Source organism: Nicotiana sylvestris, chromosome 8 (assembly GCF_000393655.2).
Source record: "Nicotiana sylvestris chromosome 8, ASM39365v2, whole genome shotgun sequence".
Classification (NCBI taxonomy): Eukaryota; Viridiplantae; Streptophyta; class Magnoliopsida; order Solanales; family Solanaceae; genus Nicotiana; species Nicotiana sylvestris.
In genome coordinates, this window is record NC_091064.1 from 118637653 (window position 1) to 118709741 (window position 72089).

A 72089-nucleotide genomic window follows, 5' to 3' on the forward strand; every position below is an offset into this window, starting at 1 on the left:
TGTACCAAGTGAGTCAGGTTCTCTATCTGGTCTTAACAATAAGTTTGTTAGATCATCAAAACATAAGAAGCATAAGGCAAAGACATTGAAAACCCATCAATTTTCCCCTTTTTGATGATGACAAACTTAGACATTGATAGTATTTGTTTAGAGCAGAAATAACCATATGAGGTACCAAAAACTTCACAAGTTCCCCCGGACTTTTTGCTTTTAATTCCCCCTTAATCAAATCCCCTGTCCCCTGACCACATCTACTCACTAATATCACAATGCATGCACATATTTATCTTCCCCCTTTTGGCATCATTAAAAATACACAAGCAGGCAAACAGCATAAAGAAGTCTAACACAACCAACTCATGCCACATATGTGCACACAACATGATAGAAAAGAGAATTCAAAAGAAAACATCATTGTACAAGCAAAAGAGGAGTTGTTTTATTGATATTAACAATGGACTGAGCAAAACAAGAGCAGTAATGGTGAAATCCAGCATGCCATCAGCAAAAAAAGGCAAACAAAAATAGAAACAGCAGCCACAAAACATCATAACAGAAGACACTAGTCACTAGAAGAGAAAGACTAGGAAAGAGAAGCAGCAAGGGTTTTGAGAACCAGGTCCAGTCGGGCATTTGCAGACAACTATTTTTCAAGCTGTTTTGTGCGAAGCTTATCATTTTCCTTTGTCAGGCAGGAAACTTCTTCATTAACGAAAATGGGTCCTTTAACTGTTTGACTGAGCTGAGTTTCTAGTATGGCATTCTGAGCCCTCAACCTTCTGATCTCTTCAGAAGCTGCATTTTGAGCATTGATCAGCTGAGAAATGGTCGAGATGTTTCCACCAACCCTTTCTACACACTCACATTATTCCATAGTGATTTTAGATAAGGTTTGCTTGCATGTGCCGACTTTGGGATTACCCAAGGGGACCTTGTAAAATTTAAATACTTGAGTGAGGAGAAAGCCATATGGTAGCCCATGATTCCCACATTTAAAGTTTGCCACCTTTTGCGTATGATCTATCATGATTGTAGGCAGATTGATTGGGACAAACTCATTAAGAGCCTCCATTAAGACCAGACCAGATTTTGTAGCAATAGAGCTCCTCTCAGAACGAGGTAAGAACACCTTATTGACCAGTTCAAAGAGAAGCTGATACTTAGGAAGTAATACCTTCTTATGCACATGTTCCCCCTGCTGAATAGCTTGCTCTTTCATGATAGCTCTCCTAAAGTTGACACCACAGATACCTTTGACTGAGGACATTCCTTCACATGGAATTTAGAGAACCTTCCCTAATGCTGAAGCGTCAAGTACAATGCCTACTCTATTTACTAGCATACAGATGTGATCCCCCTTAACAGTGAAGAGAGATGCATAGAAATTTTGTACTGCATCTTCGTACACCAAGGGCATACTCCCCTGAAACAAGTGCTCTCATTACTGAAATTCCATTATCTCTAGAATTTGCCTCATACCATCCATCTCTGAAATTGCTAGATCAAATGCACGACTCCACAAGACTTTCTAAGTTCTTAATCTCTCCTACCAAAGACCACTATCACTAGGCATGGTCTTCAAAGAACCAGGTTCCCCTATAGGTTTTCGTTTTTGTTTTCTAGATCCTTCAACAGACTTCCCTTTCCAACTTACTAGCCCCACAGTATCATCTTTAGACATAGCTTGCTCAACTAGACTCTTTTTAGACTTATTGTTGCCCTTCCCGGATGCTCCACTTTGTTTCTCAATAGCTTCATCGGAAGCTTCATCCACAGACTTCTGGCTTTTATAGATTGTTTTACTAAGGAACTAGGTTCTATTAGAGCATCTTTGTCAACCTCACCTACTGGAATGCTCTTCTCAGTAACAACTTTCCCTTTATTCATCAACCTCTTCCTCCTTGTCTTGACACTCCTCCTACTTTTCTGCAATGTAGAGTCGAACCCCTCTTTCTGCTGCAACCTAATAGGGTATGACTTGGGAGAGGATTCTAAGGATTTAGGATAATCAAGAGGTTCATGAGTGGATTTATCTGGAAGAGAATCAGTTCCTCCAACAGGTTTTTCTGGGACATTTTCATGGATTAGAGACTCGAAGAGTACCATGGTTCTTTCATTGCCTAGGAATAGAGTTTCTTCTCCCTGATACTCATACATGAGATAGGTTCTTTCATTCAACAGACTTTCAGCGCGATGACCATGATATTGTGCAATGCTTCCTTTTCTGGTGACTCTGTGAGAGCCACCAAATCCAAGAGAGAGGGTTTAAGATACTGATCAAGATCATCCTCAAAGACCTATGACACTAGAGAGGTGACCCTTTCTGAGTGTTCTTTTGTGAGATCAGAGGAATGAGGAGACATGGGGCTTTTAATACATGGAAAGGATACAGAGTTTGACAGAAAAGGAAAAACAATAGGAAATGAGAAGGAAACAGGTGTGGGTGCAGTAGTATTGGAAGGAGTGGAAGAGTGAATTTCTGGAGATGACTTTAAGGATGATAAGGAAGTGGGAGTGGTATTGATGGTGGGAGAAGGAAGCGATCGTTCGATTGCCATTATAGGAGGATTTGATAGGGAAGTTGAGTGAAAAAGAGATGAAGAGAGGATCACAAAGATACAAAAGAGATAAAGGTTCATGACTTGCTATGAGAGAGAAAAAGAATTTTATGGAAAGAAGGGCTAATAATGAGAAAAGAGAGAAACGGGTTCTGAACAGTCCTGAGAATGGCGGTAGGTTTGTGGGAAAACATTATCGTGCAGAAGGGATGAAGGGATTTGAAAGGCAATACATGACATGAAGATTTTGAAAAGTTGGATGATGTGGCAGTTGAATTGATTTTGTTAACCCTTTTTGAGAAAGCATGCAAAATAACACATTACTACTAACTTGTGGTACAGGAACCTAATGGCCGAATAGTTTTTGAAAAGGATTTTAGCAGATCTTCTTTCGCAATTCATAATTGCACCTTTAGCTTCTATGATCTTCATGTGTGTTTACCTGCAATGGTATCGATGTGAGTTAGGCCTGGCTAGAAAAACACTTTAGCTCATTTTACCTGAAGGTAATTTTCATAGCCAACTGATGGAGAATCGGGTTCTCAATTTGGCTTCAATACACCCAGCTTCACCTTGTTTCTTTCAGAGAGTTCCCTACTCAAGGCTTTGGTGAAGATATCTAGAATTTGGTCTTCTGTGCTGCAGAACTTCATACATATCAACCCTTTCTCCATATTTTCCTTCAGAGAATGATGCCTCACATTAATGTGTTTGGTATTTTTGTGTTGAACTGGATTCTTGGCCAAGTTGAGTGTACCGATGTTTTCATATAGAAGAGGCACCCAATTAGTGAATACCCTAAAATCCTCCGGTTGCTGCTTAATCCATAAGAGTTGTGCACAACAGGATACTGCAGCTACATGTTCTACTTCAGCTATTTCACGGACCACTGAGTTTGCTTCCTTGTGCACCAAGACATGAGACATGATCATAGAAAGTGGCCATTCCAAAAGTGTTTTTCCTGTCCACAAGATAACTTACATAGTTAGCATTAGCATGCCCAATGAAATTTAAAGTTGTCACCTGAAGGGTAATACAGGACCGGGTCTTGTGTTTCCTTAAGGTATCTCAAAATTATTTTGGCAGCCTTCAAGTGAGATTCCCTGGGATTTGATTTTGGGTACTATCTGTGAATCCGGAATCAAGAGGGGTGATTATGTTATCGGGTGGATGGGAGCTTTTGTGTTTCCAAATGGGGATTGAAGTTTGACGAGTGGAGGAACTGGGTAAATTAAGTAGATTTCCCTGCACTACTTGTTCTGCTACTTGTGGAGAACCTTGCACTGCATCTCCAACTGTTTCTTCAGCTTCAGTGGTAGTAATTGAAGTATCAGGTTCCTCTTAAGAAGTGGAAGAGGATGTTGCATTGTCTTCACCTATCTCCTTCATCTGACTCATCATATCAGCTTTCTCATTTGAAACATCAGATATTTCCCAGGGATAGAAAGTAGTTCATTATCTTGATCGTTACTGTTTCCTTACTTGTTAGAAGAAGGAGTCTAGTTGAATAGCTCATGACCACTTTCTTCCACACATCGTGCTCTTTTGTTGCAGACTTTGTAGACTTTTGCTTTAAGGGGAATATCTCATAGGGATTTCTTCACCATTTTTTTTTGTATTAGACTTCCCAAGCTGGTCCTTTCTGTTGTTGAGATCATAGCATTTGCATCCAAAGATTCTTAGAAGAGTTATCTTTGATTGTCTTTCGTTGAGCATCTCTTGGGGATTTTAGGAGGGCTTGATCATATACCTGTTCGCCAAGTAGTAAGCAATGTCTGTTGTTTCTTCCCAGAATTCCTTGGCAATTCCTCTATTGATGAGCATTGTCCATTTCTTCCAGAGTTCTGTTCTTCATTTCAACAACACCATTTTGTTGTGGAGTCCTTGGTGCTGAGAAATTGTGAGTGATCCTATTTCAATTACCAGACTCATCAAATCTTGGCATTGACATATTCTATCCTGTGGTCAGATCTGATACGTGCTTCCTTCAGTTCCGTCTCCACTTGGATCTTTCAAGTGTCGCACATACTTCAAAAATCTCTTCCTTTCCTCTAACAAGCAGTGTCCAGGTGGATCTTGAATTTTGTAGCCCATGAACCAGGTTCTTCTGAGTCAGTTCATTTAGAAGTGAGAACCTTGAGTGTTCCAATCCTTTATGCTAAGATTTAGCATCATTGTCAATAGCCTTTAAGCAGCTCATATTACCAGTATGTAGGGATTTAAGGTTAGCGAAGTATATGTTCTTGTTCTTTTGGCGACTACGACCACTTCACGGGTTACCAGATTGGTAATGGTGTGTATTTTTTATAAGAACTCCACTTTGCTTCCTTTAACACAAATTTGAGACACACTCAAGAGACTGTACTTCAAGTAGCTCTCATGGCACACGTTCTCAATTGAGTGTGACACAGACTTTCCATCTTTTCAACACTAAGAATGTACCCCCTTTCCTTTTCCTTTTTTTTATACATATGCAAGATACATTCTCTTTTCTGCAGGGCTTTCAGTGAGAGATAGTCCATGGTGTTTTCAGCATCCACTATTCATGAACCATTGCAGTCTACTTCTTCTCACAGTTCCCTACACATATAAATCATGTGTTAGATTTAGGAACCCAAACTAGTTTGGGTCCCTTGTTATGAGAAAAGGGATGGATGAGGGCTTTTTTAGTCCATGTAGGCAATATTCGTTTCTTGCGAGCAGTACCTGATCCCTCTTTAGTAGTAAATTTTCAATAAACACTTTATTTTTCTAAATAGATTGAACCTTGGCCTGGCAGGTTTCTTTGAAGTGCCCATTATTCCCACAGTAGGTACACAACCAGTTATCAGGAACAGTGACGTACTTGTTGTGAGGGTTGTAGGGAGTTTTTTTCCTTTTGGCACCCGATTCCTTACCTGTTTCCACTATTGTTGAAGTACATGGTAGTGACAGCATCTGAGGACCAGGTCCACTTCAGAGATTTCTCAAGATCAATTTTTACTTTCTTCAACTCAGCTTGAAGTTGCCTATTTTTCTCAAGTTCACCACATAGACTAGTTTTCACATCATTTAATTCCTTCTCAAGCTTGATGTGTGTCTCACTAGCTACTTCCTTCCCTTTCCCAAGACTCACAGTCCTATGTTCTCAATTGAGTCCCTCAATGGTTTCCTCTAGGTCAGTGATTATTACCAAAAAAGTCATCCCTCTCTTGCTCAGTAGCTTAAATTTTCTCTTCTAGAGTGTGTTTCTCATTGCTAAGACCTTCTATGGTTTCCTTCAAATCAACTACCACTACCATAAGGTCATCTATCTCATTTTCTACACTATTTATTTTTTCATTCAAAATTTCCTTTTCCTTTTCAAGATTAGCTATGGTCTCATTTAGGTCCACTACATAGACCACCAAATCATCTCTAGTTTGTTCAGCTTTTGCTACTTCTATGGTCAGGATCTCCTTATCATTATCAAGGCTATATTATGCATCAATTAGAACATTTGCTAATGACCTTAACTTCTTAGAAGAGTAGGATTTCAGATTTCTCTGAACATCCCTGAAATTTACCTCATCATTTTCATCCTCTTCATTATCGTCAGACTGAGCCATTAGCACGAACAGTGAGTCATATTTCGTTGCTTCAGTTTCTATTGCCATTATGGAGTTGTTTTCTACATCTGGTTCCCTTTCTGATTCACTAGAGGAGTCTCCCCAAGCAGCAAGAGCTTGCTTCACAATATTGTCAACTGCACTTTTTCGATTGAATCGTTTGTTTGGAACCGGGTTACTTTTTGCTGATTTGTCAAGGTTTGTTTTGTATTGCTCCTGTTTTAGAAGTGGACAGTCTTTGATGAAATGCCCTGGCTTTCCGCATCTGTGACAATGATCATTGTTCCTTGCCTTACTTGAACTACCCATCTTTGGTATACCACAATTCCTTCAAACCATCTTTTGAAACCTTTTAGTAAGATAGGCCATATCACAATCTTCTTCACTTGAGTCACTGTTTTCAGCCCTGAGTACCAGGTTATTTTCCTTCTTTGGCTCTCTCCTTTCACTATCTTTCTTTCTTTTCATCTCGTATGTCTTCAGATTACCAATCAGCTCATTCATGGTTAGATTTTGTAGTTCTTTAGCTTCAGTAATGGCATTTACCTTACTTTCCTAAGAGCCAGGTAGAACACTAAGAATTTTCCTTACAAGCTTGTTTCTGGGAATAACATCTCCAAGTGAATGAAGCTCATTTATGATGGATGTGAATCTAGTGTACATATCCTGTATAGACTCATCATCCTTCATCCTGAAGAGCTCATACTCAGTGGTGAGCATGTCGATCTTGGACTATTTAACCTGAGTAGTTCCTTCATGTGCGGTTTGCAATGCTTCCCATATTTCTTTGGCAGAATCACAAGCTGAGACTCTGTTGTACTCATCAGGTCCTATACCACATACCAAGATTTTCTTGGCGCGATAGTTCTTTTCTACAGCTTTTTTGTCAATATCATTGTACTCCTTTCTGTCTTTAGGCATCGTTAGTCCAGTTTCTCCAAGCTTCTTCATAGGAATATGTGGACCATCACAGATGATGTCCCATAGTTCTGAATCTTCGGCCATTATAAAATTATGCATACGAGTCTTCCACCAGCCGTAGTACTGACCATTGAATCTAGGAGGTCTGTAGGTTGATTGTCCTTCCTAAAAGTTGGGTGGAGCAGCCATTGAGATCCTTTCTAGGTGTTAACATTTTAGAAAGAACCTGCTCTGATACCAATTGATAACTTATATGAGTCTACCAAACTATAGAGCACCTAATCCTCTATGAGTTTCTACTAAGAACACTTATGAAGCAGTAAGTAAAAGAGACACGGGATATTTACGTGGAAAAATCTCACTTAAGGGGGCAAAAACCATGACCTACACTTGTAGGCTTTCAACTTCACTAACTTGTAATCTCACTATTACAAGCCATTTTGTAATGACTCTATTACAAAGACTTCAACTTAACTAACTTGTGATACTCTTACCACAACTTCAACTTAACTAACTTTGTAATGTCACTCTCTAGTTACAAAGACTTTAACTTATGACTAACTCTAGTCACAACACAAACTTAGAGGGTTTGTGATTTTTGGGTTTCCTAAAACACAGCTTCTAAGAAAGCAAGATAGGAGTTACAATGAAGACAAATAACAAGATTATAACTCAACTACGGATATACATAGACTCATTGCGAAACTGATCCTTTAGTGGAGTTGCCTTCTTGTTCTTGACACACTTGTGACTTCAATGCTGGATGAACACTTTTCTGCTTGAGAGAATATCACTAAATGATCAAGTGAATATCTTGTGCCTTGTGCCAGGTTGTTATAATACAAAAGATATCACAATGGTGATGTCAATTCCCGATACACACTTCTTCCCAATGAGAAGTGACTACCGCACTATCTACTACACTATCGCGTGTACAGTATGAAGACAGTCACTTTCTGCATTTGCGTTCCAGCTGTTGTTGACTTGTACTTCTGTCAGAGAACACCAAGGGATCAGGTCCTTGTTGTGTTCCTCATTATAGTAGTTCATTTGCTGGAGATCATACTGAACTTTGTTCATTTGAGTTGTGTACCAAGTGAGTCAGGTTCTCTATCTGGTTCTTAACAATAAGTTTGTTAGATCATCAAAACATAATAAGTATAAGGCAAAGACATTGAAAACCCATCATCCATGAAATTTGTTGGAGCATTAGTCAAACCAAATGGCATCACCAAGAACTCATAGTAACCATAATGAGTCCTAAAAGCTTTATTAGGACATTCGATGCCCTAATCTTCACCTGGTTATATCCTGATCTCAAATCAATCTTGGAAAATTCCTTGGCACACTGAATCTGATGAAATAAATCATCAATCCTAGGCAATGGATACTTGTTCTTGTTGTTAACCTTGTTCAATTGCCGATAATCAATTCACATTCTCGTAGAACCATCCTTCTTCTTCACAAATAACATCGACACACCCTAAGGTAAAACACTCAGTCTAAATGAATTATTTATCAAGCAAATCTTGCAATTGCTGCTTCAATTCCTTCAACTCAGCGAGAGTCATACGGTATGGCATAATAGAAATAGGCTAGATGCCCAGAACCAAATCAATGCAAAAGTCAATGTCTCTATCGGACGACATGCCTAGTAAATCTGCAGGAAACACCTTTGAAAACTCTCTCACAATGGGTACTGAATCCATAGAAGGAACCTCCGCACTAGAATCTCGAATGTAAAAAAATATGCTAAACATCCCTTCTCAATCATACGTCGAGCCTTCAAAAATGAAATCATTCTACTAATAGAATGGCCAAGGATCCCTCTTCACTCTAATCTCAGCAACCCTTGCATAGCTAAGGTCACAATCTTGACGTGATAATACAAGATAGCATAATATAGGGATAACCAATATATACCACGAGTAACCTCAAAATCCACCATACTTAATAACAAAAGATAAATTATAGTATCAAATCTATTGATAGTAACAACACAAGACTAGTATACCCAATCAACTACTATAGAATCCCCAATCGATTTAGAAATAGAAACAAGAATATGAAGAGAATCATGAGGCATACTCAAGTGTGATGCAAACTATGAAGACATATAAGAATATGTAGAACCTGGATCAAACAGCACCGAAGCATCTCTATGACAGACTGAGATAATATCTGTAATGACTGCATTAAACGATTATGCCTCAGGGCTACACAGGAATGCATAATAATAGGGATGAACCCCACCAGTCTGTCCTCCACCTCTATGAAGACCTCTACCTGGATGACCTCTATCTCTAGTTGGCTGGCCTCCACCCCTAGCTATATGACCCCCACCTCTAGCTGGTTGAGCGGGAGATGTAGCATTTGGTGCCGAAATCATGGCACGAGTAACTTGTTGTGGCATATTGCTCTACAACCTAGGGGAACACCTCTTTATTTGACTCGTTTCACCATACTCATAATAACTTGCCTGAAGATGTGGCTGCTGAGTTAGAAGTTGTCCTTGATGACTAGAATGACCACCATAGAAAGTCATTACCGGAGGTGCACTGATGAGAGCTAGAGGTGCACTGAATGCTGATTGCTTAGAACAAGGTCCATAAGCACCATATATACCTAATGTACCATGTGAAACCTGGAGTGCTAACAGTACTAGTCGAATAGCATGACTTCTACAAAAAAAAACCCTGCCTCCATACGATGAACCACTAAGCTCGCCAAAATGAAGAATGCCTCTTCTTATATGTTGCCCCTCTCCCCTTGCCACGAATCTGTTCAATCCTCGTAGAAATCTCAACCACCTGAGTGAAAGGAGTCTCAGTCTTGGCCACTCTAGTTATCTGAAGTTTATGTCACGATCCTAAACCCAGACCCGGTCGTGATGGCGCCTCTCGTGAAGATAAGGCCAGCCGATACAACACCCAATTAAATTAACAGATAATAATTCATAATTAAGTCATTAAACATGATAAATTCCATAATAGAGTGAAATATAACAACTGCAGAAAACCAAACACAACCCGACATCGGGGTGTCACCAGTCATGAACATCTAACATAAGTCTAGGAATACGAAAAAGGGATTACATGGTCTATTACAAAATCCAGTACAAGGGAAAGAAATAATGATAAGAGGGAGAAACACTAGGCTGCGAACGTCGAGCAGCTACTTAGAGGACTCTGAAAATGTGCTGGAAGCTATCAACCCTCGCTAGCACGACCTCAAGCGCCTAAATCTGCACACAGGGTGTCGGGAGTAAAGTGAGTACTCCAACTCAGTGAGTAATAACAATAAATGAAGACTGAGTGATAAGAAAGCATATAAAAACACAACAACATGCTATAAAGAAGTAAAGTAAAACCAATAAAGTGCAATAAACAGTGAAATCACATAAAAACACCTTAGTTCAGTTTAAGCTTCTTTAAAATACCTTTTTAACAGTTAAACAAGTAAATGACAGGTAGCTAGAAAAGATAACCACATAAAAACCGCCCCTCGGGCAACAACATAGAACAACACCAGCCCCTCGAGCTATATCTCATATCACAATGGGTACCCGCGCTCACTGGGGGTGTACAGACTCTGGGAGGGGCCCCTTACGGCCTAAGCGCAATATCAAGCCATCTTGTGGCATAACCAATAGGCTCTCGGCCTCATATCAAGCCACCTTGTGGCGTACAATCTCAGGCCCTTGGCCTCATATCATAAATCAGTATATCACTATTGCGGCGTGCAGCCCGACCCGAAAGTATCCTCATAACACAGGCCCTCGGCCTTACTCAGTCAGAACTCAGCCCAAAATATCATATAAAATATCATTTAATGTGTTAAAATAGAGTAAACATTGTTGAGTTATGAAAACAGTAGAATATAGCATGACTGAGTATAAGTATAAAGTCAAAACAGTGAGGAATAGTAGTAAAGATCTCCTAAGGGTCCAAAACAGTTAGCACGAGGCCCAAATATGGCATTCAGCCCAAACATGATGATAGCAAATAACTTTCAACCAAATATGCAATAAAACAGTCATTCGGGATGGACCAAGTCACAATCCCCAACGGAGCACGACCCCACACTCGTCATCTAGCGTGTTTGTCACCTTAACATAGCACAACGATGTAAAGTCTGGGTTTCATACACTCAGGACAGACATTTACAATCATTACTTACCTCTATCCGGTGCAAACTCTAGCCCGCGATGCCTTTGCCTCTCGAATTGGCCGTTGAATGCTCCAAATTTAACCAAAATCAGTATATTATCATCAATATACGCTAAAGGAACAAAGCCCAAGCGAAAATAATCAAATTAGCTCAAGAATCCCGAAATTGCTCAAACCCGGCCCCCGAGCCCACTTCTTAGAATCCTACCAAAGTCTCAAAATCCGACAACACATTCAATTACGAGACTATCCATACTAGTTTCACTCAATTCCGACTCCGAATCGGCTTTCAAACCCCAAATATTCATTTTATGAAGTTCCACAATTTTTCCCAAATTTTCATCCTAAATCTCTACTCAAATGATGAATCCAACGTTATAATCATGTATTTTAGTCAAAATTGAGTTAGAATCACTTACCCCGATGGTTTTCTTGAAAATCCCTTGAAAAATTGCCAAAACCCGAGCTCTCTAGGTCAAAATATGAAATAAAACCCCAAATCTCGTATTTATAGTGCACCTCTCGGATTCCCATCACCGCTGACCGCGGAAAAACCAACGCTAACCGCACTTTTGGTGGCTGCACAGACATGCCTTAGTACTTTGGCCATAACTTTCTCTACATACGTTCAAATTATAATTTCTTTAACTTTCTGGAAACTAGACACGAAGGGCTACAACTTTTATTTTTGCATCATCTCAAAATTCTTTGTCTATCAAAAGATATAGGCTTCTGAAGTTGGACCAACGACCTGCGGATTCTTCATGACCGCGGACCATTTTCCGCAACTGTTGTAAAACCACCGCCCCCAGTGGTAAAACTTCCACCCCAGCTATAAATTTAAGCACCAGAACCAATGCCTGAGTTCCGGTAATGCCCGGACTCGCTCAAAACTCACCCGAAACACACCCGAGACCCTCGGACCTCAACCCAAACATACCGACACCTCCTATAACATCATTAACACTTAGTCGAGCCTTCGAATCACTCAAAACAACATCAAAACACTAAATCAACTTCAGATTCAAGCTTAAGAACTTAGGAACTTTCAAATTTCACAAACAACGTCGAAACCTATCAAATCAAGTCCGATTGACCCCAAATTTTGCATACAAGTCATAATCGACATAATGGAGCTATTCCAATTTTCAGAATCGGGTTTTGATCCCGATATCAAAACGTCAACCCCTCGGTCAAACTTCCAAACTTAAATTTCCGTTTTTAGCCATTTCAAGCCTAAATTTACCACGGACCTCCAAAATACATTCCGAACACGCTCCTAAGTCCAAAATCACCCAACAGAGCTAATCAAATCATAAAAATTCAAATCCGATATCAAATACTAAGAAGTCAAAACTTGGTCAAACCTTTCAAATTTAAATCTTCAAGCTGAGAACCATTCTTCCATATCTATTCCGATTAACCTGAAAACCAAAACCGATGATTTACATGAGTCATAATATATCATAAAGGGCTAGTTATGCCTGAGAACTGGCGAGCAAAGTGCAAATGCTAAAAACGACCGGTCAGGTCGTTACATCCGTCCTCACTTAAACATACGTTCGTCCTCAAACGTGCCTAGAGTTATTCCGAAACCATCAAATTACTGAGGAACCTTATACATACCCGGGGTGATCCCACGTCACCCTATCTCATATAGGTCCGACAACACAATGTAACTGAAATTTCGCAATCCAACCTAGTCCATAAACCTTAGAACCACATTTCCATTTCTGAAATCATCCACAAGATCAGAATCTCACATCTATACTATGAATAAGCCCGAACAAGCTGTAACAAACTCTACCTGTAGCCTCATATGCAATTACATTATATACCGCATAACTCAAATACTTGTAGCAATAACTTCCAATCACGATAGCTGCACACAACAACCAAATACCGATAATAAACCTCTTATCAATTAAAGTCTCATTCACACACTTTCATATAATGCCAATGATGAAAGAAACACGCAGAATTATAATCATTTCTCAGATCGACCATTCATGAAGCTCCCTCTCCTTTGGCAAAAACCATAGTAAATTTCTAAGTCGAACTTCAATATTATCCTTCCAACATGCTGAATCGAATCCGATAGTATCCATTATAGGTCCAATGACCTCATCTCATCAAACACGACTACTCTGGTGACATGACACATCAATACAATCTAAAGACACAACCTGTGCAATCCGCGCACTAATAAGCCACAATCCAAATGTACTCAAATCATGAAAAAAAATGACTCAAATGAGAGAGCTGTACCGCAAGCTCACCTGTACCACCACAACACGATGCTAAGAACCCATCACACACCGTAGAACCAGAACACAAGAATCTAACCCTAAAGGTCATACCTCCACATAACTTCGCTCCAATGTGCGACCTCATCAACACTGGTCCATATGAAACATCTTAAGTCACTATGCTCAAAATCAACAACCACGCGCAATTGATGTCGAGTACCAAACACACATCATCATAACCACGGTGAAGCAAATTACACGACACTATGCAAACCCGAAAGGACATAACCAATACGCCATCCTCCGAACAATACCCAGTACTTTTCCCGCTCAAATTCCACTATGAAACCCCAATAGAACAACACCATATGTTCCTATAACCAACAAATCATAACGCCTCACAATACGGAAAAGTAACTTATAGATCACCTCTGAACACTAATAGCTCAATAAAAACCGAATCAACACACCCATCAACAATAGCAACTCGAAGTCAACAAAGCGGTCTCGATGCAGAACACACATCCATATAGGTCTACCAATGAAACCATTATCAAAGAGTTCCTGAAACTGCCCTTTCAACTCCTTTAACTCTGCCGATGCCATACGATACGGTGCCTGGCACAAAATTAATACCGAAATCAACAACCCTATCCAGCGACATGCCCGGCAGCAGGAAACACATCCGGAAAATCCGTCACCACCGGAACTGAACAACGATAGGAGTCTCTGCACTGACATCCACCACGAAGGCCAAATAAGAAAGACAACCCTTCCCAGCCATCCGTTAGGTATTCAAAATGACACCACCCTACTGGGAACATAATCCGTCGAACCTCGCCACTCAATCTGTGGCATTCTCGGCATAGCCAATGTCTCCACCTTAGCGCAACAATACAGAATAACACAACACTGTGACAACCAGTCTATACCTAATATCACATCCAAAATGTAACATACCAAGCAACAAAGGACCCGCTCAGGTCTCCAAACCTCAAATAGTTACCTCACAAGACCGATATACGCGGTCTACAACCACGACCTAACCTGTCTATGAGAACCCCTAGTCTCCAAATCCATACAGCACAAGAATCACCATATCTGATCTTAACTCCATCGCCCGAATATACAACACATCTCTAATACCCAATCACTTCACGAGAGATCCTCTAAAAATTCTTCTGCGCCATCAAGCAAACTCGAATATCAGTGGTCGATCCAACAAGAGAGTGTCGCAATACCAAGGAAGTATCCTTAACTCAAACACTTGCCCTTTTCTAAAAATGCATGCTCGCATCAGGCCATACCAGTCAGTGATATCATTTACCTAGTCATCTAAAACTACCCATGCTGCCTAAGAATTTGTGACCTTCCTTTCAAAACTGAACCGTGACCTTACACATGCAAATCTCAACCCTTCACAACATACTGTATATACCATTCCATCCCATGATAAATATGAGAACTTCATAATCCACTCTGAGCCACAAGAAACTACGTACTCAACTAGCCAAGAACTTTCCATTGATTACATCTAGAAGAAAATCACTATACATCCCATGCTACTCACGCTTGTAGAAAATATACATCTCTAACCATGGTAGAAACCATCAATAATTCTCCGAATTCCATAGCACAAAACTAAACCGTCAGGATTGAATCCTTCTATCTCAACCAAGTTGCGCAGTCCACTATAACCCAAGAGCATTGCCGTGAAACACCTGTAAAAACACATTACCTTGTAAGCACCCAAAGAACTAATCATATCCTTATCATGCTGATCCGGCCTACTACCCAGCTATCCCATCTATCCAAGTTCCTTCTGATTCACCTTCAACTTGATACTTCTTCTCGCTATAACACCACAATCCTCGACCCAGACTCACCACACGAGACCCAAGCATAAAACTATACCGTCTAAGACTCATAAGCCGCTGAATACTCCCTTAAATATTTCCAAAAGCACCACATTCAAAATACCTACCCTGAAGAGACTTCCTGCGAATCTAAAGCCATTACCTTCACCTTCTGGATACTGATATTTAGAATCCCATAATTGATATAGAAATGCCACAAGTCTTGGCACCCTCCAATGCAAACCTCAATTTCTAGCCAAATATACAACCTGAAAACCTCAAATTATTACATGTAAAATCTTGAGCCCACTAGAACCAGTCTCGAGAGTCATCCACTCTACTCAAACCACAATTAGACCGATCAAACGGGCCGAATGACCTGTGCCCCATTAGCACTCCAACACCCAAGGAAGTAACCCATTCTTCTAAGCCGCCGGCGTCACATCCTTACAAACCACAATTAAATCATCCAATGTTTCTCATATACCCATAAAGCATAACACAATCCCTTATCCAAAATCTTTCTTTACTCGAGTCATCCTCGATCTCAACCTTTGTAAGCCACAACTGATTCGCCGGTATACCTCAAAGTGAAACTAATAAGATACTTAGCCGCGCAATCAACTTATTAATAGCAGACTCCCCCACTTGGCTCAAAGCCACAGGTCAAGACACACAATAACGTATAGTACATATACTCTATTATTGCCATAATACCATAGTGAGATTAAACTCAATCCTTCATAAGCTCGTGCAACACAGACCATCTAGTACTTCAAATCTTCTGCAAATCTCGCATTCGTCCTCGTATTAGTCAAGCCCACTCTCTTAAGCAACCCAAATCAAATTGTAACACAATATATATATATATTTCACTGGTAAAGGAGATCTTCTAACAACAACATAAGGATCGCACAAACATCAGAACACTCCGTAGGAGATAAACCACCTGCTTCGCCTCAAACTAACATCTCTTTATACCCTTCCATCGTCATAAACATTACGCAGTCACTTAATCTTCCTGAGTTTGAACTCATATCCCAACGTGAAATATACTTCACTTCCCAACTAGGCAACATGAAAAGGTCCTTCAACACGCCTACAACTCAGGCTATACATCAAATCACGATGGAATCAAGCACCGGATAGTTCTTACTACCCCCAAGCAGACCCTTCTTGCCACATTCGAACAATCTGAACACATCTCACAATCAAATCATACTCATCACATAGCCATCCGGCCACAAACTCCACTAATAGGGACACTACCGGACATATAAGTTCAAAAACATGTGCTCACACAATCAGCAGCTCAATGCTCAAGCCATAGACAAAACCCGGCCTCAAGTCTTCCAGGCTGACCAACAATCAACACACAGAAACATATCTCACACCTCATCCAGGGAATCACAAGCCGTCGATGCATAGCTGATACCGAGCGCTCATATGCGCATACAAACACGTGGAAGGAATTTCAAGAGTTATATTTCAAGCTGAATCAATGACGCACGATAAGAATTTAAGAATGTGGAATTTTTCTAAAGGTTCTATAGCATCTCAAAGATAAGTACAGATGTCTCCGTACCGATCCGTGAGACTCTACAAAAACTGCTCATGACTCGTGAGACCTATGTAACCTAGGCTCTTATACCAACTTGTCACAACCCTAAACCCAAACCCCATCGTGATGGCGCCTCTCATGAAGATAAGGCCAGCCGACACAACACCCAATTAAATTAACAGATAATAATTCATAATTAAGTCATTAAACATGATAAATTCCATAATAAAGTGAAATATAACAACTGCGGAAAACCAAACACAGCCCGACATCGGAGTGTCACCAGTCATGAACACCTAACATAAGTCTAGGAATACGAAAAAGGGACTACACAGTCTATTACAAAATCCAGTACAAGGGAAAGAAATAATGATAAGAGGGAGAAACACTGGGATGCGAACGCCGAGCAGCTACCTAGAGGACTCCGAAAATCTGCTGGAAGCTATATCAACCCTCGCTAGTAGGACCTCAAGCGCCTGAATCTGCACATAGGGTTCAGGGAGTAAAGTGAGTACTCCAACTCAGTAAGTAATAACAATAAATGAAGACTGAGTGATAAGAAAGCACATAAAAACACAACAACATGTTATAAAGAAGCAGAGTAAAACCAGTAAAGTGCAATAAAATAGTGAAATCTCATAAAAATACCTTAGTTCAGTTTAAGCTTCTTTAAAATACCTTTTTAACAATTAAACAAGTAAATGACAGGCAGCTAGAAAAAATAAACACATAAAAACCGCCCCTCTAGAAAAGAAAGGATAAACATATGAAGTTCCACAATTTTTCCAAAATTTTCATCCCAAATCTCTACTCAAATGATGAATCCAACGTTATAATCATGTACTTTAGCCAAAATTGAGTTAGAATCACTTACCCTGATGGTTTTCTTGAAAATCCCTCGAAAAATCGCCAAAGCCCGAGCTCTCTAGGTCAAAATATGAAATAAAACCCCAAATCTCGTATTTATAGTGCACCTCTAGGATTCCCATCACCGCCGCCCGCGAAAAATTACCGCTGACCGCGGAAAAACCACCGCTGACCGCACTTCTGGTGGCTGCACATACTGGCCTTAGTATTTTGGCCATAAATTTCTCTACAGATGTCCAAATTATAATTTCATTATCTTTCTGGAAACTAGACACGAAGGGCTACAACTATCATTTTTGAATCATCTCAAAATTCCTTGTAGATCAAAAGATACAGGCTTCGGAAGTTGGATCAATGACCTGCGGATTCTTCTTGACCGCGGACCGCGGACCATTTTCCGCGACTGCAGTAAAACCACCGCCCTCAGCGGTAAAACATCCACCCTAGCTGTAAATTTAAGCACCAGAACCAATGCCTGAGTTCCGGTAATGCCCGGACTTGCTCAAAACTTACCCGAAGCACACCCGAGGCCCTCGGACCTCAACCCAAACATACCAACACCTCCCATAACATCATTAACACTTAGTCGAGCCTTCGAATCACTCAAAATAACATTAAAACATCAAATTAATATCGGATTCAAGCTTAAGAACTTAGGAACTTTCAAATTCCACAAACAACGTTGAAACCTATCAAATCAAGTCCGATTGACCCCAAATTTTGCACACAAGTCATAATTGATATAATAGAGCTATTCCAATTTTCAGAATCGGATTTTGATCCCGATATCAAAAGGTCAAACCCTCGGTCAAACTTCCAAACTTAAATTTTTGTTTTTAGCCATTTCATGCCTAAATTTACCACAGACCTCCAAAATACATTCTGAACACGCTCCTAAGTCCAAAATCACCCAACGGAGCTAATCAAATCATAAAAATTCAAATCCGATATTAAATACTAAGAAGTCAAAACTTGGTCAAACCTTTCAAGTTTAAATCTTCTAGCTGAAAACCATTCTTTCATATCTATTTTGATTGTTCTGAAAACCAAAACCGACGATTTACATGAGTCATAATACACCATACGTGGATAGTCATGCCCGAGAACTGGCAAGCGAAGTGAAAATGCTAAAAACGACCGATCGGGTCGTTACAGTTTAATACCATAGATAAGACCCTTTATGAACCTCCACACCTTCTCCCTCTTGGTAGGGATCAAGATAGCTGCAAGACGAGACAATCAACAAATTTAGTCTCATACTAGGTAATATCATACCACCCTGGTGAAGACGCTCAAACTGGTTGTGCAGCTCATCTCTCCGAGTGAGTAGAATGAACTTCTCCAAGAACACTGTGAAAATTGAGCCCAAGTAAGAGAAGGTGATCTTGTTGGTATGAAAAGCTCATAAACATGCCAACACCTCTTGGTTGAACCATGCATCTGAATGATGGTGAAGTCAACTCTATTGGACTCAACTAGTCCTAATTTGCACAAAATCTTATGGCAACAGTCCAAGAACTCCAGGGCGTCCTATGAAGGCGTACCACTAGAGTGAGGAGGAGACAACTTCTTGAACCTATCTAGCCTCTTCAACTCATCAACTGATATTGTGGGCCTAACCTCAGGCTGCACAGCAATAATAGGCTGAACCATCCCCATTGGTAGCACTCCCAGTTTTGATAACCATGAGCCATCTATTATGGGGTGCAAGTAGCGGCTGTTTGAGCTCCTCCCCCACCTGATAAGTGGTTGGTGCCATAGGAATTACACCTTCCTAAACCATACTCTCTATAAGGTCAACTATGCAGACTAAGGCATCCTGAAGAACTAGGCTAGCAATAAACCCCTCCGAGATCTGTGATGGTCTAACCGACTTGACCTGAACTAAAATCTCACCATCTGGAGCAAGATGAGGATAGAATGTAGGTACCGCTGCATGTGCCTTAGTCTGAGCTCTGCTTGTGCCCCTTCCCCATCTTCTACCCCTGGTAGTGTTTACATCTTGGGGCTCCGACTTCTACTCAGCTATAGCTAATGTACGTGTCCTCACCATATGTGAGACAATAAGAGAAGAAAGATTCTTTAGGATAGATCAAAGTCAAACGATAGAGAAAGAAAGAAAGCAAAGTTTTATAAAAGCCTTATAGCCTTTCAACGATAAGTATAGACGTTTGTGCACCGATCCTCGAGACTCTACCAAGCTTGATCATGACACGTGAGATCTACGTAACCTAGTGCTCTGATACCAACTTGTCACGACCCAAAATACCAATTAAGAGATCGTGATGGCGCCTAACACCGCTTGATATGAAAGCCAACACATATCAACAATAAGAAAAGTAAGTTTAACAGATAAAAACAACATAATAAAGAAAAAGAGCAAAAAATCATAGATATATAATAAGGCTACAACCCAACGCTGTTAATCCTCTCCCCAATATTTGATATCACAAATACATGAGCTACTAATAGCACTAAATACAAGATCCGCAAGAAAATACATTATTGGCTAGTATAATAAAAAGTAGATAAAGGATAGGAAGGGGACTCCAGGGCCTGCGAAGGCGTGCAGCACTACCTCAGGTCTTCTGAATAATCCGAGCAAACACCTCTATAAGCGCCGCTGGGACCAACAATAGGATCTGCACAAGAAGTGTAGAAGTATAGTATGAGTATAACCGAGCCAATGTACTCCATAAGTGTCAAACTTAACATTGATGAGGTAATGACGAAGCTAAGACGAAACACTGATATATAAATTTGTACAGTCAAATAACAAGAAAATATCGAGGGATATAGAAAATAAGATGAAAATTAGAGTAGCAAGTATGATGACAAGAGAGATAACAAGTGTAATGATAAGAACAAACAGTAAGAGAGATAATGAAATGACGACTAAGATAAACAACGGTTTTTGCTTCCACAAGCCACTTTAAACAAGCCTATCAAAACAACCATGAAATAACACAACATTTGTCTAATACTTCACAAAGTAATATCTTAACTTTTAAATTTAGTCGATCCCTCTGATTTTCATCTTTATTTAATTTTTTTTTTTCGGATGATTTATCTCATGTTCAATTTCGATCAGCCTATCTTTTAGGTGTTCTCTTATTTCAATAAAGTTCTAAGAAAATCCTTGTCCTCTTGGGTTTTTTTGCGCTTAAACTGTTGTTCCAACTTCATATTGTTTTGTGAAGTCAAGGTATCAACGTCAACCGAGAGACTTCTCATAGGGGAGTCTTGGTTAATCATTGGCTCATGATGCCACCTAAAATAATAGCAAGCCCCTTTGTTCTACACCATGCAACAAGTAATTATCGATGGGTGAGTAAAATCTCATGTCCTATATAAATATTAATTGACAAAAACTACTCACTTTTGAAAGTTTGCAACCCCAAAATCTTTGGTCGAGTTCTTACCTTACAGTAATATCCAAAGTGGCAAATATGGCGTTCTATAATGCATTGAACTTTATGAAGTATGAGACATAACTAATCTAAGATGAAGTTAAAGAAGAAAGAAAACGGGATAGAAGTTACAGAAAATAGATCACGGACTCACTACCTGCGGTATTATAAGGGTAGACATGTATAGCGCACACCTATCATGCACTATACTCTGTCAACGTTGACTAGATGTCCATTAGCAGGGGCGGATCTACATATAAAAATTGGGTGCTCGAGCACCCATTAACCTCGATCCCAAACACGTATAATTATATAGAGAATTTAATAAAAGGGATATAATAAAATAGCAAGCACCCAAATAACAAAAGACTTGGTGGGTGCTTTGGTTATGATGGGTGTTGAAGGGCTCTAAAAGCCTATGGTCGAGAGATCGAATCTCACGCTCCTAGCTAGACTTTTTCCTCCATTTATCAAGCACTAACTTTCTTTTGCTCCAATTATCAGGTCTCTATTTTGCTCTTTAAGTTTTCTCTGGCGACTTTTGTTTATCAAATACTACTACTTTTATTCTTTTGGTTCTAACTTTGTTTTACCTTTTTTTTTTAACTTTCTTTTGTTACTTTATCTAATTCACCATAGCAAAGAAAGAAAAGAATATGAGCTTTTAAAAACCAAGGATTCCTCCGGAACCGTAAATTGTATTACTCATCACATATTTGGGGCGTCGTTCATATAGGTACTATAGTTTTCTCATTAATTTTTTTATCTCCATATTTAAATAGTTGCATACTTATACGATGTATTAGTAGTAATTTTATGTCAAAAAAAGTTAAGCACCCATGAACTCAAAATCCTGTATCCGCCACTGGTAGACATGTATAGCGCACACCTATCATGCACTATACTCTGTCAATGTTGACTAGATGTTCATTAGCATGGGATGTTTTGCCATGAGGGTATAGGTACTTTGGTTCTTTATTTTTTTTCCCAGGTTACTTCGGTTTTTCAATTTGTATTTTATACTATTTTAGTTCCGGACTCGTAGTTTAATTAAACAAGTGTCTGACTATCCTAGCTAGACTTTTTCCTCCATTTATCAAGCACTAACTTTCTTTTGCTCCAATTATCAGGTCTCTATTTTGCTCTTTAAGTTTTCTCTGACGACTTTTGTTTATCAAATACTACTACTTTTATTCTTTTGGTTCTAACTTTGTTTTACTTTTTTTTTTTAATTTTCTTTTGTTACTTTATCTAATTCACCATAGCAAAGAAAGAAAAGAATATGAGCTTTTAAAAACCAAGGATTCCTCCAGAACCGTAAATTGTATTACTCATCACATATTTGGGGCGTCGTTCATATAGGTACTATAGTTTTCTCATTAATTTTTTATCTCCATATTTAAATAGTTGCATACTTATACGATGTATTAGTAGTAATTTTACGTCAAAAAAAGTTAAGCACCCATGAACTCAAAATCCTATATCCGCCACTGATAGACATGTATAGCGCACACCTATCATGCACTATACTCTGTCAACGTTGACTAGATGTCCGTTAGCATGGGATGTTTTGCCATGAGGGTATAGGTACTTTGGTTCTTTATTTTTTTCCCCAGGTTACTTCGGTTTTTCAATTTGTATTTTATACTATTTTAGTTCCGGACTCGTAGTTTAATTAAACAAGTGTCTTAGTATGTTTTTTAGGTTGCTTATGGTGTTACTTTTATATTCATTTTTTTCTAATTTGATGTTTCCAGATGTGATAATTGAGCCACAGTGCTAAATCGAATTGAAAGAGCTGGATGCCTACCTAGTTGAATTTCTTAATCGACCACATCTGATGGGAAAGACATGTATATATATAAAATTTTACTTTTAAATTTTCTTCAAATCGTTTTGCTATAAGATCGAAAAAGTTATGTAGAATAAAATTTTAATTTTCGAAAATAAGAGTCATAAGTTTTCCAAAAAATGTAAGTTGGCATGTAAGGACATTTTTCCTGTTTATTTTGAATAAATATGCTGAGTGAAACTTCCTTCATCATCATCGAGAGTCTAGATGGTGGTCGATAAGAAATTACGGAATCAACACAGTTTAAGAGGATAAATCTTCTATAATATTTGAGAAAGTGTAGTATCTTATTTTTGTAAAGAGAAAGTGATATGTCTCGTCCTGGCATTCTGGTCTGATGGCAATGGTTGCAAATGCAGGCAGGACATTGATAAAACAAAAACTTATTCGGAGCTAAATCCATATCCCCAAATTGACCGCCAGGGAAAAGGCCAAATTTTCTGAGTTTCATTCTCCCCAAAGAGAAAATTTGTTTCATGATTGACGTTAGGTAACGAAGTAAAATACTCTCGAGAGAAATTGTCACAAATTTCATGAATATCATCTTCTTCATATCCCTTATTAGATTTTTTGGTTTTGTTCGGAGGAATCTCCAAAACTTTTGGAGCATCTAGAGTTTCAGAGGAATGGGTTGATGCTTGTTTCGACCCGGATTTTCCGCTCTCGGAAGTCGTGATGGCGCCTACTAATGTGAGCTAGGCAAGCCGACTTTTTGAACATTTCCCATTTTAATCCTTTAACAATTTTGAACAATAATGTAAAGACAGCGGAAATTATAACAAGTGGAAGAAAAATAATAAAAGTACTGAGTATATCAAATACAACTGTTTTAACAAGACTACCCAGAGCTGGAGTCACAGCTTTACAGACGGTCTAAGAGTACTACAAACAAAGTCTGAAAGAAAAATAGTACACTGTTTCGGAAATATGTAAATGAAACAGGATAAAGGGATAGAGGGAGACGCCAGGGCCTGCGGACGCCTGCAGGACTACATTGGATCTCCGTGTGGACTGAAGGCAGTCACCCAAGCTACGGTCCAAAAGTTGTTGCTCCGGGATCTGCACACAGTGCAGAGTGTATTATCAGCACAACCGGCCCCATGTGCTGCTAAGTGCCTAACCTAATCTCGGCGAAGTAGTGACGAGGCTAGGACCAGACTACTAAATGAACCTATGCAGTTTAAACCATATACAGTGTAAAAGAAGAACAATAATATACAGTCAAGTATGGGAGGGGAAACATACTGCGGGGAACTATCTCTTAAGAATAGAAAGACAACGGGAAATTAAAAAGGAACAACAGATCTCAGATATCAACAAAAGTCAGGAATCAAGTAATGAAAATGTGCACGGCATCACCCTTCATGCTTTTACTCTCGTTCTCACCACATAATCAATATAATCGGCACGGAATTGTACATCGTGCGGCACGACATCACCCTTCGTGCTTTACACTCTTCCTCACAAATCATACACAGCATCACCCTTCGTGCTTTAACACTCTCTCACCAAAACAATACACGTCATCACCCTTCGCGCTTTAACACTCTTTCTCATCCAAACAACAATCACAAACAATAGGGCAAGGAAATAAATGAAACTACAATAAGAATCCCGGCAAGGAAATAATAGTTCAACAATCAAGTCCCGGCAAGGGAACAACATCAAAAGAAGTATCAACATCCCGACAAAAGAGATAAAATTAAAAGCAACAATATCCTAGCAAGGGAGACCACGTAATGATTCTCTTCTCTTTCTCACTTTTACTTCACAACTCATTTCACATCTTGAGCCAATGCTCTAAAAGGTTCAATTACCACTTATACTTTCACATTTCATTATACAACTTGAGCCAATGCTCCTCAATGTTCAAATGTCACAATTACTTCCACAAACTTTGCCAAACAATAGAAATTGTCACCAAGGCATGAATAATACAACGAAGTCATAATAATCACAATATAAAACTCACGGGCATGCTTGACACCAACGTATAGATACTCGTCATCATGTCTATACGTCGTACTCAACAAATACCACATAGCAAATAAGACTCGACTCCTAATCCCTCAAGCTTAGGTTAGACCAAATATTTACCTCGATGCCACGAACACAATTCAAGTCTCAACTATCGCTTTACCTCTTGATTCCACCACCAATTCGCTCGTATCTAGCCACAAGTTACTTAACTACGTCAATAAATGCTAAATGAATCAATTCTAATGCATGAAAATGAGTTTTCCAAAGTTTTATCCAAAAAGTCAAAAATTGCCCCCGGGCTCACATGGTCAAAACCCGATCACCCATTCCCCACGAACCCAAATATATAATTTGTTTTGAAATCGGACCTCAAATCGAGGTCCAAAACCTCAAAAAACCTAGGTTCTACTCAAAACACCCAATTTACCCCATGAAAATCATTGATTTTGAGTTGAAATCATGTGAAAAGATGTTAAAGATTAAAGAGAACTAGTTAGAAATCACTTACAATCGATTAGGAAGAGAAGTTGCCTTTGAAAAATCGCCCTAGAAAGTTTATGTTTTGAGAAGATGTGAAAAATAATTGAAAATGCATCTAAGTTATGAACTTACAGGTTGCAGGTATCGCAATTGCGACCAGGGTTCGCAATTTGCGAACCCTGACTCTGATGTTATCGCATTTGCGAAGTGACCTTCGCATTTGCGAAGTCGCTTTTGCGAACATTCTGTCGCATTTGCGACGATTGGCCAAAAGGGGAAACATCGCATTTGCGAGGGAAGACTGGCCTGGGCTAGTCCGCATTTGCGACTCAGCCCTCGCATTTGCCAGTCATGCGAAGCCTGCAGGCCTGCGATATAACAGCTGAAGTCTGCAATTTTCCCAAGTCCAATTCTACTCTGTGACCTATCTAAAACATACCCGAGCCCTCGGGGCTCCAAACCAAACATGCACACCAACCCAAAAATATCATACGGACTCGCTCGTGCATTAAAATTACCAAATTAACATCAACAACTATGAATTTAGCATCAAAATCATGAAAATTATTAAGAACTTCAAATTTTCCAATTTTCTCAATTAAGGTCTGATTCACGTCATTTCAAGTCCGTTTCTTACCAAATTTCACAGACTCGACTTAAATCATATATAAGACCTGTACCAAGCCCCGGAATCAAATACGGGCCTGATACCATCAAATTTTAAACACATTTCATTTTCAAAAACTCATAAATATTCCAGAAAATAATTTTCTTTAAAAATTTATTTCTCGGGCTTGGGACCTCGGAATTCGATTCCGGGCATACGCCCAAGTCCCATATTTTCCTACGGACCCTCTGGGATCGTCAAATAACATGCCCGCGTCCGTTTACCCAAAATGTTGACCGAAGTCAACTTAATTCATTTTAAAGTCAAAATTCATCATTTTCACAGATTTTTCACATATTGGCTTTCCGGCTACGTGCCCGGATTGTGCACGCAAATCGAGGTGATGCAGAAAGAGGTTTTTAAAGCCTCGAAACACAAAAATTATTTTTAAAATAAGTGATAACCTTTTGGGTCATCACAATGCCGATCAACGATGATTATAATATCGGGTATCTCTGTAATATATTTAATCCTACTTAGATATGTTTGCAAGCGAGATAATGTCTTTCAATGTAGCTGCATCTCTTATCGGTAGAGGGTTTGTCTCCCTATTTTTTGTTCTATTCTCAAGTCCATGAACTTATTTTGGTCCACGAGGGATAATATCAACCTCTTGACGTCAGATTCATCTATTTGTTGGAAAATTAGTGATATCTCAAAAGGTAATGTCCATCTTGGTTTGAAAAATCTTTTATCTTTGAAATATTATTTATATTTACTTATTATTTAGTAAATTATTTTACAATTAATAGAGTCAGACTAGCTGTTAACTAGTCTTTAACTAGTCGTTGGAGCAACACCTATATAAACATGGTTGAAGAGCTAAAGACACACTTTTAATACAATTTTCTGAATCGTCTTCCTCCTATATGTTGGGTTTCTTTCTTGAATTTTCTGCTAGTTCTGTTCCCAATTTAATAATTGAAAGAGTTTGTTGAATTCTGGGGAATACGCTTAATTTTATTTATTATTATGTGGGCGAAATATCTTTAAGGACAGTATTCTTGACTCGCCTCAAGCTAATTCATATTCTCCGTAACCAATTGTTCCAACACTATTATGAAAGGATGGTAGGGTGATGCTACTTTAGGATTAATATAAGAGCAGGTTCTCATAACTTCTCCGCCCTGTAAACCTACATTTTCAAATTGTTCTATCGGTTGGTGGGCATAGTCTTTTATCTTGATTTTTGGACAAAGCTTATCTTATATCCAGCTTTAACCCTGAAACTGTACTGCCCTTGACAAATAATTGAATAATTCTATTTTTTAAAAGCTTTTTGGACACTAATAGTTACTGTATTACAGCTCAAATGGCATAGGCTAGCAGCTTTCTCTTTTGGATATTTAAAACTACTATCATATGATTCCTTTCTCCAGGGAAGGAGGACATGAGGTCCATATCGACCACTTGTTGACAGACCATCTCTCCAGTTCCACTTTGAAAAGCTTAAATGCTGCTCAAAAGATTTAGACGGATTTTTCTACATGCTACATTTTACTCTTTTGCGTAATCTCTGAAGTGGACTAATTATTAAAAAAACAAGTACTTGACCAAAGGGGCAAAATAAAGGGTATTATTACTTTTAGCCTGTACCAAAACTATTTATATTTCGTAGACGAAAAAGTGTATAAAATTTGTATAATATTTATATATATATACATAATATATATATATTCAAAAAAAATATAAAATACACATTTTCGATTATTATTTTGGGAACGACTATACAGTATCATTTTTCCTAAAAGAAATTGGTAAGGTACTTTCGGTGTATTACTTTACTACTATTTAGAAATGGCAGTTAAATGTTTGTCGTGGGACGAACACGGTAAAATGGAAATTACAAATATTTGTCATGGCCTTTTTATATTTTGGTCGCCGTTTCATTCTCTTCAATTTCCTTGACACGTAGTTGGTTTCTTTATGTTTTGGTGCGGAAACATGTCTTTCACTTCCATTGTTCCTACATTATTTTGCTGTCACTTTAATTGCTTCTAATTTTACTCTTTATTTTCTTGCTTTCCTTCTTCTTCATGCTTTCTTCTTCTATGGATTTTCCCTATTCTTCCTTTTGCTGTTTTTTTTCTTTTTCGTTCATGAAAAACTGCGAGCTCCAGTCCACGGTTCTTTCTATATGTTTATTATTGGCTGTTACATATAAGTAATTTTTTTATTTTAATGTAAGATTTGAATTTGTGTTTTAAGAATTCAATTTGACCAAACAACTAAAAGGCACATAGGATTTTCTGAAGTACAGGAGAAAACAGGTGAAGGCTGCAAAGAACCTGCTTCATAGTGATATGTGGGCTACTCATATAAAGAGGTAATGGAGGAATTTTTTACTTTCTAAAAAAACTATTAAGACCCTTTTTGGGTTATTTCAATTTTTCACGTTGATTATCATGATTTTGGTTAATTGTATTTCAATTTTAATAGTAGTGTAAGGTTTCAGGATAATAACCTTACAAAAATGTTTCTTTTGATTTTCTTTTGGCTTAAAGTAGGCGTCAATTTGGTTTTACTTTCATCATGTCCAGTTCATATCTTCTTCTTGCGTGCTTATAAATATTTTTTCTTCCTTCTATTTCTCTAATGTTGGTAATTAGGTAACTTAAGCAAGTAACTGTTTGTGTTATGTGATGAAAATAACTTGAAAGTAAATGGACTCAAACTACTTCATAAAAGCTCTTTTGGTAGGATATACAAGATTACAGCCTCTCTTGGTTTATGGACATCTTTACCTAAAAGGCCAAAAGAGGAATAAATGCACTAGCATAATTCATCGACATTGTTACCCCATAAAGACTTGACTTCCTCTTCACTGTACGCCACAAACTTTGCAACCATCATGCAATGAGAATTTTCAACTTTTCTGTTGAGGCTTTAAATGCAGCTACCCAATTAAATTTCCTATTGTTTGTTGAAGAAGAGGAAAATAATATAATTCAAGATTAAATTTCTACAGCAAAAGAGAAGTGCCAATTCTGTTCAACTTATGTTGCCAATGTTCTAGCTATTGTAAGTTGATAGTATCTACCTTTGTAGGAGTGATGAAACAACAAGATATATTTCAGCTTCTCACTTCCTATAAAACTTTTCATGGAACCTAGACTGTAGTTATAAACTTTTTTTAGGTTGAATGTAGCTATGTTAGTTGAGCTCTTTTAAGTGGCAATAAGAAACTTCCACATGAGAACACTTATGCTATTAAGACTAGTTTAATTGATTTTTTTTAATTGCCTTATTTTTCATTATTTGTATTGAACATACAAAGTTTATTCTATTTGTTCAGTCTATATTATAGGACCAAATAATGAACCTACAATTTTGAAGGAGTACAAGTTGTTTGATCATTATGAATTAGGTGCTTTATACCTATATGGGACTGTTGATCCCCTGCTTTGGCATTATGAAATTAAACATGCCTATATCGAGATGCGGAAAGAACTAATAGCACATGAATAGTTATGAGACAATGGAAGAAAGACTTAATAGTATGTTAAATTGATGTATGTAAGAATATATGATTTGTGGTTTATGTTGATTGTTTCCCGTAGATCTACTTGGAGAATAATTTTTCTGCTATTTCTGTTCGGCTCACTATACGTGATTCATTTATCATAGAATTATAAATTGATTTATTAATCAGCATTGTGAAAAAAAAAACCAGCCAATTCTTTCTTGACTGATGCTTAAGTTGCTGGGGTGGATAAGAAAAAAACACAGTGGGAGTTTCCACCTTTCCGTTTGAGACTGTGATTGCACATCCGCTCACTTTTGTTTCATGTTGTTTGCTGGAGAAGACGTGAACATTACTAGATCAAAATCTTATTTATGCATATGCAGAAGGTGAGTGTAACGTTGTACTACTGATGTTACAACTATTGGTGCTGCTTTCACTTATCAGTTTCTGCCTTTTGTTTAAGTGATGAGATAACTGCATTTTATTGTACTTTTAACTTTACACTTTCTATACAAACTTTCATGGTGCTTAGTTGGATATAACAATGTTAATTGCAATTTTATGTGTATTCCCAAGTTAATGTAAAACGAAAGGCATACCCTAAGATAAATTGGGTGAAATATTCGTACAAAACCAAAAAGAGGTATAATGTTTGGTTTGGTTATAGCACATGCAGCGTGCGAAGTGCCAACTGATTCCCTCAACTTGCAAACTGTAGGTCCTTCATTTTTTCAATAACATGAGAGGAGATAAAGGTGTTGTTGCTTTCTCTAAACTTATGAAGCCCTCTCCAATGTTTGAGGACTTAAGGTCTTATCTACAATGATTGTAAGGTGTATACTCTCTTTCACAAGCAGTTGGAGTACGTACCACCTTAATGAAGCTTGATTGGCATGACAAGATGTTCACTGATGAAGCTGGAATTGTGTTGAAAAAGTCGTATCAAGTATGAAGTAGATCTTTGCAATAAGCTGGGATGATCCTTTTTGAAACAATAATTGGTACTTGAATTATATAAGGTAAGCTAATTTATTTTGTTATTGTGTTACAATTACTAATTTTCATGGTGTGTTTATGTGAAATCCCTGTAAAATTATGTTGTTAGATTGTAAATTTCCTATTGAAATTAAGGTGCATGTCATTACATATACTCCACATTCTCACTTGCTCCTGCACCAATAGGAAAGGACAATATATGAATTTTTCGCCTAGGAATCTTTCTTTATGAGGTGCTTTATAATGTCTTAAGCAAGTCACATGACCTTCCTTTTTAAACCAAAATCAAATGGAAAAATCACTTGGATCGTTAGTTTTGCTATTCATCTATTACTAACAGGATTCTGACTAATTAGTAACTTTTTTTCATTTTTATGTGTATCTTCTTCGCTGACTATGAACAAAATTATGAACTATCTGAATATGTTTTTTTCCTTGAGAAAGACTACTTTATCATCAACATCTGTATATCAACAAGAACCTTTAGTGGTATTTTACATAGGAGTTACATTGACAATACATAGCACTATTCACCATAGATCTATATTTGTATTATAGTTAGACTACCCTTTTCTAATAGTCTTCTAAAACTTGCACTTATTAATGATTCATATATTGTTGGTGAAATATTTCAGACTGTACAAAATTTCGCCTACCAACAGAATATGACAAATAAAAACGACAAATGTTGTTATAAGCTTCTCACCTCAAGAACCATCTCCACAATCAACAGCAAAAGCTTAAATGTAAATGTGAGGTTTCCTTCAATGTCATTTCATTTTGTATGGATAAAATTGCATAATGATTGTCTGGTATGGGCGAACCCAGAGAAGAGGTGACACCTTATGCAATAGATGTTACCTTTGCCTTTTTTTGCACTGTCCATTTTTATCTCAGCTATCTGGTGTGGTTTTTGAGTGAGTTCAAATTTAATTTAGATGAATTTGCTTCATAATTGCTATTTTTGCTTCAAAGTGCTATTTCTTGGTGAAGATCAAGCAACAAACAACAAATCATTTATTATGTTTAGTAATATAGAGAAGACTTTCCATAAAATTCTCATCTTTGGTAGCTATCTATTCTTCATTGTCATTTTATTAATTAGTACCAGGTACTGCTCACCTGCAATTCTCATTTGCTTTTGAAGGAACACAAATTTGTGTGTTATCAGTTGTTTAAAATTGATTGAATTTGGTAAAACACAGTTTGAAGCTTGGCTAAAATAAAAGGAAAAATTTTCTCATTTCCCTTTGCTTCTGTTAATGATAAATCATCCTGCCCTTTTTTATCAAGTAAACATAAATCATTATGCTTTTGCTGATTAATGGGACATATTAGCTTTAACATGCTTTATTCTTTCATCCCTTGCACTCGAACCAGGCACTCCTAACATGATTATGGCACTTGCTTCAAATTAGGCAAATAATTAAATGCATTTGAAGTTGTCGCACAAGTTAGTCTATATCATTCTTTTATTGCATCATAATATTATATTTTGTACATGCTAATCTGTAGAAACATACAAAGAAATAAGTGGTGGTTGTATACAGTAGTGAGTTATTTCAATTAAAACAGTATATTCTCTTTATAGTTTATGATTAGACTGGTATAAAAAAAATTTAATGTAGTATTCTGAAGTAAGCAACAGCCATGGGGAAAGTACCAAATAGCAATGAAATGCTTCATAAAAAAGGTACGTAAACAAAGCTCTAATTTTATTATCAACTGACAATAATATTTTCACACGCTAACAGAAGGATATTTACGTTAGAATATAATGCTGAGCAATATCTCTTTCTCCAAAGAAAATTTCTCCATACATTAGTAAGGGGCATAAATAATTAATTTCAAACATATGTATTTCTAGATTGCTATGAGTCTTCTCGAAGCTCACATAATAAATATCTAACTAGCTGGGTAACTCCAAGGAAGAGGTTGTCTTTCCTGTAAAGTATGAAGGATAATTGGAGAAAGATGGTATATGATGCTTGATACTTCCGTGCTAATAGAATGAGACGGTAGCACAATAAATTTCTCCATTATATGTTTATGTTACAAGGGGGTCCATATCAGGATAGTTTCACTAGCGAGGGTTGAATAGATCATTCCAAGGGAGTGACTGAAAGAAACTTTAGATGTTACTTATGACACACACCCACACGCACTTTTACTCTCCTTTTTAGGTCTTCTATTCGGTTCCTACTTTTTGTTGTTTATCTTCTAACTCTAATCATCCTAAAGCATTTGCAGTGGCAGGTAATTTGAGAGTTCAAAAGGAAAATGATTTGAGATGTTCGAAGATGGACTTCCATCAATTTCTCAGGTGCAATGATCAGAAAAGTTTTGTTACCTTAACAATTTTCCAATACTCTTTGCTGAATACCTTAGCTAGACTCAAATCAAACTATCCAACCCAAGAGGTGCTACCAACAACTAGCTAGGAACTAGGAAGGATGACGCGAAAGAAACATAAGCCGTTTGGAACACTGTAATTGTCTGCATACTCTGTATATTCTGGACAATCTTAAAGGAATAACAACTGATGGATTGCGGAACCATCAATATGAAATTGTTGTATGTTTCTCCATCTATTATTTTGCTACGTTGTATCTTTTGGAACTCAAAACATGTAGCAGCACCTATTTGGTGTTAATTAAGCTTTGATTACTTATTGAAAAAATGTGTTGGAATTTGTGGTAGTGTTGGGCCCGTGCAGAGCACGGGTTGCAGGCAACTAGTATAAGAAAAAAAGGAACTCTTCCAATTTTCATTCTTTTCAAGTATCTTCTCTTCGTGTGGCATATGCAAGAAAGTAATATTCTAATAGAGAATTACCAGGTTAAGCCAATATAAGGGTGGATGAACCAGGAAGATGGAAGTAAATGCATCTAGAAGATATGAATTTACAAGACTAAGCACTCAAATTTGCATGTTGTGCATATTCTTCTAAAAACTGCAATTTTAAACTCCCACCGTCTCAAAACACCTTTCCGATTCAGTTTTCCTATTTCCCATCCATTCACTCGAAAATTATCCCTGTAAAAAGATAACAGCAATAAGGAGTTAGAATTTCATGAATTAAATCTCTATTATAAGGACTTCAAAAGAAAATCACTTGAACTATCTCTATGTACTCCTAGTCTCCTACACCGTCTTAGTTAATGAAATTCAGAGAAACTAGATTCCACCTATCAAGAAATTATATAGCTCAAATAAAAATGAATTATGAGTTTCGAAAAATGTCAGGCAAAAGCAAACGACAAAGTTTTACAACAGGCGGGCAGATAATCAATTAATCAACCCAAACAAATAAGAACGAAATGTTTGCGTCAATGTAATAGAGAGGATGAATGCTTTTCCACTCAAAAGGCCAGCTGCCAGCTAAAGATGATTTATTATCAATCAGTGTTTCAACCCTTAGGGATATATGCTGGCTTGGTGCTCAAATTTCTGTATAGAAATGATTTAGAGGATGAAATGAAGGAATTTTATCTGGTAGCAATGGCTTGAAGGCTTGAAAAGGTGCAAAACGATCATTCTACATAGGAGCCAAGCAAACTTAACGATTTGGAAGTACTGATTTCAAATAGTTACCTCTGATATGTCAAAAATATTCCCTTTTACAAGAGCTAAATTCCATTTTTCTACTCTTTGCTTAAGTTAAAACAGTCCTTCAAGAAATAGATAAAATAAAACAGGAGTTATGATGACTGTATAAAGCAAACTAGGATCATAACAAGTGTTCCATATGGGATATGGCCATACGGATAAGGAGAAAGGAATCTATAGGCATTTTCCCATGCCCCGATTTTGTACGCTTATACAGGCTACTATGTTGTTTCTGGTGATTACTATCATTGAAAGAAACATATTTCCTAATTCACGTTCCATATGCCAGGAAATATAATAACATAAATATAGGATAGATGACTAAAAGACTCATCGCCCTGTATAATTCTTAGTTCAGGTTTTGAGATAGATACAACAATCAAACAGCAAAAGAAATTACCTAAACTGCCAATGCCTTCAACAAGCTGAAGTTGAATGGATCGCATAACGGTTCTTGAGAGTATCTATGGCTTTCTCAGCAGATTGTGACAACTCGGGGATGGTTTGTTTGCACACTGTAATGTAAGTGAACAAGTTTTATAAGATGTTCATCCTATCAGACAGGCAACTCAGAAGAATCTGTTAACAAAAAAAGGAAAGAAGAAGTAACCTACAGTCTATTTCTTCATCTGCTTATCCCAAGTATTAAAGCCAAATGTTTCAAGGTTATTATAGTGTTTAGCATTGTTAAGAAACTTGCAGCAGTACAGTTGCAGTTACTAAAAAGCATAGTTGACATAAGGCTAAGAACTTACAACGAGCTCCACTAGCTTGAAGTTCTGCCATGAACGTTGAATATGAATCCTATAAAGGAAAGATCAAATTAACCAATGGTAATGACACGGAAACTGAGATTAAATAGGATCAGACTTGTGAAATATAATAGCAGATCTATAATGAAAGATTCACCTTCATTGCATCCCTGCCTTCATTGATTCGCTCAGATATCTTTTTATAGTCCCTTTCTGCTTCATCTGCCACTTGCTGGCATCCTTGTGTCTGAATCTGTTTAATTACACAAAATTAGAAGGAAATGTACCACATTCCGATGCGTGGAATTGACTATATTATCTATAGAACTGGTCATAGATGGTTCTTCTAGCCCTTTTAATTGCGTAAGAAGTTAAAGGAACAACATAATGATGTATGAAGCTACCGAGAGAAAACTACTTAACATAACCGCTAAATCATGAAACAGTGGAAAATCACGTAACTCGATGGATTATCCTTAATCTTGTTTATATCCATAGCTTGATGGGAGCTTGTAAAGCATGAGATCAACTTAGAGAAGACAAGATTTTAAACCTTATTTACTTGAACTTAGGTTAATAACTCAAAATTGACTAATCTCATAAAGCTTAAAAGAGATTTCTTCTTATTTCTGAACATAAATAAAGTTTTAAACTAGATGCTCTCTCTTAATGAAGACAATTACTTTGCATGTAACAAGCTCAACTTGCAAGTCTGTTATGTATCCTCTTCCAATAAAGTACAGCTAAACATTCTGGTTCGTGTTTAATAATATAGCGCGAAGAACTGCACCATTGACGCACAAAACGGACAAATAATTTGGTATTGTAACATTGGAATCTCATTTAGAAGAGCCTAAATTAACACTTCAGTGCTAGATGTCGCTATGTCAACAGATAATTGCGCAGAACTCTGGGTTACGCTTGAATCTTTGTGAGAGCCAAGGAACCTAGATATCGTATGCGAAATATACACATTTTAGTCCATAAGCTTATTCATCTTTAGCAAAAAGAATAATTTTGCTATACTTAAAGCCTATCTACCTGGCATTAAAACAATTCTGAGGGGAATACTTATAACAAATCTAAGATTGTGAGTGAATCAGATTCATTAATCATCCGTCTGATGATTAACTTTAATATTCGGGAATGTTCTTGGACATTCACTATTCTAGTTGCTGAGATCATGCAACTTCTTAGAAGCTGCATCTCAAAACACAAAAGCAACAACACCGAATAGTTGATAGACCGCCGAATTGAGAAAACTAGATCAACAAACTGGAAACAATTGGTAATGACCGAACTGAGAAAATTAGTTGGAAATCACCTCATATCACAAAGCGTATCCATCCGGAAACACCAAAACCTAAAATCGTGAATCATCTAGAAAGTATATGGAATCAGAATAAAGGATTCAATATATGTCCGTACACTTTGAATACGAGCATTACCAGGAGACATCCATACACATTTATTACACGCACACTCACACACAAATACGCGTATGCGTAAGAGCTAATTCCACCACTGACCTAAGCACTAGCAGATGGATGTATGAATATAATGTTATCTTCAAAATCTCGTGGCTACGTGTGAGTGTGTGTGCGCGTGTGAGAGAGAGAGAGAGAGACAGACAGACAGACCTTGAGACGTTTCTGAAGGCGAGATTGAGAAGCCTCGAGGTTCTTGAGAATCTCCATGTGCGATCGCTCAATCTGGCGCTTAACAGAGTCCAATTGAGAAGATGCAAATTCCTTCAGATCCGCTATCGGCTTCAGGTTTTTGACTGACGCTGGAGAACCGGCAGGTTTCAACTGCTCCGGACTTGAAATATTGAAGCTCTTCTTTCCAGTAGCCCTCAGCTTCTTCTTCGATGATGATGCTGGCGTAGCGTTGAACGTATTGAAGTTGAACTCGAATGGCTTTGGAGACTCACTCATCGACTGGACAGGACTTGCAGCCGAGGTCGCCGGCGGAGGTGACAGAAAATCCGCGGCAGATGACTTCCTCGTCGATCTCGATCTTTTCTTCATCTCTTCTCGAAAGTTCTCTCTGCAATGCGAATTACCGCTGCGAATTCGATTATTGGGATTTTATACTGGCGGGGTTTTGTTTTTTCAAATTTTGAAATTGCCACGTCGAAGTGAAGCTTGATAAGCCGCTAATCTTTTTTTTTTGGTCCATGCTAATCTCATTTACTATGCGGGCGATGTGCACAAATAGTCACTAACAGCACTTGTCTTTATTTTAAAGCCAGTGTTTTAAATATTTTTAGTCTTTAGCCATTGGTTTAGTAAACTTATATTTGACGGGACGAAAATACCCTTCTGCTATAACTTATACCTACGCTTTTATTAACGATCAGCAGCAGTAGCAGCGCTAAATTACTTCATTGTGATCGTCGAAATTGCAGAAGATTCTCTTCCGATTTCAAACTATAGAATTCAACATTCTTATCCAAAAATCGACATAGATTTACAGTAAGTTATACTTTTATGTGTTTCTATTGATTTTTATTTCGACATAGTTATACTTTTTCCGATTTCTATTGATTTTTATACAGTAAGTAGAAATTTTGATTTTTTTTTGAATTTCTAGATTGATAAAGTTAAAGACATCGCGTCCTGTGATAATTCTATAAAAATTGAGCACATAATATTAAGGACATAGTGTCTTGATTTTGCAAATTGAATCGAAAAAGTTAAGGACATAATGTCCTTAACTTTGTTGTTGTTCTTCTGTATATTAAGCACATATTGTCATAGTTTTGCAAATTGTTTTGAAAAAGTTAAGGACACTTGGTCCTGAACTTTGAGTTTCAAGTTGAAAAGTTCAGGACACTTGGTCCTGAACTTTGACTTACATATTCAATATTTAAGGACAGTTGGTCCTTAACTTACGGTTATTAGTTAAAAAGTTAAGGACAGGTAGTCCTTAACTTCAAGTTTCAAGTTCAAAAGTTAAGGACAAGAGTCCTTAAGTTTGACTTGCAGGTTCAAAAGTTAAGGACAGGAAGTCCTTAAGTTTGAATTCCAGGTTAATTCTATAAAAATTGAACACATAATATTAAGGACTAACTGTCCTTAACTTTGAAAATTGAAACTCAAACTTGGTCCTGAACTTTGACTTACATGTTCAATATTTAAGGAGAGTTATAAGTTAAAAAGTTAAGGACAGGTAGTCCTTAACTTAAGGACAGGTAGTCCTTAACTTAAGGACAGGTAGTTCCTTAACTTTGGGTTTCAAGTTCAAAAGTTAAGGACAAGAGTCCTTAAGTTTGACTTGCAGGTTCAAAAGTTAAGGACATACAGTCCTTAAGTTTGAATTACAGGTTCAAAAGTTAAGGGCAGGCAGTCCTTAAGTTTGAATTCCAAGTTCAAATGTTAAGGATACTTGGTCTTGAACTTACAGTACATGTTCTTAATTATACAAAGATTGCATTATAAAATATGTCATGAGTTTCCCATTCTCTTGACTTGCAGGATGGAAACATTATGTATTATAGTTGCTTTTAATGGTAGATGGACTGAAGACTATAAATATCTTGACATCAAACAAAGCTTGTTCTAGTACCTAAGGCAATTCGGTTTGAAGATTTCATTAAACAGATCTTTGAAGTTATTGAATTGGATAGACACAAGTTTGAAGCAGTGATATGGTTTGATATCAACCTTGGAACAAGCAAGGGAATGCTTGTATCCAAAGATTTAGATCTTCACACATGTATAGAGTTACTAAAAACTCATTCACTCTTCAAGGCTTGTCGTTTCATTGTTGATATTTCGGAAAGAGTTTTTGGATCAACAAGCAACGAATATGTCAACACAGAAACTCAACATGACAATCAAAACAAATGCCAACAAATAATGGAAATAGATATGGTTGAAGCTCAAGCAATAACTGAAGAGGTGCTTCAAACACATGTCAACAGAGAAACTCAACATGGCAATCAAAACAAATGCCAACAGATAATGGAAATAGATTTGGTTGAAGCTCAACCAATAACTAAAGAGGTGTTTCAAACATTTGATTCTATTCAAGTAGAATGACAAAGTATTATAGAGATTGACAACGAACAAGCTTTGGGTATTCAAGTCTTAGAGAGTGCACCGGTAATCGAAGAAGTTGCTGAAAAAACCTCTACTCAACTAACTAGACGACAATCAAATTTGAAACAAAAAAAATCTCCAACTACGATATTAAGAGAAAATGCTTCATTGGATGAAATAAAAGTGGGATCAGTATTTGACAAAAAGAAGAGTATAATTAACTGTTTTTCGAATATAGCAATTAAAGGACATTTTGAATTCAACGTTGTTAGATCAAGCTTAACAAGATATTCGTTGAAATGCAATGATGATAGGTGTGGTTGGTGTGTGCGTGCTTTCAGAATTAAAGATTCAACATTTTTCAAGATAGTAAAGATTGAGAAAAAGCATGACTGCTCTGTTAACACTATGAAAGCTGATCAAAGACATGCAACTTCAAAGTTGATTAGTGGTTACATTATCAACAATCTTCGAGACCCAAGGTTTGAAGTTACACCAGCTTTTGTCATGGCAGAGATGCAAAAATTGCATGGACTAGGTATTGGGTATCACAAGGCGTGGCGTGCTATTCAACTTGCTTCCGCTTTAATAAGAGGAACTCCCGAAGAGAATTATGAATTATTGTCTTCATACTTGTATATGATGACAAGTAAAAACCCGGGAACTTATACTAACATAAAGATAGACGACAACAACAGGTAAACAATCAAAAAAAGAGTGTATTAGTACGTTTTATAAAATTTGGGACATGCTGTCTTTAACCAGTTAACTTTTGAGTTACAACCAGAAGTTTAGGACTGGACGTCCTTAACTTTTGAACTTGTAATTAAAACTTAAGGATTGCATGTCCTTAAGTTTTGAATTTTGAACTCAAAGTTAAGGATTGACTGTCCTTAACTTTTAACCTTATAATCTGAAGTTCAGGACAACCTGTCCTTAACTTCTGTTAACCTTATTTTATATTGTATTTTCAGGTTTCTTTATATGTTTTATGCATATGGATCATTAATATCTGGTTGGAATTATTGTAGACCAGTGATTGCTGTTGATGCAACTTTTTTGAAGTCAAAATTTCGTGGTGTTTTAATGATTTCAGTTTCAAAGGATGCAAATAACCAAATTTTCCCACTAGCCTTTGGAATAGCAGAATCTGAAAATAACAATTCCTATGAGTGGTACTTTAGTCAGCTTCACAATGCAATTGGGAGCCGTGAGAATTTAATTTTTTTTATCAGACAGGCATCAAGCTATTGCATATGGCATTGTAAAGGTATATCCTGAAAGCCATCATGGGATTTGCATCTATCATTTAGAGCAGAACCTAAAGCGAAGGAAAGTGAAAAGTAAGGTCATAAAACTTTTCCAAAGTGCTGCAAAAGTATACATGCGCAAAGAATTTGATCTATACATGTCAGATATAGCAAAAGTAGATAATAAGGCTTATGACTACTTGATGGAAGAACCACCGGAAAGGTGGGCACGTTCTTGTAGTCCACGATGAAGATATGGCATGCTCACAACAAACATAGTTGAGTCAATGAATTCTGTCCTATTAGAAGCAAGGGAGCTACCTATATTAAGAATGATGGATTTCATTCAAGTGAAGCTACAACGTTGGTTTTATGAAAGAAGAAATGAAGCAGAAGGAACTTTTTATGATGTTTCTTGTTGGGTAGAGGAGAAGTTGAAGAAAAAAATAGATTTAGCATTTACTTTGAATGTAAGTATTATGTTCTATGTTTAGCTTATGATTTTAATATAATTTAACATAATGTACTAACTTATAATTTTTCAACATTGAAGGTCTTCCCTGTTGATTCATGGTGTTCTAGAGTTGAATAAGAAGGAATAACTTTCTTGGTGGACTTAAACAAAAGAACATGTGATTGTTTTCAGTTTCAATTTGATGAATTACCATGCATACATGCAATTTCCGCTATCGAGAAGAGAAACATCAAGAAGTCCAACTTTTGTTCGCACTTGTACTTAAAGGAATCTTGGCTGAAAACATATGAAAGACAAATACATCCTGTAGGACATACTGATTCTTGAATTGTACCAGAGAGTATTAAGTCACAAATTGTAAAACCTCCAGATTTCAAAGTGCCACCAGGTAGAAGGCAGAAGAAAAGGCATATTCCAGCTACCGAGTCATCAAAAATAACATTCAAATGTGGTCGTTGCAAAAGAATTGGTCATAATAGAACAACTTGTATATATTCTCCGACAGTCTATACATTTTCAAGAAATCATAGAGAATAGTAGATATATCCACTTATATTTATCGACTCTTTTAAGTTTTTGCTATAAATTGGATTCATTTAGATTATTCTTATTTGAGCAGATGTCTGAATTTTCAAAATTTCTTTCTGCTTACCTTCTTTTTGTTTCTTTCTCCTTAACTTTGAGTTTCAAGTTCAAAAGTTAAAGAGAGTCAGTCCTTAACTTTGAGTTACAGGTTCAAAAGTTAAGGACAAACAGTCCTTAACTTAAAGTTCAAAGTTCAAAACTTAAGGGCTGTATGTCCTTAACTTTGAGTTTCAAGTTCACAGTTCTTAAGTTTGAATTACACGTTCAAAATGTAAGGACAGGCAGTCCTTAACTTTGAGTTCAAAGTTCAAAGGTTAAGGACTGTTTGTCCTTAACTTTACAAAAGTTAAGGACAGGAGTCCTTAAGTTTGACATGCAGGTTCAAAAGTTAAGGACAGGCAGTCCTTAAGTTTGAATTACACGTTCAAAAGTTAAGGACAAACAGTCCTTAACTTTGTGTTCAAAGTTCAAAAGTTAAGGACATGCAGTCCTTAACTTATAGTTCAAAGTTCAAAACTTAAGGACTGTCTGTCCTTAACTTTGAGTTTCAAGTTCAAAAGTTAAGGACATGCAGTTCTTAACTTATAGTTCAAAGTTCAAAACTTAAGGACTGTCTGTCCTTAAGTTTGTGTTTCAAGTTCAAAAGTTAAGGACAAGAGTCCTTAAGTTTGACTCGCAGGTTAAAAAGTTATGGACAGACAATCCTTAAGTTTGAATTACACGTTCAAAAGTTAAGGACAGACAGTCCTTAACTTTAAGTTCAAAGTTCAAAGGTTAAGGACTGTCTGCCCTTAACTTTACAAAAGTTAAGGACATGAAAGTTTGACATGTAGGTTCAAAAGTTAAGGATAAGCCGTCCTTAAGTTTGAATTACACGTTCAAAAGTTCAGGACATGCAGTCCTTAACTTTGTGTTCAAAGTTCAAAAGTTAAGGACACTTGGTCCTTAACTTTGAATTTGAAGTTCAATTACACTTAGTCATGAACTAATACTAACAAACTCAATTGTCAAATCAACACTTGAGAGAAACAAAGAAATTAATAACATAATGCCTTGATATTACTTCTGAAATTGTAATTTTGCATAGTTGTGACAAAAAATTATGCTACGCAAACAAAATATAAGTGCCTTTTGAGGAATTTACAAAATATTTCAGAAGTTTTCTGAACTTGCAGAATTCATATGGATTCTTTACAGCAATTTTATACAAAAGAGCAACCACAACTAACTTTCTTTACAACTAAACTACAACTCCTTTGGACAACAAGTTTCATTTTCACTCTCATAATCATCGCCAACATTTTCTGGTGGTGTATCATAACCAGAATTTCTTTTCCACTCACCATGTGCCCAAAGATTTGCGGCAAGTTCTTTTCTAAAGTCTTTTATGTCTTCAGGTTAGAATTTCTCCACATCCTTTCCAATCATCAACAACTCCACATATTTGATCAGGAATGCACCACAATCAGTCCTAAGAAAAATGTAAGATATGCAGTGAATTAAAAAAAAACTAAAGTACATATAAATAATATAACAAATAATAACACGAACGATCCAGTTTGGTATGGTGATCTTTGCCACTGAATATCAAATTTGTTGAGACATTTCCAAAAGACTTGTGATGTTTGTCAAACTGTGAGAACTTTAGCAAGTTGGAGATCATGCGTGCATACATTTCTATGTGATTCATTCCTGCCTCATATGGCTCACTATATATGGAATCGTATACATCAATCTTTTTCTGATTCAAGTCCAATACCCCCAAAAGAAAGTGTGTCACAACATTATCATCTTCTGAAGGAAGCCGACATGGAAAAAAGATTTTGTCAACCTCTGTCCAAGCAATTCCACATCTACGACTGTCCCCCCCACACATATGGTGCCAGAAACAACTGATTATCGCTAGCACACCAAAAGTCATCAGTAGCATCTTCACTGAAATCTTTTTACACAAGCACCATATAGTTATCAAAAAGAATATCAGTAGTTGTGCAACGAAAAGGATGGTCACGAGGGTGGTAGCACTCCTTCTTTCTCAGATAATATAGGGAAATGTCAATATGCTTCATAAAAGGCAAAAAATAAACAAATTCATCAGTCATAAAATAATTAAAAAATGATAAATTAAGAATAAAGAAAATAAATGTCTTGCGAATTATCTAACCTTATCATCAAGTACAAAACTACTATCTGAAAGCTCAAGGAATAACATTTTGCTACTGATTTTTTGATGATACAATTTGTATGGATTCTTTCTCACACCATTATCATCAACATATATATCAGTTTGTCCCTTGAAAATTTTGAAAATATCAAAGTTAGAAGTTAGTCCTGAACTTAGCCTTTCAAATTGAAAAATTAAGGACATGCAATCTTTAAATTTGAATTACAGGTTCAAAAGCTAAGGACACTTGGTCCTAAAGTTTGAGTTTCAAGTTCAAAAGTTAAGGATACATGGTCCTGAACTTAGACTTATAAGTTTAAAAGTTCAAGACACTTTGTCCTTAACTTTGAGTTCAAAGTTCAAAACTTAAGGACTGTCTGTCCTTAACTTTGAGTATCAAGTTCAAAAGTTAAGGACAGGAGTCCTTAAGTTTGACTTGCAGGTTCAAAAGTTAAGGATAGAAAGTCCTTAACTTTGAATTACAGGTTCGAAAGTTAAGGATACATGGTCCTGAACTTTGACTCAAAAGATCAGGACACTTAGTCCTGAACTTTGATTTCCAAGTTGAAAAGTTAAGGACATTTGCTCTTTAACTTTGATTTTCAAATTCAAAAGTTAAGGACGCTCGGTCCTAAACTTAGACTTACAATCACAGAAGTTAAGGACACTTAACTTTAGCAATTTCAATATCAATACTGAAATACATTAAGGGACGTACTCTTTTTTGCGACCTCTCCTTTTCTCCTTGCCCAACCACACAATGAATTTCTTCAATAATTTTGCATCATCTGTGGCATAATGAAAAATACACCTACGAGTATATGTTGATTTTATCTAGCCTGAACTCTTGGGAGTATTTTGATTGTCTGCCATCGATGTTCCTGTTTTTCTTTCCTAATCAAAAGGAGATTTCAACTACCAACTAAGCTTCTTGTTCCTTTTACCTCGACCAAGCTCTTCTTCAACATTTCCTTCAACCTCCATAGACAAACCCCCATCAATGCTCATTTGTGTACTTGAAGGAGTAGGAGTAAGAATAGAAAATGACGGACCATCATAACCAATACTATCTCTCTTTCTTTTCCTCGTATATTGGTTAAGAGCTTCATCATTATTTTCCTTTGCAGGCAACACTATATATATATATATATTAGTTTGCTACAAGTCGTCAAATGAAGAGACAAAATTTCAATTATGAATATAATATTTAGGACACAATTAATATCTGTCTTCTTCACACTGCCTTCTTGTATTTTTTCAACAGACAATTCTGCTAACATATTGCTTGCATCATTTTCTTTATCTTCCAACTGCACATTTTCTTTATCTTGCAATTGTTCTGCATGTTCTTCAGTTGCAAGTTCACAAGATTCTGCAAAATATTTACAAGAGCTAACACAATTAGTACTTGTTACTAATCTTTGATTAAAACAAATATGTATAAAATTAAAAAAAAACACTATCTAACGTTTGCAATAGTCAAGATCATCCCAATTAAATCATTATCTTCACTAGCATTTTTTTGGGTTCCAATATTGTCGGTAAGAGAGGGAGGTGTAGAGAGATCACATGTTCCATCTATGCATTTGGAAACAATCTCACTTCTGCTTGTTCCTTCGGTATTTTCTACGTCTTGAGATTGTACTCCACTTTTCTCTTGATACTCCACTCCAGCTTCTTCCCTTGCAGCTTCAAAAGATTCTGTAACATTTGCAATTAATACTCATTCTAATAATTCACTAAAACTAACATTCAATATATAATGAAAATTTTATCTAACCTTGATTGGCACAAGTTTGAACTCCAAATTTCTCTTTATATGACAGAGGTGCAGACAGATCATAGTTCCTTCTAAGCATTTGCATACAATCTCACTGACACTTTTTCCCAATGGACTTTCTAAATCCTCCTGAGATTGCAATCCACATTTACAAATTTTGTCTGTTACTCCTGTCTCTTTTAGATTTTTCTGGTCTTGACATTCTCCTACATCTTCAACTTCCACTCCATTAATAGATTCTACAAATATTTGTAATCACAAAAAAGTTTATACGTATTGCGCTATTGAATATAAATTTCAATGAAATAAAATTCAAAATCTATATCTAACCTTTCCTAATATCAGTGACGTTCTCAGTTTCATCATCTAGATGTGCATATCTAAAATCGCTTTCATACTGAACTTCTGCATGCACATCCATATTATCACGTTCATCACCACCTACATCTTTGTTGATTGTAACAGTAGGCTTTGTACCATGACAATGATCATCAACTCCATCTTTAGTAATTGGAATACTAGATTCTCTCTCTATGTTCCTTTCATCAGGTTTCACATAAATCTTCAACAAAGTATCAAGCTTTGATCCTAGACTTTTCTTTAAAACCTGAGAAAGAAACTAAGTTAGAATGTTAAGGACAGGTAGTCCTAAACTTCAAGTTACAAGTAAAGAAGTTAAGGATAGATAGTCCTTAACTTAGAGTAACAAGTTCAAAAGTTAAGGACATGCAGTCCTTAACTTTGAATTCCAAGTTCAAAAGTTAAGGACACTTGGTCCTGAACTTCAACTTTCAAATTGAAAAGTTAAGGACACTTGGTCCTGCACTTCAAGTTTCAAGTTCAAAAGTTCACGACACTTGGTCCTAAACTTCAAGTTGTAAGTTCAAAAGTTACGGACACTTGGTCCTAAACTTCAAGTTTTAAGTTCAAAAGTTAAGGACGCGTGGTCCTAAACTTCAAGTATGAAGTTCAAAAGTTAAGGACAGACAGTCCTTAACTTACAGTTTTAAGTTAAAAAGTTAAGGACACAAAGTCCTGAACTTAGACTTACTGAAATTAATGATATTACCATGATTTCATTCTCAATCTTTTTTCTGATACAGCTATTTTCTGATTTATTCTAGTAACTTCAGCTTGCAGATCCTTCTTAAAACACTCTGATAATATCTGAATCAAAAAACATAAAAATAAAAAAGTCTCGTAAGCAAAAAATAATCAAATAAAAAACTAATGATATTCAAAGGCAGAAAACCTACTTTAACAATTTCCTTAAGCATGGCTTCATAAAATTGTGTGGAAGAAGGCATTGAGCTTTGATCTTGAGAATGTGGCTCTTCCACACTAATAGGATCTGTATCTTCTTCAGCAGGAATAAATGGTGACACCTCGATCAACTTATACAACTATAATATAACAAAAAATAAACATAAGTTTTCAGAACTAAAACAAATAAACAAAAAAATAGCTAGTAATTAGATTAACTTACATTTTCATTATGGAAGTATTTTTTACACAGAGAATCATACTGTGGAGATTTCGTTTCCGAATAGCATAACATCCGAGGATAACCAGATTCTTGGAAGTTCACAAATTGTTTTTTCTGGAAAATAGGAATTACTTCCATAATCCAAACACAAAAGAAAAAAAGAAAGCCAAGTATAGTGTAGTTATCCTTGTCTTTATCTTTGTCTTTCTCTTTCTCATTCTCATTCTCATTCGGCTTTAAACAACTCTTCAATGATTTTAATAAAGTTTCATAAGAAGGAGAGCCCTAGTTGAAAGAAGAGCAGAGTTCATCATCGTCTACAATTTTCATTATCTGCTCGGACATATTTCTATTCTTCCGCTTGCCCATCAAAATAGATTCAACAAAATAAATTGTTTCCAACTTCACAGCATCATCATCGCTGCCTACAAATGATGCAGCTGTACTATGTGGGTGACTAGTAATAAAATTAAACAAATTACCCAACTCAACTCTATCCTTTCCGGGGAAATAAACTTTCGAAAGCCTATTCTCTTTTTCATGTAAACCTTTGATGTACGGTGAGGAATAACACTTCAAAACAGTAGTTATATAAAATGCGTCACGTGTAAACTTAATTTCACGGTCAAAAACCTTGAATGTCATCGAATCAGGGTCATTATTTATAATTTCTGAAAGCAATATACAGTGAATAAGTTTACCACAGAACTTCACATTTTGTAATCGAAAAAAGTTTCCGAAAATACCATCCCTCAACTTCGTCCACTGCCTGTTTGACAAAAAACTTTTAATTGTTTCCTTATACTGTAAATCTCCTTTCCAATAGATCATAAAATTACGCCAAACATCAAGATCGAACACACGATCTCCTTCCATTATCACACTACAAAGAAGAAAAAAGAAAATAAAGATTAGGACTTACAGTTAATTGGAGGGACTTGGTATAGACACCGGATTTTTGACCCTCCCCGAGAATTTTCACATTTTTAGCGTGAATATATAAAATTGGGTCTAGTATAGCTATTTTAACTATTTTTACTTTATTTCGTTGCAAAAAGAAAAATTACAAAAACAATATATATATAAATTTTAGTTTATGTATTTCTCATAAACTTGAAAAAATACAAAAATTGTACTTTATTTTTGTACTTTATATAATTTCGAAAATTACCAAAAATATAGTTCTATTAATGTTTTATAGTCATTTTAATTTTGAAAAATACAAAAAATGTTACTTTATATTTTATCTTTATATTAAAAACGAAAATTACAAAAAATAGTTTTATTAGTATTTTATAGTTATTTTAATCTTGAAAAAATATTTAAAAAAGATCTAGTTTTGTGTTAATTATTAGTCTTATTTTTGTAGTTATTTTGCTTACATAATCAGTTAAGCAACGTCGTGTTCCTATTTCTCGGGTCCGGGCAAAAGAATAATATTCGGGTTCAAACTACCCGATTTTAGGCCTAATTTCGGACCTAGCCCATAATAATTCGAGTCCACCACACGTGAGGGGACACGCGTGGGGAACACGGACGGAACACCGTACACGGGGAACCCCACCACGCGTGGGGGACACAAGTCTCGAACCCCACCATGCGTGGGGCTCATTTTTCTTGGCAGAAGCTTACAAATGCACGGGCAAAGCTACACAAAGAGGGGACTTGGAAATTTTTAAAAAAAAAGAACGGAGACACTGTTGATCTTCTTCTTGGCAAAGAAGAAGAACCAAACGACCCTAGCGACCAACGGCTCCCACCTCCATCGTCGTCACTGCCCGCGCGACCACTCCTCCTCCTCCTAGCTCCATCCAACCAGTCCGGCGATCCTCCATTAAACCCGGCGATCACTGTTCATCTTCTTCCTCAAGAAAAGAAGAAGAACGAACGGAAACCCTAACCACCTGCTTCCACCTCCGTCAAACCACCCAAACAACCACCCATTCTGCCTCCTCCAAACACCACGTCCAAACCCACCACGACCATCGTCGCCCAGCTCCCTTCATCCCATCACCTTCCCGACTGACCAAACAGTCCCCCAGCCATTGCCGTTACCAGCTAGGCCACCAGCTCCCCGCCACCCGCGAAACCTCCCCAGTTCGACAGCTCCACGCATAGCCCGAACGAAAACCAGCCGTTTCACCATTTCCAGCCCAACGAGTAGCTATCGCTGCGTGCCAAGCAATCGTTGCTGCGTTTCCGGGCAGCTGTTGGTTGCCGCGATTCTGCCTTGCCGAGTTTTCTGTTTTCCGTCGAGGTCGAGTTTGGTCCGAGCTTTCTGTTTTTCCGGTGAGGTTGCTTTTGCTCGCCGAGGTGTTTGTCCGAGGTTTCGTCATTGTTTCCTCGTTTAGTGAGGTCAGGTTCGAAGTTCCGTCGGGGGCGCTATTTGTCGTTCTAGGTTTGTCGAGGTTCGAAGGTTAGTGTTCTTCGTCCTTTGTTTCATTTCGTTCGATTCGCATATTATGGTTTAAGATGAATGTCAACAATGCAATTTTCGTCGATTTTGTTAAAAATGTTCATCTTATGATTAGTTACTACATATGCTTAAAGTAAATGTGAGAACATATTATGAACTTAAGTTTTTTACGAGAATGTCTACTTCTATGCATATATTTGTGTTTATTAAGGGAACAATTTGACATCCAGTGATTTGTTGCGAACATATGTGCTCGCATATATTATGTACTCTCGTTGTAATAGGTATGTGAACGTCTGAATGAAAAATCATGACTACTAGCGTTTAAACCTTATTTCTCATTTGTTAGTAATAGAAGTTGGGTTTAATAACAATAACAATACGTTAGCAAAGTTAGGACAAATATATGTATTAAATACTTAGATTCCGGGACGGGCCGTTTAGTAAATTTCACGGCCCTACCCCAAAATAATAATGCGCTAGTTGCTTTAGGCGCGCCTTTAATAATGTTATCTCCCTAAACTCGGGTGCACATTTATGTGACCCAAATCCAAATCTCAACGGAGTCGAAATATGTCTCTAGTCACGGGCACATTGATTGTGGCGTGGCCCGAGATGCATTTCCATGACGTTGTAAATTCCTTTTAATAATAAAATGAGACGAGCCTCGACAAACAAAAATGTAGAAAGCTGTGGGGCCCTCTAAATGCATATATATTAAAATACTTAGAATCCGGGACAGTCCGCTTAGCAAATTTCACGGCCTTACCCAAAATAATAATGCGCTAGTTGCTTTAGGCGCGCCTTTAATAATGTTATCTCCCTAAACTCGGGTGCACATTTATGTGACCCAAATCCAAATCTCAACGGAGTCGAAATATGTCTCTAGTCACGGGCACATTGATTGTGGCGTGGCCCGAGATGCATTTCCATGACGTTGTAAATTCCTTTTAATAATAAAATGAGACGAGCCTCGACAAACAAAAATGTAGAAGCTGCGGGGCCCTCTAAATGCATATATATTAAAATACTTAGAATCCGGGACAGGCCGCTTAGCAAATTTTACGGCCTTCCCCAAAATAACAATACCTTAGTCGCTTTAGGCGCTTCTTAATAATTTATTCTCCTTAATTCGGGTGTACATTTATGTGACCCAAATCCAAATCTCAACCGAGTCGAGATATGTCAATAACCACGGGTGCATTGATGTAACGTGGTTCGAGATATGTTTTTACGACGTTGCAAGTCCTATAAAAATAACAGTGAATGATAAAAGCGATTAAAAGATAAAATTGGCACATAAGTTCACATTTGTATAAAATCAGATAATCAAGCCGAATATAACAGTTGAGCGTCCGTGCCAGAACCACGGAACTCAGGAATGCCTAACACCTTCTCCCGGGTTAACAAAATTCCTTATCTAGATTTCTGGTACGCAGACTGTAATATTGAGTCATTCTTTTCCTCGATTCGGGATTAAAATTGGTGACTTGGGACACCCTAAATCTCCCAAGTGGCGACTCTGAAATAAATAAATAAATCCCCTTTCGATTGTCCTTTAATTGGAAAAACTCCCTTGCGCCCTCTCGGGTGCGGAAAAAGGAGGTGTGACAGCTCTGGCGACTCTGCTGGGGATTTGGCCCAGAACCACTGGTTCAGGGTTAAGAATTCGAGCTTAAAATAATTGTTATTATTTGGCTTTATTTATTATCTGATTTTTACGTGTTTGCGCCTAATGTGCTAAATGCTGCTTTTATTGCTTTGATATTATTTGAACTGTACATATAAACTGTGCCGAAACCCTTCTCTTCTCTCTTGAGGAGCGCACGCTGGTCGTGGCTTCTTTCTGTTAGTGTCATATGCCAAAATAGAACGAGGATTCGGAGGAGTTGCAAAATCGGATGGCCTTTTGGTTACCGGTACACAGCTCCCATCCTTGGCTCGAGTTGTCCGCTCGGGTAAGCCAGGTCTAGAACAAACACCTAGGTTTTACAGCTTAGTATAACATAACTTCATGCCGGATCCCTAGTAGGAACGCTTATTTGCATCATGTGCATTTGACTTAGGGGACTCAGCACAGGGGCTGGGTCCGTCTAGGACAAGCAACCTGAGAATAAAGACCATCCTGCTACATCCTGTTTGCTTTATGCATTTACTTGTTTCAAGGCTTGCATGCTGACCGGTTTCTGAATATCGGGAATGTTTGGAAAAGGAAGAGGAATAACGGTTAAGGGGTTACTTATTTATTCTTGAAAAATCAATACCCAGAAAACGGTTAAAGCTCTGCCAGAATTTTGAAAAAAAAAGAAAAATGTGTGTCTTATTAATTTGTTTTAGAAAGTAAGAGTCTTTGATTTATTTTTAAGAGAAAAATAGTGTGTCTCCAAAATTCGGCTTATGCCTGAACTACGTCAGTTTGATTCTCGCAGGGTGCGAGATACGTAGGCAACCCCCATCGGGCTCAACTTGTTTTTCAAAATATAGGTACAATCCAAAGAACGAAAGTTTTTAAGGTGATATCATACTTTTCAGAAACAACCAAATTTCGTTTTTCTAGGAAAAAAAAGGGGTGTGGTATTTGAGTCCAATGAGTCTGGATCTTTGCTTAATCACCCCAATAAACATGCAGAATGAGCATAAGTCCAAGTTTGCCGGTAACAGTTAGAAGCAAAATCCCTCTGGAAGTGCGATTATGGTGGGAGGATTTGGAAAAGTCAGAGCAAGACAAGATCAAACTGCACCTGGGAGGTTTGGTTAATTTGTTGAACGTCAGGCCTCGATGCGACATCATAAAGGCTTTGGTTACATTTTGGGATCCGGCCCACAACGTGTTCCGCTTCTCGGATTTTGAACTCACCCCAACCTTAGAAGAAGTGGCAGGTTACATGGACGTCACTGAAGGTTTGAGGCACAAATACCTGATCGCCCCAAGAGCTGTGAATTCACACAAATTCATGGATCTGTTGAAGATAAGCAAGGGAGTCCCATACGCTGAACTGGATAGAGGTTTTTCTACCCTGCAATTCATATACCAGAGGTACGGGAACATAGGAGGATTCAATGATCCAGAAAGTGGTGTCTGCGGTAGGGGAAATCTGGTAAAGAGGAATGAGCATAGGCGGTTTGCTTTCATGGTGGCATTCTTAGGCCTTGCGGTGTTTCCCCGAAAAGATAGAAATATTGATCTGAAGGTGTCTGGGGTCGTTAAAGTCCTGATTACCAATGATAAAAGCATCCTTGCTCCTATGGTAGTGTCGGAAATATACCGAGCCCTCACGGCTTGTAAGGCCGGGGCAGATTTCTTCGAAGGATGCAACTTGTTATTGCAGATGTGGATGATCGAACACTTGTGCCGCCATCCTCAGTGTATGCGCTACATGTCTACAAACGAGGACTGCATCGAAGGTTATAACCGGAGGGTTTCAGGTTTCCGATTACCAGAAGGGTTCGAAGAATGGACATCCTATCTCTGGGCCATAATTGCAGATCAAATAAACTGGACTTTGGGTTGGCTTTCTGTGGAAGAAATCGTATACATGCCCGCCACTGGTCCTCACTTCCTCTTGATAGGACTCAGAGGTATTCAACCTTATGCCCCTTACAGGGTGATGAGGCAGTTAGGAAGGTGTCAAGTAGTACACCCGGACGAATATCTCAGCACTTATGCAGTCGAGGTCAGCAGTGACGGCCAATTTCCTGAAAAGACAGTTCGTTGCATATGGGGAGAATGCCAGTACCTGACGGTAAATACGCGGGTAGGTGATGTATCCAGAGGTGAAGTCTCACCAGCTTATCTTGCTTGGCATAATAAGAAGAACATTGCGGAGCGGACCACCAAACGGCCTCACCTCCAAGATTTTGTTGAGTCATCACAAGAACAATGGGGCTGGCTCGCAAAAGAGGAAGGTTACCGAGCTGAAATCGGGAAGCTAAAGCGTCAAGTTGAAAGACTTGTATTTGAAAATAATGTGCAAGTCGCCTCGGAACAGGCGGTAAAAAACAAGCTAGCCCAAGAGAACCAGACCTTGAAGGCCCGCCTTCGCCAAGCCAGCAAGAATAACATTGACCGACAGAAACGTCGCTCCGACGAAAGATTGATAGCAAGTTTAAGAAATCAGGTCATCCAGAGCCAAGAAGAATTAGAACAATCAGAAGCTTGCATCGCAAGGATGAAGGTCAAATGGGCAAAAGGCACAACAGCCCGAAGACAGCGTCTGCAACAGGTCATAAGGGATTATGAAATGAGCATCGGGATATTAAGAGAGACGAACTCCACTCTACATGATCGGATCATCAAACAAGCACGAGATGCGCAGGCCGACAGAAGACAGTGCTACGATGCAATGGCCCGCATGGAAAGACAAATAGAGTTGTTCCAGGATCGACTTGCCGACAATGCTCAGGCACTGGGATTGAAGAACCGACAAATCAGGCAGTTGTTCAGTGAAAGGGATAACATTCGAGCAAGGATTGACGAAATCGGGCATTACATCTACATGAAATGCCTGGCATGTGAGCGAACACCTCGGAAGACCCTCCTTGTTTCCATCATGGGCTGCGTCCACCGGATTATGAACGAGTTGAAGAGCCTGCAAAGAGACCTCACACCTAGAGCCGCGAAAGGGCCGAAAGGTGCCTCGTGGGCCCCTAAGTTGGAAAATTAGGCTTGGGTCGAGTCCTGCTTATTTGGCTTTGTTGCTTTCCCATATGTTGTTTTCTTTTCGTTTAGTCAAACCAAGTTAAAAAATTGTGGAGTCTGTATTGTTGCTATTTTGTCTGAAGTAATGTGTAATAGCAAATTTTGATAATGAAATTAAGTGACTCCGAAAGAATTTCTATGTATCTTTACTTTATGGCAGAACTACGCCTGGTCTGATTCACGCGGGGACGTGATACGTAGGCAATCCCCATAAGATTTGACCGCTTTTAATAAAGAAAGAAAAGAAAATACAAATAAAATACAGGGTTTCCAAAATACTTTAAAAAGGGACAAATGAGCAAGCCGGGATGACGCATGTTGTTTGAAACAAAGCATGTAGAAACGGTTAACTGCCTAGGAGCATTGCATCCTCTATGTGTTGTGATCAAATTTGTTAACACTAACGCTAACAAAGTTTGTTGTTGTCTGATTAAGACAGTTAGTTGTTAAAGAATTCTGGCAACACACTCTTACCAAACCAGATCCAAAGGACCGGTAGCAACAAGCATGACTACTTCAGAGAATAGTAATGAGGAAGAAAGGTCGATGGGCCAATTGTTAAAAGAAGCGATGGAAAAGATTGAAAGGATGGGACTTGAGATGAATGCAATGCAGCTAGCCCTAGCCAAAGCACAAAAGAGCCCTGAGCCACTGGGACACATGCCGGAATACCCTCACTCCGGCCCTTCCACAAGCCTCCCAAATCCCCGTTATCATCAAGAAAGAAGCCCTCATGATTCCCAAGCTCCACCACCCCATCAACCTCTCCCAGCGCCCAATATTCCCACTTTTGTGGGACCCGCATCAGTCCTCTTGCAAAGAACGACTAGTGAGCCATTGTTTCAGGCTCACGATACGTAATACTATCCCCCGGAGCCTACATTTCATGCCCCCGAGCCACAGGCTTACAATCCACACTTGGAAGTGCCGGCAGAGATTGAAAAGCCGGTTAAAGCCCCTGAACAGGATGAGGTATTAAGAAAGTTCAAAATCCTGGAGCAGTCCTTCAGGAACTTGCACGGACTGAGCAACCAAGTCAGCGTAGCATACAAAGATCTATGCCCTTTCCCAGATGTCCAACTCCCGGCTGGATTCAAGATGCCTAAGTTTGATCTATATGAAGGGCACGGTGATCCCATGGCACATTTGCGGGGATTCTGTAGCAAAATGAGAGGGGCAGGCGGCAAGGATGAGCTGCTAATAGCTTATTTCGGCCAAAGTCTAAGCGGATCTGCGCTAGAATAGTATACCAGGCAGGATTCCAGTAGGTGGTATACTTGGGACGATCTGGCACAAGCTTTCGCAGGTCATTTCCAGTACAATCTCGAGATAGTCCCTGACCGTCTCACAGTATTAAGAACTGGGAAGAAACCCGGGGAAAGTTTTCGCGAGTTCGGGTTCCGCTGGAGAGAGCAAGCGGCCAGAGTCGATCCTCCCATGAGAGAGGGAGAGATGGTGGACTATTTCTTGTAAACATTGGATCCAACCTACTTTGGTCACTTGGTGACGACAGTCGGAAAATCCTTCAACGAGGTGGTCAAGATAGGGGTCATGATAGAAGAGGGTCTGAGGTCTGACAAAATCTTGAATTACTCGGCCCTCAAGGCCACAACCCAGGCTATTCAGAGCGGCACAGGAGGTGCGCTGAGAAGAAAGAAAGAAGAGGTTGCCACGATCGAGGCAGGCAGTTGGTCCAGGGCTGGCAGGCCACACTACAACCAACCCAGACCTCACAGGTCAAACTACCCATACAACCCACCACAAAATTTCTATCCACCTCGAGAACCACATTGTTCCGTACACCAGGCTCAAGCATACACTCAGCCTCCGGTTCGCCCGCAATGGCGCGCGCCGGCTCCCCAAAACATATATGCACCCCCACAAAACACATATCCTCCACCGAGAGCATATAGAAACCCTTCAGGGGCAGGCTTTCGGGGAAATCCAGATGCTAGGAATGACAGGTTGCGGAAACAAAGAACTTTCACGGAGTTGGGAGAAACCTACACCGCTTTGTTCCACAAACTGAGGCAATTGGGTTTGGTTAGTCCTGTCCAGACTCGAGAACCAAATCCCCCACCTCAGAATTTGGATCGATCAATCAGTTGTGAATACTGCTCAGGGATGCTCGGACATGATACCGAGAAGTGTTGGAAATTGAGGCATGCCATACAGGATCTTATTGACACCAATAAGATCGAGGTCCAGACACCGGAGGCTCCTAACATCAACCAGAACCCACTGCCAGCGCACCACGAGACTCACATGATTGAGTTAGTATATGAGGGAGGAGAGTTGAGAAAACCCTCACAAACAGTGATGATGATCCAGGCCGCCCCAAAAGAAGTCTCAACTAGTGGAGGAACGAGGGTACAGTCGCAGGGAGAAGGCGTCAAGCCAGTAGTGATATTGGGAAAGAGCCCGTCCGCCATAACAAGCAAACCCAATCCAAACAAGTTGGTAATATTAGGGATTCCGCCCACACCTGCAGTTGTGTTGAAAGGGGTATGGAGAGAACCGGTCACCATAAAGCCTGTAGTCCAGTTGCCGATGATTGATAGCAAGGCTGTGCCTTGGAAATATGAAAAGGCGGTGGTGATGTATAAAGGAAAACAGGTGGAAGAAGTTAGTTGTGAAGCGCAAGGGCTGACTCGATCAGGTCGATGTTTCGCTCCGATGGAACTAAGGAGAACCAACCTAGCTGCAACCAAGAAACCTGTGTCCGAAGAAGAGGCTGAGGAGTTCCTGAGGAAGATGAAAGTACAGGACTATTCTGTGGTCAAACAGCTGAGAAAAACACCGGCCCAGATCTCACTGCTATCATTACTGATCCATTCTGAGGAGCATCGGCGGTCCCTGATGAAGATATTGAACGAAGCTCATGTACCCAATGAGATTTCTGTAAACCACCTGGAAACCATTGCCAACAAGATCTTCGAGGTGAACAGGGTAACATTCTCAGATGATGATCTGCCGGTGGAAGGTACGGAGCATAATAAAGCTTTATACCTAGCTGTCAAATGTGAGGACTCGGTGGTAACTCGAGTATTGATAGATAACGGCTCAAGTGCCAATATTTGTCCACTATCTACCCTGAACCAGTTAAAGATCGACCACGGAAGAATCCACAAGAACAACATCTGTGTCCGAGGGATCGACGGAAACAGAACAACCATTGTGGGGGATGTTGTACTTGAATTGACCATCGGTCCAGTCCTGTTTACCATGGAGTTCCAGGTGTTAGATGCCACAGTATCTTATAACCTTCTGTTGGGACGACCATGGATTCATGCAGCCAAAGCAGTGCCCTCCACCCTACATCAGATGGTGAAGTTCGAGTGGGAAAGATAAGAGGTCGTGCTACACGGCGAGGACACGGCGCACACCATGGGTGGCGCCATTGTACCTTTCATAGAGACCGATGATGGCAAAGGTCCTTGGGTCTACCAAATTTTTGATACAGTGTCGGCCAACAAAATTTCTGAAGGAGAAATCATCCCGCACCCTAGGGTAGCTGCCGCAACAGTCATGATGGTCTCGGAAATGTTGGGTAATGGATTTGTGCCGGGAAAAGGCCTGGGAGTCGAGCTTCAGGGGATTGTCCAACCTGTCACCCTGCCTAAAAATATGGAAACTTTCGGATTGGGGTTCAAACCAACCGCAGCAGATAAGAAGCAAGCGCGAAAAATGAAGAAGAGGGTCTGGTTTCTGCCCAAACCGGTGCCACGTCTCTCAAGGTCCTTTGTCAGAGCCAGTGCTAAGGGGTCGCCCGTCCCAAAGATCCTAGGACCATTGATTGGTATGGATAGGGACCTGAATCAGAGTTTCGAGAGGCTATCCGTTGATGTCAGTATGGTAGAGGCTGGAGAAGGTTCCAGCAGAGCAGAGATACAGTTTGTGGGGCCTGAGGCCAAAACCAACAATTGGACTATTACTCCTCTTCCTGTCCGAGGGGAGTCTTGGTAGTAGGCTTTGATTTATGTTTTGTTTGTTTTGTTTTGTTAGGATTATTCCAGGGTGTAATCCAAATTTTACTTTTGTCTTGTAAAAGTGTGAACCCTTTTATCCCGCAAGTTTAATAAAGTTCTCTCTTTTTGTCCCATTTTAATTTTTGTTTTGTTCTTTTTCTTTCTGAACAGTTCTCTTTTTACTGGTTCTAATGACATGGCATGCACAATGGATCTTCGACTTAGTCTAATAAATCAATCTGAATCTGACTCAATGATGCAAGAGGTCGTTTGTGACGATGAATCTGAATGTAACGAAGGTGAAGCCTTCGAAGAGATAAACCAAGAACTATGCCAATTTGAGGAAAAACCCAAACCCAACCTAAATGACACTGAGGCTGTGAATCTAGGAGATGCTGATAACGTCCAAGAAACCAAAATCAGCATCCACATTGAGCCTAATGTCAGGGAAGAATTGGTCAAAACCCTCATGGAATTCAAAGATGTTTTTGCATGGTCATATGACGATATGCCTGGATTAAGCACCAATTTAGTAGTTCACAAATTGCCCACTGACCCGGCATACCCTCCGGTCAAGGCAAAAGCTAAGGAAGTTTAAAACAGAAATGAGTGTAAAGATCAAAGAAGAGGTGATTAAGCAGTTGCAGGCGAAGGTCATTCGGGTCACTCGATATCCCGAGTGGTTGGCCAATGCGGTACCAGTCCCAAAGAAGGATGGGAAAATCAGGGTGTGCGTCGACTACCGCAACCTCAACAAAGCAAGTCCCAAGGACAATTTTCCGTTACCCAACATTCATATCCTGATCGAAAATTGCGCTGGGCGTGAGATCGGATTCTTTGTGGATTGCTATGCGGGTTATCATCAGATCCTAATGGACGAGGAGGATGCGGAAAAAACAGCATTTATTACGCCATGGGGAACTTACTGCTATCGGGTAATGCCGTTCGGATTAAAGAACGCCGGGGCAACGTACATGCGAGCAATGACTGCTGTGTTTCATGACATGATACACAAAGAAATCGAGGTGTACGTCGATGATGTGATCATAAAATCTTGGCGTCAGGAGGACCATGTAGCAGACCTAAGGAGGTTTTTCCAAAGACTCCGAAGGTATGATATCAAGCTTAACCCGGCCAAATGCGCATTCGGGGTTCCATCAGGAAAGCTGCTAGGGTTCATCGTCAGTCGACGAGGGATTGAGTTAGACCCATCCAAAATTGAATCCATCCGAGATTTGCCACCGCCAAGGAACAAAACAGAGGTAATGAGTTTGCTGGGTAGACTCAATTACATCAGCAGGTTCATCGCTCAACTCACAGCAACTTGTGAGCCCATATTTCGGCTGCTGAGAAAGGATGCTGCGGTAGGTTGGACGGCAGAGTGTCAGGAGGCTTTCGACCAAATCAAAGGGTATCTATCTAATCCACCCGTATTGGTCCCGCCTAAGCCTGGGAAGCCCTTAATTCTTTACCTGACGGTCCTGGAAAATTCATTTGGTTGTGTAGTGGGGCAGCATGATGACACGGGAAGGAATGAGCAGGCCATCTACTATCTTAGCAAGAAATTCACAGTACATGAGGTCAAGTATACTCAACTCGAGAAAACATGTTGCGCCTTAACTTGGGTAGCTCAGAAGTTGAAGCACTACTTGTCTTCATATACTACTTATCTCATTCCCGTTTGGACCCATTGAAGTATATCTTTCAGAAACCTATGCCCACAGGAAGGTTGGCAAAATGGCAAATTCTACTCACAGAGTTTGATATCGTCTATGTGACGAGGACAGCCATGAAAGCCCAGGCGCTGGCCGACCATCTGGTAGAGAACCCCGTTGATGAAAAATACGAGCCCCTAAGAAGGTATTTTTCCGACGAAGAGGTAATGCATACAAATGAGCTGGAGTTACCCGAAGAACCGGGTTGGAAGCTTTTCTTCGATGGAGCTGCAAATGCAAAAGGGGTTGGAATAGGAGCAGTACTCATTTCTGAAACAGGACGCCATTATCCTGTTACGGCTCAACTACGCTTCTATTGCACCAACAATATGGCCGAGTACGAAGCTTGCATTTTGGGTCTACGATTGGCTGCGGACATGGATGTCCAAGATGTTTTGGTCTTGGGAGACTCGGACCTCTTGGTACATTAGATTCAGGGTGAATGGGAAACGCGAGATCTAAAGCTCATACCATACCGACAATGCTTGCATGATTTGAGCAAGCGATTTCGATCGGTGAAGTTCAAACATATCCCGAGAGTTCACAATGAGGTTGCGGATGCCTTGGCCACTTTAGTATCAATGCTGCACCACCCTGACAAAATGTATGTTGATCCTCTGCACATCCAGGTCCGTGATCAGCACGCTTACTGCAACGCCATAGAAGAAAAATCAGATGGCGAACCCTAGTTTCATGATATCAAGGAATACCTCAGAATGGGGATATATCCGGAACAGGCCTCTGGAGACCAAAAAAGAGCCCTTCGGCGTTTGTCGAATGGTTTCTTCCTCAGCGGAGGAGTGTTGTACAAAAGAACCCCGGATTTGGGATTGTTGAGATGTATAGATGCCGGTCAAGCCACGACGGTTATGGCAGAGGTACATGCTGGAGTTTGTGGGCCACACATGAGCGGATATGTATTGGCAAGGAAAATCCTTCGAACAGGGTGTTATTGGCTCACCATGGAACACGACTGTATCACTTTCGTGAGGAAATGCCATCAGTGCCAGATACATGGAGATCTGATTCATTCTCCGCCAACAGAGTTACATACGATGTCAGCACCCTGGCCGTTTGTGGCATGGGGCATGGATGTCATTGGGCCCATCGAGCCGGCAGCATCCAACGGTCATAGGTTCATTCTAGTGACCATTGATTACTTCACCAAATGGGTTGAGGCTAAAACCTTCAAATCAGTAACCAAGAAGGCAGTGGTGGACTTTGTTCACTCCCATATCATCTGCAGATTTGGAATCCCAAAAGTGATCATCACGGATAATGGTGCGAATCTTAACAACAACCTGATGAGAGAGGTATGCCAACAATTCAAGATTACCCACCGCAATTCCACCCCATATCGTCCCAAGGCGAATGGAGCGGTCGAAGCAGCCAATAAGAACATCAAGAAGATACTGCGAAAGATGGTGGAAGGATCCAGACAATGGCACGAGAGATTACCCTTTGCTTTGTTGGGTTACCGCACTACCGTTCGGACTTCTGTAGGTACAACTCCTTATTTGTTGGTATACGAAACTGAGGCCGTGATACCAGCAGAGGTCGAAATTCCATCCCTCCGGATTGTCGCTGAAGCTGAGATTGATGATGATGAATGGGTCAGAGCTCGATTGGAATAGTTGAGCTTGATAGATGAGAAAAGATTGGCAGCAGTGTGCCATGGTCAGCTATACCAGAAGAGAATGGCGAGAACATATAATAAGAAGGTGCGCCCCAGGAAGTTTGAAGTAGGGCAGCAGGTATTGAAGAAGATCCTCCCACATCAGGTCGAGGCAAAAGGCAAATTCGCCCCAAATTGGCAAGGGCCTTATATCGTGACCAGAGTATTGTCCAACGGTGCTTTGTGTTTGACAGATATCGAGGGGAGATGTGTCGACATGGCTATCAATTCTGATGCAGTCAAGAGATATTATGCGTAATTTCTTTAATTATGGCAATTATTGGTTCGTTTGTTTGTATTTGGCATTTATTGGATAATGAGATGACGGAGGCAATTCTTTCTTCTATCCAAACACTTTTAACCCTTGCTTCCCCCTTTGAGCCTTAAGTTATTCTTCCGTACCCCTCTTTTGGAATCACTAATGGAAAAGAAAAAAGAAAAAAAAAGAAAAAGAAAAATCTTTAAAGGAAAATGAAAAGAAGGAGAAAGAAAAGGAAAAGAAGATAAAATCATAAGAGATACAAAACAGTGGGAACTACGTTTGACCTGATTCCTCAAAGAGGATACGTAGGCACCTCACGGCTCAGTCATAGTGTGCATCATAGTGTATATAGGATGCATAATGTATATAGTGTGCATAATAGGCACAGTGTGTGTAACGCACATAGCTCAACATAAGTGTAAAAAAATAAAATTCCCCAAGCAAGAAAACTGGGGCAGAGGTTATGTTTTAAGTTCCGACAAAGGTTTGATTCCAAAAGTTGTAGCAGATCACCCATCAAATTATTTCATTTTGATAGCCTTTCTTTAGCCCCACACCAAAACCAACATCGACGTCCAAAAGACCTCCCGATCAATATCCAAGAGATGCCAAGTCAGGCAAATAAAGCAGAGAATAACACACCGATCCCCAGCAAAGAAGAGGATCATAAGACTGGGAATGAATTGATGGTCAAAAGAATCTCCAGAAGAGGGGGTCGTATCGACAACACCCCGAGTCCTCGAAAGAAATAAAATGAGAGAGTCTTATCGGTGAAAACCTTCACAGGCACCGAAAGGCGACGTAAGATGAGAGATATAAAATGAGAGAGTCTTATTGGTGAAAACCTTCACAGGCACCATAAGGCGCCGGGAGTTGAGAGAATAGAGAGAGCCCCATTAGTGAAAACCCCTCGAAGGGCACTATGAGGCAACAAGACAAATCAACAAAAAGCGACCACATTCGCAACGAAATGGACACTCATTTATCACCCCCAGCAAGTCGGACCATCGGGCAAATCGATTGATACAAATAGACTGGGTTGGGAATCTATGGTGCACGTCATGATCACGGGGACCAGTCGTGTCCTCCAGATAAGTTCTTCTGAATTTCTTCTCCCACCAAATATTGGTTCAGAAAGATTTTCTCCTTTTTCTGTCTTTTATTTCTCTTCCTAAAAAAATTTGTCTTAAAAGGAATTTTTCAAAGCTTACTACCAGAGACCGAAGGGGGATTCATCCAATACAGGATAACCCCAACAGTCCTAAAGGCTGGCCCCAGGCAATGCAGTGTTGTGCCCTGCGGTTTTGGGAGGAAGTAAACTCCTAAAGGGAGTGGTTTCGGGAGTAAAAGCAGACTCCCACAGCATGTACTGTAAAGAGAAAGCAGAAAAGGGGATAAATTGAAAACCAATCCCCAGCAGGCCGGAAACCCCCAGCAAGCAATTTTGTCCACCAACCAGTTATGGGGACACAGAGCAAGAAAAAGGAAAGGGAAGGAAAAGCATCCACCGGAAAGGCACTCTTCCCACCATAAGTGAAACTGACTAAATCCTTTTGTCTGCTGCAGGAAAATAAACATTGACGATAGCAGCAAGACGCGATGCCAGGGAAATCACCAAAACCGGGGCAGAAAATTTTCTGCCAATTGTCAAAAATCTTCTCGGAAGAACGAGGAAACAGTTTCAATACTTTTAAGTTCTAGGTCTCCCACCAGTAAAATGCGGGAATACATTTAAGTTCTAGGTCGCCCACCAGTAAAATGCGGGAATACTTTTCAGTTCTAGGTCGCCCACCAGTAAAATGCGGGAATACTTTTCAATTCTAGGTCGCCCACCAGTAAAATGCGGGAATACATTTCAGTTCTAGATCGCCCACCAGTAAAATGCGGGAATACATTTCAGTTCTAGGTCGCCCACCAGTAAAATGCGGGAATACATTTAAGTTCTAGGTCGCCCACCAGTAAAATGCGGGAATACATTTAAGTTCTAGGTCGCCCACCAGTAAAATGCGGGAATACATTTCAGTTCTAGGTCGCCCACCAGTAAAATGCGGGAATACATTTAAGTTCTAGGTCGCCCACCAGTAAAATGCGGGAATACTTTTCAGTTCTAGGTCGCCCACCAGTAAAATGCGGGAATACATTTCAGTTCTAGGTCGCCCACCAGTAAAATGCGGGAATACATTTCAGCTCTAGGTCGCCCACCAGTAAAATGCGGGAATACTTTTCAGTTCTAGGTCGCCCACCAGTAAAATGCGGGAATACATTTAAGTTCTAGGTCGCCCACCAGTAAAATACGGGAATACATTTCAGTTCTAGGTCGCCCACCAGTAAAATGCGGGAATACATTTCAGCTCTAGGTCGCCCACCAGTAAAATGCGGGAATACATTTAAGTTCTAGGTCGCCCACCAGTAAAATGCGGGAATACTTTTCAGTTCTAGGTCGCCCACCAATAAAATGCGGGAATACATTTCAGTTCTAGGTCGCCCACCAGTAAAATGCGGGAATACATTATGTTCTAGGTCGCCCACCAGTATAATGCGGGAATACATTTTGTCTGTTCATTCCATATTCTAGGTCGCCCACAAGTATAAATGCAGACATGTCATTACCAATAGGAGACGCACTTCCTCAGTTTAGTCTTACCAATAGGAGACACACTTCCTAGTTTGGCTTTTTCAGGTTATATTTTATTGCAGGAGACGCACTTCCGAAATTGAGATTTGACCCTTTGGAGATGCACTTCCTAGTTTAGTTCATTCCGATTCGACCATAGGAGACACACTTCCTAGTTTGAGTCATTGAGGTTTTATTTTAGCAGACGCATTTGCTAGCAAAAATTTTTGGTTTTACTCGTAGGAGATGCACATCCTAGCCTAGTCTTTAGTTTACTCATCATTGCATCAGTAATGTAAATGAGTTACAATTTTGCTGACGACTCACAAATCTTCCCAGCACAAACTGGGTTAGGAAATTTTGTTTGTTTTGTTTGTTTTAGTAATCAGGCGTCCACCTGGAGAACAAGGACAAAGAAAGGAAGTAATCAGGCGTCCACCTGGAGAACAAGGACAAAGAAAAAAAGGAAATCAGGCGTCCACCTGGAAAATAAGGACAAAGAAAAGAAGAAATCAGGCGTCCACCTGGAGAACAAGGACAAAGGAAGGAAGAAATCAGGCGTCCACCTGGAGAACAAGGATAAAGAAAAGAAATAGAAATCAGGCACCCACCTGGAGAATAAGGGAATACAATTGAAGTATTGAAGTCAAAAGCCCGCTCATATGAGAAAGGAGCACACTTAGAATCAATAAAGCAGAGGAATACAACAGGAATCCCCCGCAGGAAACAATAAAAGCCCCCAGCACCGGGAAGCAGAAGGCTACAACAAAAATCCCCAGCATTCAACCAAGTTATAAATAGCAGAAGCTCGCCTCAAGAATGCGAGTCAACAGTCTGGGATGATCAACAGAAGCTGGTCACAAAAAAAAACAAGAAAAAGAGAAAAAAGAAAAGAAAAAGAAAAGAACCCAAATTACGGAATTGGAGAACAAATGTGGTCTGCTCAAGAACTAGCACCTACAACTAGCAGTATCAAGGTTCAAATCCGAAGTCTGTATGAAGCACCATTCAAGACTCAAGACCAAGTTTCAGAAGACTTACAGATAGGAATCCTTGTAACTAGTAGCCGATAGGCTTAGTTAGTCTTTTTCAGTTTTCATTTTTGTTGTAATGACAGGACCACGGACCGGAACCTCAAAGGAATGGAACCTCGATCGGCTCTTCACCTCGGTACACTCTACCATCTCTCCCATTTTTGAACTACACGTGGCCTGATTCCTGTATAACCAAGGATATGTAGGCAGCTCAGATACCAGGGCTCGGTCACATTCCCTCCCTTCCCTTAGTATAGTCCGTCCAAGTAATGGTCGGGTCAAAAGCATGTCTAGTCGTTCTTTGTCGGAAAACTCTTCGTGTTTCCAGTTAAAGAGGGGCAGCTGTAGACACCGGATTTTTGACCCTCCCCGAGAATTTTCACATTTTTAGCGTGAATATGTGAAATTGGGTCTAGTATAGCTATTTTAACTATTTTTACTTTATTTCGTTGCAAAAAGAAAAATTACAAAAAATATATATATAAATTTTAGTTTATGTATTTCTCATAAACTTGAGAAAAAAAATACAAAAATTGTACTTTATTTTTGTACTTTATATAATTTCGAAAATTACCAAAAATATAGTTCTATTAATGTTTTATAGTCATTTTAATTTTGAAAAATACAAAAAATGTTACTTTATATTTTATCTTTATATTAAAAACGAAAATTACAAAAAATAGTTTTATTAGTATTTTATAGTTATTTTAACCTTGAAAAAATATTTAAAAAAGATCTAGTTTTGTGTTAATTATTAGTCTTATTTTTGTAGTTATTTTGCTTACATAATCAGTTAAGCAACGTCGTGTTCCTATTTCTCGGGTCCGGGAAAAAGAATAATATTCGGGTTCAAACTACTCGATTTTAGGCCTAATTTCGGACCTAGCCCATAATAATTCGAGTCCACCACACGTGAGGGGACACACGTGGGGAACACGGACGGAACACCGTACACGGGGAACCCCACCACGCGTGGGGGACACAAGTCTCGAACCCCACCACGCGTGGGGCTCATTTTTCTTGGCAGAAGCTTACAAATGCACGGGCAAAGCTACACAAAGAGGGGACTTGGAAATTTTTTAAAAAAAAGAACGGAGACACTGTTGATCTTCTTCTTGGCAAAGAAGAAGAACCAAACGACCCTAGCGACCAACGACTCCCACCTCCATCGTCGTCACTGCCCGCGCGACCACTCCCCCTCCTCCTAGCTCCATCCAACCAGTACGACGATCCTCTATTAAACCCGGCGATCACTGTTCATCTTCTTCCTCAAGAAAAGAAGAAGAACGAACGGAAACCCTAACCACCTGCTTCCACCTCCGTCAAACCACCCAAACAACCACCCCTTCTGCCTCCTCCAAACACCACGTCCAAACCCACCACGACCACCGTCGCCCAGCTCCCTTCATCCCGTCACCTTCCCGACTGACCAAATAGTCCCCCAGCCATTGCCGTTACCAGCTAGGCCACCAGCTCCCCGCCACCCGCGAAACCTCCCCAGTTCGACAGCTCCACGCACAGCCCGAACGAAAACCAGACGTTTCACCATTTCCAGCCCAACGAGTAGCTATCGCTGCGTTCCAAGCAGTCGTTGCTGCGTTTCCGGGCAGCTGTTGGTTGCCGCGATTCTGCCTTGCCGAGTTTTCTGTTTTCCGTCGAGGTCGAGTTTGGTCCGAGCTTTCTGTTTTTCCAGTGAGGTTGCTTTTGCTCGCCGAGGTGTTTGTCCGAGGTTTCGTCATTGTTTCCTCGTTTAGTGAGGTCAGGTTCGAAGTTCCGTCGGGGGCGCTATTTGTCGTTCTAGGTTTGTCGAGGTTCGAAGGTTAGTGTTCTTCGTCCTTTGTTTCATTTCGTTCGATTCGCATATTATGGTTTAAGATGAATGTCAACAATGCAATTTTCGTCGTTTTTGTTAAAAATGTTCATCTTATGATTAGTTACTGCATATGCTTAAAGTAAATGTGAGAACATATTGTGAACTTAAGTTTTTTACGAGAATGTCTACTTCTATGCATATATTTGTGTTTATTAAGGGAACAATTTGACATCCAGTGATTTGTTGCGAACATATGTGCTCGCATATATTATGTACTCTCGTTGTAATAGGTATGTGAACGTCTGAATGAAAAATCATGACTACTAGCGTTTAAACCTTATTTCTCATTTGTTAGTAATAGAAGTTGGGTTTAATAACAATAACAATACGTTAGCAAAGTTAGGACAAATATATGTATTAAATACTTAGATTCCGGGACGGGCCGTTTAGTAAATTTCACGGCCCTACCCCAAAATAATAATGCGCTAGTTGCTTTAGGCGCGCCTTTAATAATGTTATCTCCCTAAACTCGGGTGCACATTTATGTGACCCAAATCCAAATCTCAACGGAGTCGAAATATGTCTCTAGTCACGGGCACATTGATTGTGGCGTGGCCCGAGATGCATTTCCATGACGTTGTAAATTCCTTTTAATAATAAAATGAGACGAGCCTCGACAAACAAAAATGTAGAAGCTGCGGGGCCCTCTAAATGCATATATATTAAAATACTTAGAATCCGGGACAGGCCGCTTAGCAAATTTTACGGCCTTCCCCAAAATAACAATACCTTAGTCGCTTTAGGCGCGCCTTTAATAATGTTATCTCCCTAAACTCGGGTGCACATTTATGTGACCCAAATCCAAATCTCAACGGAGTCGAAATATGTCTCTAGTCACGGGCACATTGATTGTGGCGTGGCCCGAGATGCATTTCCATGACGTTGTAAATTCCTTTTAATAATAAAATGAGACGAGCCTCGACAAACAAAAATGTAGAAGCTGCGGGGCCCTCTAAATGCATATATATTAAAATACTTAGAATCCGGGACAGGCCGCTTAGCAAATTTTACGGCCTTCCCCAAAATAACAATACGTTAGTTGCTTTAGGCGCGTCTTAATAATTTATTCTCCTTAATTCGGGTGCACATTTATGTGACCCAAATCCAAATCTCAACCGAGTCGAGATATGTCAATAACCACGGGTGCATTGATGTAACGTGGTTCGAGATATGTTTTCACGACGTTGCAAGTCCTATAAAAATAACAGTGAATGATAAAAGCGGTTAAAAGATAAAATTGGCACATAAGTTCACATTTGTATAAAATCAGATAATCAAGCCGAATATAACAGTTGAGCGACCGTGCTAGAACCACGGAACTCGGGAATGCCTAACACCTTCTCCCGGGTTAACAGAATTCCTTATCTAGATTTCTGGTACGCAGACTGTAATATTGAGTCATTCTTTTCCTCGATTCGGGATTAAAATTGGTGACTTGGGACACCCTAAATCTCCCAAGTGGCGACTCTGAAATAAATAAATAAATCCCCTTTCGATTGTCCTTTAATTGGAAAAACTCCCTTGCGCCCTCTCGGGTGCGGAAAAAGGAGGTGCGACACTTGGTCCTTAACTTCAAGTTTCAAGTAAAAAAGGTAAGGACAAGCAGTCCTTAACTTAAAGTTTCAAGTTGAAAAGTTAATGACAATAGGTCCTGAACTTCAAATTTGGAGTTCAAAAGTTAAGGACACTTGGTCCTTAACTTCAAGTTTCATGTTGAAAAGTTAAGGACACTTGGTCCTGAACTTCAAGTTTCAAGTTCAAAACTAAAGGACACATGGTCCTTAACTTTGAATTCCAAGTTCAAAAGTTAAGGACACTTAGTCCTGAACTTTGAATTACAAGTTCAAAAGTTAAGGACACTTGGTCCTTAACTTAGAGTTACAAGTTAAAGAGATAAGAATAGGCAGTCCTTAACTTATAGTTTCAAGTTTAAAAGTTAAGGACACTTGGTCCTTAACTTAGAGTTACAAGTTAAAAAAGTAAGAACAGGTAGTCCTTAACTTATAATTTCAAGTTGAAAAGTTAAGGACACTTCGTCCTGAACTTCAACTTTCAAGTTCCAAAGTTAAGGACATTTGGTCCTTAACTTTAAGTTTCAAGTTAAAAAGTTAAGGACACTTGGTCCTAAACCTCAACTTTCAAGTTCCAAAGTTAAGGACACTTGGTCCTTAACTTCAAGTTTCAAGTTAAAGTTAAGGACACTCAGTCATTAACTTTGAGTTCCAAGTTCAAAAGTTAATGTCGTTTGGTCCTTATCTTTTATGAACATAGTTAACTAAAAATTCATAAACACAGTTAGCTTATGAATTTTTACGACTATTTTTATGAAATGTCCTTACATAATCAAATATATTGATTGAACCACAAACACATTTCACATTTCAATACCAAAAAAGTTCTGAATAACAACATCACAAAAATACGCTACTTCTTTGACACTGAATCAACTTATAACGATCATTTTTGAAATTTCACACATACTTGACACAACATTGATCGCGATTACACATATACAAAAACAAAAATGCATAAAAGAAAAAAAACTACCAGTTCGATCGTTCGATGCAGAGAAGATGAAGAAGGAGAAAGATTAACTGCATCTCGTTTGCATGCGAGGATGATACAGAAGGTGAGAACACACGAAACTTGCCCTGAAATATTCACTCTCAAATTTTCCCTCTTCTGAATGAATAAAACAAGGGTTTGGGAATATAAAAATTGAAGAAAGGGTAAAACTGTCTTTTTCCTATTAGTAGTGACTATTTTTGCTGAACATTATAATTAGTGGATAAAAATTAAAGACCCCCTTAATTAGTGGCTACTACACGCCATTTTTACTTACTATGCAAATCATATAAGCACGCAAGAGAGGAGCAAAATACAAAAAGGAAAAGGTCCAAAATTGCTCCTCTACTATGGTATGCTAGTCAACTTGTTGTACTTCCCGCGGTCATAAAAAATAAAGTATGAATGAAAATTTATTGTTTTTAAGTAATTTTTTTATCTAACTAAATTATTTCTCGCTTTCTCTAATTTTACACATGAAAGGGCTAAATCTTCTTTTCTTGATAAGAATAAAATTGGATAATATATTAGGATAATGGCTTGAATGAACATTTACTATTGACCTCGGTACCTCCTTGTGCTATTCAGGATATTTTGATGATATCCTACATCATGTCACAAAATTATACCATTACTATCTGTCTATTAAACAACTCAATTTTGAAAACAAAAGATCTATACAAATATATTATATATACTGAAATTTTAAATTCAATAGAACAAATAGTTCTTCCATCTGTTATAGTAAAAACTTTATTATATAATTTCAAGAGTAATAAATAATTCAACGCACGTTTTTATTTTATTTTTTATGTTTCTATAATATCTTTACATTATCCTTCAATTTCATTCTTTTTATTTACTTTTGTATTTGGAGTATTGTTAAGTTTCCAAAATAAGGTATTAAAAGAAAAGTGAGAGGGAATATAATCACTTCTACAATATTTAATTAAAGTTCAACACAAAGTTCAGTTATCTTTGTATTTCTATAGTTTCATAATTTTGTGATATTATATTAATTTCAAGATGCAAAATATGGCCAATACAAAACAACCAAGACAAAACACACATAAATATATCATTTCTTGAAAATGAAAGGCAAAATGAAAGATTACTTACAAAAAAAGGACAAAACGAAAGACAATGGAGAAGAAACAGAAAGAGGAGGAGAAGTCATTAATTCTCACGCCACTCTAATTAGACCATTTTATTTTTTTTAATCTTTAATCAGGCTTATTCATTCTAGGAAAATTTAAAAAAATAACAATATTACACGGGAAGAACAGAAATAAATTGCCAAGCACATTATGGAAGAACAAAAGATTTATTTGATTCTAACATACTCAGATTTTGCAGGAAAAAAAATGTACAACACATTCTCAGTTATAAACAAAAATATTCTCATAGTTGACCCACCATGAGGAACCCACTGTCCCGATCACATATACCTTCATTCAAATTATAGACTGAAATTAAGAAATCAAGTACGTAAGACAACTGTAAATCCAAATGGCATATATAGATGTAATTTGTAAGTTATAAATACTCGAATCGTGCTAAACTGTTCCACAAATTTAACAAAAATGATTTTATAAAATACACGATCACAGACTGTGAGCCCAATTTTTTGAGAAGAAAGCAAGAGAATGTAATAAATACCTATGGATTATCGATTGCTTTGTCAGTACTATACCATACTCTGAAATAGTCCTGCAATAACATCCTTAAAAATTAAAATCCTCATATCAGACATACAGATAATTTTCAACCAGTTATCATGAAAAAGAGAAATCAGTTTCTTTTACACAAAAAGTTAAACATATATTTTTTTTTAATACAATCCCCCTTTCATTGTATGTATAGGTATTGCTCTCAAAAGAATGTTGCCAAATGAGCCGAATTTAAGCTTTCAAGGATGGTAGAAGCAGCAAAAATAGTCCAATACTAAAGTAAGAATAACGGGAGTTGGTCAAGAGGATGCATAGGCTATCAAGGTTGCTTTGGAAAACTAAAAATCACCTTGTCACTCTTCTTTTTTTCCAGAGTGCTGTTGGTGCTCTTTCTTGTTTGTATACCTTTAAATACCATAAAATCTCTCGTCAAACATTCCAATCTTTTCCGTTTCCTATTTAAAAATAATCACTTCAGATTATAGAAGAAAAAGGTAATAGTGCACGAAATGATATTTTAAAAATGTCAATTTTGTTTCAATTCACAAAATCATTTTGGCATAAGCAGACACCTGAATATAATCCTCAAAAAAATCAAAAAAGATGAAGCCTCCAACCATTTGATTGACAAAATGTATGCCGCAATATCTGAAATTCACAACTGATATATCTAATCTTTATTACTGTACAAAGATATACTTACTGAGCAAAAAACTATTTTCTCATCAAACTTTAGACCAAAAGCACCTTCTGCGTACTACAAATTTATTCCAAAGATAAAGAAAAACATCTTAATGCTCATCTTAAGTACCACGAAATTTCAGATTTGGCA

At 38.6% G+C, this 72089-nt stretch overlaps 2 protein-coding genes and 1 long non-coding RNA gene across 5 annotated transcripts; 2 read left to right on the forward strand and 1 right to left on the reverse strand.

Annotated features, from left to right (window-relative positions):
- Positions 1-28009: 28009 nt before the first annotated feature.
- LOC104247166 (uncharacterized) lies at positions 28010-33177 on the forward strand. 3 transcript variants are annotated; one of them, XR_716134.2, is made up of 4 exons: positions 28010-28483; positions 30342-30642; positions 31255-31371; positions 32248-33177. It is a non-coding gene; the product is annotated as an uncharacterized lncRNA (long non-coding RNA). The 3 variants fall into 3 exon arrangements; XR_011401626.1 differs by having other exon boundaries at positions 28014-28483; positions 31255-33177; XR_716135.2 differs by lacking the exon at positions 31255-31371 and having other exon boundaries at positions 28014-28483.
- Positions 33178-33618: 441 nt separating this feature from the next.
- Positions 33619-37075, reverse strand: LOC104247165 (uncharacterized). Its single transcript, XM_009803121.2, has 5 exons — positions 36621-37075; positions 35138-35233; positions 34984-35032; positions 34629-34743; positions 33619-33655 (listed from the first exon to the last, which is right to left on the reverse strand). Exons 1-4 carry the CDS (start codon positions 37008-37010, stop codon positions 34646-34648), a joined length of 633 nt encoding a protein of 210 aa, XP_009801423.1. The 5' UTR covers positions 37011-37075; the 3' UTR covers positions 33619-33655; positions 34629-34645.
- A 1591-nt stretch (positions 37076-38666) lies between these two features.
- LOC104247167 (uncharacterized) lies at positions 38667-40527 on the forward strand. Its single transcript, XM_009803122.2, has 4 exons — positions 38667-38922; positions 39040-39724; positions 40001-40201; positions 40266-40527. Exons 1-4 carry the CDS (start codon positions 38667-38669, stop codon positions 40525-40527), a joined length of 1404 nt encoding a protein of 467 aa, XP_009801424.2.
- Positions 40528-72089: the final 31562 nt, after the last annotated feature.

Bases quoted from the DNA above. Each gene is read 5' to 3' on its own strand.
- LOC104247165 (XM_009803121.2), bottom strand. From the start codon at position 37,010: ATGAAGAAAAGATCGAGATCGACGAGGAAGTCATCTGCCGCGGATTTT. The intron at 35,234-36,620 runs GTCTGTCTGTCT...GTAATTAAACAG, and splicing joins GCCTTCAGAAACGTCTCAAG to ATTCAGACACAAGGATGCCA. The intron at 34,744-34,983 runs GTAAGTTCTTAG...CTTACATTACAG, and splicing joins TCAAGCTAGTGGAGCTCGTT to TGTGCAAACAAACCATCCCC.
- LOC104247167 (XM_009803122.2), top strand. From the start codon at position 38,667: ATGCTTGTATCCAAAGATTTAGATCTTCACACATGTATAGAGTTACTA. The intron at 38,923-39,039 runs GCAATCAAAACA...AAAGTATTATAG, and splicing joins CAACAGAGAAACTCAACATG to AGATTGACAACGAACAAGCT. The intron at 39,725-40,000 runs GTAAACAATCAA...TTGTATTTTCAG, and splicing joins AAGATAGACGACAACAACAG to GTTTCTTTATATGTTTTATG.